Genomic DNA, 72089 nt, shown 5'->3' on the forward strand with positions numbered 1-72089 from the left:
TCGGATTTTCTTTTCCTTGTTAGGATTCTAGCAGCTGCATTCTGTCCTAGTTGCAAACGATTTACTGTATGTCTTTTTTGGGTATTCCTGAGAGGACTGCGTTACAGTAATCTAGTCGACTGAAAACAAACGCGTGAACTAATTTCTCAGCATCTTTTTAATGATATAAGTGGTCTAACTTTTGCTATGTTTCTTAAGTGAAAAAATGCTGTCCTAGTGATCTGATTAATATGCGATTTAAAATTCAGATTACAGTCAACAGGTACCCCTAAGCTTTTTACCTCTGTCTTGACTTTTAATCCTAATATATCCAGTTTATTTCTAATAGCCTCATTGTATCCATTATTGCCAATCACTAAGATTTCAGTTTTCTCTTTATTTAGCTTGAGAAAGTTACTATTCATCCATTCTGAAATACAAGTCAGACATTGTGTTAGTGAATCAATAGAATCGGGGTCATCAGGTGCTATTGATAAATACAGCTGTGTGTCATCAGCATAGCTGTGGTAGCTCACGTTGTGCCCTGAGATAATCTGACCTAACGCAAGCATGTAGATTGAGAAGAGCAGCGGACCCAGGATAGAGCCTTGTGGAACACTATATTGGATATCATGTGTCCTTGAGTTGTAATTACCACAACTAACAAAGAATTTTCTCCCTGCCAAGTAGGATTCAAACCAATTTAAGACACTGCCAGAGAGGCCCACCCATTGACTAAGGCGATTTCTAAGAATATTATGATCAATGGTGTCAAATGCGGCACTCAGATCTAACACTCAAACCAGCTCACCTGGCACCAACAATCATGCCAGAGTCAATATCACAGAGATCACATTTCTTCCACATTCTTCTGTTCAATGTGAACATTAACTGAAACTTCTGAAGTTTATCTGCATACATTTTGCGGCTGCCACATGATTGGCTGATTGGATGCATTGGCATAAGCAGATGTACAGGTGTTCCTGACAATTTGCCCAGTGAGTGCAGAAGAAATATTAACTCATGTTGTCATTGGCATTGTAAAGTCTTTTGATGAGGGAAATGTTGACGTTTTTATGTTGTTAGATACAAATTCAGTGTTGATTCTGCTATTCTAATAATGAGTAATAATGACTCAGGCGCCGCCGCGAGTGGCAGACTTTCCAGCAGCTCTGTGTATGACTTTATCTTTCTACCTTTATCTTTCTACCTTTTTCTCTATTTCACTAATCACTCCAACCACTTTCTTTTATGTGGACTCGTTCCCTGGACACTTTTTATTACTTTTTACTACTTGGACATGGATTTTTACACGCCAAGACTTGTTTATTCAGGTAGTCAACTTCAAGCGCTGAGAACAAATGCCTGCAGCCAGTGTGGTTCCCTTATTTACCTGACGAGGTAAGAAGGCGGTATCGTGGCAGCAGAGCCGGAGTTAAGCTAAAGGCAAAGCATCTTGCGAGAAAGTGGCAACACAAGCCTTCGGTGCTTTCTGTGATCCTGGGAAATGTGAACTCACTACCAAATAAGATCAACGATCTGGCTGCTCTGGTGAAAAATGTCAGGACCTACAGAGAATGCAGTTTGTTGTGTTTTTGCGAAACATGGCTAACAACTAGCATCTCAGATGCTAAAGTGGAGCTACCCAGGTTTAGCACAGTTAGAGCGGACTGAGACGCAAATACCTGCGGGAAGCGGAAAGGAGGAGGACTTGCTCTCTATGTGAATACAAAGTGGTGCAACTCTGGACATGTTAACGTCAAAATCTCCACTTGCTGCAGGGACATAGAACTGTTGGCCATAAGTCTATGCCCAGAGAGTTTGGACACGTCATTGTATGGAAGAGAAAAAATGTATATATTAGCATAAATAGCATATTAGCATAAGTAACCATAAAAGTAATTAACAGCTTCTGAAGCATTAGATTTAGCATAAATTAGAAATAAGATATGTCAAGCAAATAGTTTAATAAAATATTGCATTATTTTTAAGCTTGGAGCAGGAATTACCACTTTGGGAAGGGGGAATAAAAAAAAAACACCTGTTGAGTGTTACCAAAAACAAAATGTGGAATAAATGGTCTTGGTAGGCATGTGAGAAACCAGCTGGAATAGTGAGTCAGCAGAAACAGCAAAGGCATTGATACAAGGTCAAAATGATGTAATGTATGGAAAATAAAAATTAGTATATTCATGTACTAGTATAAATAAATATAGAGAAATATATACGCATTAACCTTAGTGTAGATATTACTGCAAGTCAGGCCTACCAAGCAAATGATTAAATAAAAGCACATGCCATATTTCTTTTTAATTAAAGCTTAGCGTTGAGCCACCAAGTATAAACTAGCATGCCAGCCAAGAAAGGGGAAGTGAAAAGAAAAAGCCCAAATATGGAAGAAGGAACTTCTGCCCAGCCAAGGTCAATAGAAATGAGCAAAACAGAAAGTAAAAATGAACAATAGACAGTAAAAAAATACCGGGGGGCCAGCTGCAGTGAAAGTCAGGAGATAATAATGGTTCCCATGGGAACTCGACTACAGGCTGGGGAGGAGCAGAAGGGAGTCAGAGAAAAGCAGCAAATGAGTTAATTTGAGCGAGGTCGGAATGATAAGAAATTACTATAGAAGTTTTGAGTCTGGAACTTTTCAGGGCTCAGCTCAATTTGGCCGTATTGGGTTGAGTCCATGTTATTTTTATTGTTACTTTATTGCAATAAAACTATAGACTCTGTTTGCCTATCCTGAGTCCCAATAGCCTTCATTTCAGATGAAAAGCCTTGTGGTGACAATTTTTCGCCATGACAATTGTTGTTATTGTTTACATCCCTCCTTGGGCGAACATGGAGATAGCGGGTTACATCATTCATTCCACTGTTGCTAAATTACAAACACAGCACCCTGAGGTGCTTGTGCTAATCGCTGGAGATTTCAACCATGTGACGCTGGACAAAACATTACCTGCCTTCTAACAGTATGTGGATTGTAACACCCAGGGAAATAAGACTATTGACCTACTGTATGCAAACGTTAAAGACACATACAGCGCCACCCTGCTGCCTGCGCTTGGGAAAGCAGATCATAACCTAGTTCTGCTTCAGCCTCACTACAAACCAAGAGTGAGGGAGCTACCTACAACCACACGCTCATTCAGGAAGTGGTCCCCTGAGGCAGAGCAGGTTCTGAGAGACTGCCTTGGAACTACGGACTGGGATATCCTGCAGGGATCATATAGTGAGAACATTGAGGAGGTTGTTGACTGCACTACTGACTACATCAACTTATGTATGGACTAGGGAATCCATTCCCGGACATTTTTCATTCCCGCATTCCCGGGAATGAAACTGCTGTAATTCCCAGAAAAATGGGAACGGCCAAGCTCGCATATATAGCATGTAAAAGTGTAAAAATCGATCAAGAAATAACAGAGTTATAGTTGAAAATAATTAAGGTGGTGCCACTGCTGCAGCTTGCACTTCATCAGACAACAGCTTTGAACAGCAACTTGAAATTGTAATGCATCAGCCTGTTGCATCCACATTATCTGTGCCAAGAAACTTGCCATCACAGAATGATGACAAGAAACTGGATGCATCAGTAAAAGCTGAAATGGCGGTATTTCAGTGGAACAGCAAGCGCGGGCATTGTTTAGAACAAGTGTATCAGTATCAGATGATTGTGCCGCCTACTTCAGTGGAGGCAGAGCGTGCTTTCTCAGCGGCTGGCGTACGTCTGCACGAAGGTGCACTCTGGCATGGACGACCGCATGCTGGACATGTTAATAATAATAATAATAATATTTCATTACATTTATATAGCGCTTTTCTCAGTACTCAAAGCACTATACACACAGGGAGGAACCGGGAAGCGAACCCACAATCTTCCACAGTCTCCTTACTGCAAAGCAGCAGCACTACCACTGCACCACCTGTGAGGACGTTGTGATTTCTACGCTCTTATTACCACAACTAAAGATACATGTACTTCTATGACAGCATGAACTGCTTGTAGATAAAGGTTAATCTTTTATTTGTGTCAACATATTGCAGAAGTTTTATGAAAAACAAGTGTCGGTCGTTCTAAAACCGTTCACATGTGAGATGCCCGTGTACTGTGTCATCCCTGGGAGCCGGGATTCCCGGGAATGAAATGCGGGTTTCCCGAATTCCCGGGAATGGATAAACCCTTCTGGGAATGGATTCCCTAGTATGGACATTGTAGTTCCAGTAAGAACAGTACGCTGCTATGCTAACAACAAGCCATGGATTACAAGTGACATCAAGGGCCTTTTGAACCAGAAGAAAAGGGTTTTTAAAGGCAGTGATCAGCATGAGCTCAAGCACGTGCAGAAGGAACTCCGAGTCCAGCTCAGGGTGGCGAAAGAGCAGTACAGGAGAAAGCTGGAGCAGAAGTTGCAGAACAACAGCATGAGGGAAGTGTGGGACAGGATGAAGATCATCACTGGCTGTAGCTCAAAGTGGGGTGCCACCATCGAGTGAGACGGGGGGAGAGCAAACCAGATGAGCAACTTCTTTAACAGGTTTGACTACCCTAACCCACTCTCACCTCGGAGTACTGCACCCTCCACCCATCCTTCTGCTGATACCAGCATAGGATAGAGTTTTCCCCCCCACCCACAATTACAGCAGCCCAGGTAAGCAGAGAGCTGAAACTTCGTGCCAGCAAAGCAGCGGGTCCAAATGGAGTATCGCCCCGACTGCTGAAGGCCTGTGCGTTGGAGCTGGGGAGTCCTCTACAGCGCATCTTCAACCTGAGCCTGGAACAGGTGAGAGTCCCCAGGCTTTGGAAAACATCTTGCATCATCCCAGTCCCAAAGGTATCACTTCCTAGTGAGCTGAATGACTCCCGGCCTGTCGCTCTGACGTCGCATGTGATGAAGACCATGGAGTGGGTGCTGCTTCACCCCCTGAGGCCACAGGTCCGCTACGCCCTCGACCCTCTGCAGTTCGCATACCAGGAGAAGGTGGGAGCAGAGGATGCCATCATCTATATGCTACACCGATCCCTCTCTCACTTGGACAGAGGCAGTGGTGCAGTAAGAATTATGTTTCTGGACTTCTCTAGCGCCTTCAACACCATCCAACCTCTGCTCCTTAGGGACAAGCTGACAGAGATGGGAGTAGATTCATACCTGGTGGCATGGATTGTGGACTATCTTACAGACAGACCTCAGTATGTGCATCTCGGGAACTGCAGGTCTGACATTGTGGTCAGCAACACAGGAGCGCTGCAGGGGACTGTAATAATAATAATAATAATTCTTTGCATTTATATAGCGCTTTCCTCACTACTACTTTCTCCGGTCCTGTTCAGCCTATATACATCGGACTTCCAATACAACTTGGAGTCCTGCCATGTGCAAAAGTTCGCTGACGACACTGCTATTGTGGGCTGCATCAGGAGTGGGCAGGAGGAGAAGTATAGGAACCTAATCAAGGACTTTGTTAAATGGTGCGACTCAAACCACTTACACCTGAACACCAGCAAAACCAAGGAGCTGGTGGTGGATTTTAGGAGGCCCAGGCCCCTCCTGGACCCGGTGATTATTAGTGGTGACTGTGTGCAGAGTGTGCAAACCTATAAATACCTGGGAGTGCAGGTGGATAATAAACTGGACTGGACTGCCAATACTGATGCTCTGTGTAAGGGAGGACAGAGCTGACTATACTTCCTTAGAAGGCTGGTGTCCTTCAACATCTGCAATAAGATGCTGCAGATGTTTAATCAGACGGTTGTGGCGAGTGCCCTCTTCTACGCAGTGGTGTGCTGGGGAAGCAGCATAAAGAAGAAGGACGCCTCATGGTGAGGAATGCAGGCTCTATTGTAGGCAAGGAGCTGGACAGTTTGACATCCGTGGCAGAGCGACAGGCGCTGAGCAGACTCCTGTCAATCATGGAGAATCCACTGAATCCACTAAACAGTGTCATCTCCAGACAGAGGAGCAGCTTCAGCGACAGACTGCTGTCACTGCCCTGCTCCACTGACAGACTGAGGAGATCATTCCTCCCCCACACTATGCGACTCTTCAATTCCACCCACGGGGGTAAACGTTAACATTATACAAAGTTATTGTCTGTTATACCTGCATTTTTATCACTCCTTAATTTATTGTTTTTTTTTATCAGTATGCTGCTGCTAGAGTATGTGTATTTCCCCTTGGGATTAAAAAAGTATCTATCTATCTATCTATCTATCTATCTATCTATCTATCTATCTATCTATCTATCTATCTATCTATCTATCTATCTATCTATCTATCTATCTATCTATCTATCTATCTATCTATCTATCTATCTATCTATCTATCTATCTATCTATCTATCTATTCTAATAAAGAGGCTTGAAAATTATGTCAAGTTTTTAGACATTCATCCTGGTAAGGTGTTGCTTACATTTATCAAATTGATTTCAGAATTTCTGCGGTGGGTTGGCACCCTGCCCGGGATTGGTTCCTGCCTTGTGCCCTGTGTTGGCTGGGATTGGCTCCAGCAGACCCCCGTGACCCTGTGTTCGGATTCAGTGGGTTGGATAATGGATGGATGGATGGATTTCAGAATTTGCAGATATGGGATATTGGGACCCGGTCATTATGTATTTGTTAAAGTGGATAGCAGGTCATTAAATGCCATACGCAAATAAAAAAAACAAGAACAAGAAAAAAGGGATACAGACTGTTAGAAAAAGGCTAAATCATGTTCTGGGGTGGAGAGAAGGTTGGAATACCAGGAAAGTAGAAAATAACCTTAAGCAAAGTTCAATATACAAAACAGAAGTCAAATTGATAGGAAGTCAAATCAAAGTTCCTCAAAATAAATAGAATTCTTCTCCATAACTACTATAGGCTGTAGTTTGTTTTTTAGGAGTGAATCCCAAAATTAAGATGTTTTCCCTAGCTCACCACCATCTGAAGTAGACAAGAGCCATGATGTCACATGTCACACCTAATAATGTCACACGTGATACCCATGGGATGTCACATTTTCCACCCATTTGACCAGCAATTGGTGTTGTTGTTGTCATAAACAATATGGCCATGTCACAAAATGCCAACAGCTGCTAGAAAGCAGAAACTGAAATATAAAAATAATAATAAAAATAATTCAAAAATACAAACATGGCATCCTAAGTACACCTCACAGCTATTTGGCCACAGGGAGTACAGCTACTTGGAGGGGTAGGTGACACTTTTAGCACGTCTCTGCTGAGGGATCAATCTTCCTCTAGTGTTGTTTTTTTGTGCCACCATTATTCCTTTTCCAAGTCTGTGATGTTCTGTGTCATTCTTAAAAAGTAAGATGTTTAAGCATAAGGTCAACATACTGTACGGCATATACCCATACATTAAATTATTTGTGTTTTGTGATTAAGAGTACACTAATATTGCTCCACTGTCAAGTCAAGTTGGGGAGCATGCACTGGTACAGTGTGTTGCCGCACCCACTACACAACGAAACAACTCGGGATCCCGGTTTACAACCCCCCAGGCAGACATGCCGTCCAGTCCCACCCTCTGGAAATGACTCTCTATCTGCCGCAGCCAGGTGTTACGTGGGTGATCCCTAGGCCTGGTCCAGCCACTCAGGTCCCCAGCAATGAGGATCTTATGAGCTGGATCACCCTCGGGGAAACAAGCTACATGGCACCCCGATCAGAGCATCCATTGACTCTGTGAAGATCACAGCATTGTCAGCAAAGTCAAGATCCATGAATCTTTCTTCACCAACAGATGCCCCACAGCTGCTGGACCCCATGACCTTGCCCTACACCCAGTCCATACAAGCATTGAACAGAGTAGGAGCAAGAACACACCCCTGATGAACCCCAGAATCAACTGGGGAAAACACAAAGGTTCTACCTCCATCTGCACAACACTCACAGTACCAGTGTACAGGCCAGCCATGATATCAGGCAACCTTGAGGGGATCCCGCAAACCCTCAGGATGCCCCACAGGGCAGCTCGATCAACTGAGTGGAACCCTTTGTGAAAATCAACAAAGGCTGCAAAGAAACTCTGCCAATATTTGCATTTGTGCTCCATGAGAACTTTCAGTGCCAGGATGTGGTCGATGGTAGACTTCTTAGGCGTAAAACCAAACTGTTCCGTTCGCTGGTAGGTGAGCAAGTGATCACAGATCCTGTTGAGGACAACCCTAGCAGGGACCTTACCCAGCACAGAGAGCAGTGTTATCCCCCTGTAGTGGCTGCAATCCAGGTGATCACCCTTCCCTTTCCCAATAGGGACGACAAGTCCCGTTTTCCAGTCAGTTAGGATGATGCCAGTCTCCCAAATAGAAGCAAAGATTGCTTGCAATGTCAGGAGGACAACCTTACCACCAGCCTGGAGAAGTTCACCCCGGATACCACAGATCCCTGCAGCCTTTCCTCCCCTCAGCTGGTTCACCACCTGTGCAATCTCAGTGAGATTGGGTGGTTCACAGCTAATTGGAGGATCATCCTCAAGAACCATGAACACAGAGATATCCAACCTCCTAGCCGGAGGATCAGCTTTGAACATCTACTCAAAGTAGCCAGCCCAGCAGGTCAAAACTGTAGTGTCATCTGTAAGGACCGTTCCATCAGCTGTCCTGACTACGACTCTCCGAGGAACAGATTTAGATGTGCGTAATGCTTCAATTCTTCTGTAAGCAGGCATGGGTAATACTATATAATATTCAAGCTCCACTGTCATTTTTTGTAATATGTTTGAAACTTTTTTCAGTAAAATAAGTAATAAAGCATCATGCATTTATGTCAATATTTTCATTTACAGACATTTTAAGTCCACGTTCTGACAAATACAAAATTGGGTTGCCAATCAGTTCCGTTTATGCCTGTACCGTATATGTTAGTAAATTAAAGACAATCAGAATTTAGACAAAAGAACTAGGAGAGACTTAATGTTTATTGAGCAAAGTCAATTATACCAAGTAACTGAGACAAATTTTGGCTTTTTTATCAGTAGGTTTTTCCTCAGGCATTCATATATCTATCTAAATTTTGTTCACAAATCTGCCCTACCAGCCTCTGTAAATACTTAAATTCATCTGTTCAACTATTAATTTTTCCTTCTGTTTAATTCAGTCTATACAGGGGTAGAGGGCTATGAACAAACCTTTTGTTATATTACTCTACAGATTGAAACTTTTTTGGTAATTTCCCTGGTTGGGCTTCCACATATCCATCCATCCATCCATTTTCCAACCCGCTGAATCCGAACACAGGGTCACGGGGGTCTGCTGGAGCCAATCCCAGCCAACACAGGGCACAAGGCAGGAACCAATCCCGGGCAGGGTGCCAACCCACCGCAGTTCCACATATCGTAAGTGTTAAATATAAAAACTTGGTACACTTCAGCAGCCCATATAAAGTAAGGAGACCTGGGTATTCTGAAAGGGGGTATTCTGAAAGTTACACAATTTTGTCAGAGGACGTTCATGTCATCTGAATTCCCTGGTACATTCTGGTCTATTAATTTGATTAGTTATGCTACTCTTTTTGTCACCAGAACATGATTTTAATCCTGGAAAACAACTGAAAATGGCAATTATTTGCTTCTTGAAGGGAGACTGAACAATTATTTATTGCATAAGGATAAAAATATAATTTTGAATTAGTGGGAATTAACTAGTTTTGATTATCTCCAGAATATAATGCTACTTTCTTCATTCTAATCAATGACTTCACTCTGGTGTTAGAAAATAGAAATAAGAAGCTACACTAATGAACAGAGTCAGGGATCAAACACTTCAGGAAGATTTTGTATAATTACAATTTGCAGAGTTTCTTTGAAGGTTGTGAATGACAGTTGTTATTAAAGCATCTTTTGCAAACCCTATTAATGTGAAAAGCTTAAGGCCAGATTTCTTCTGCAATATGAGATACATTTAATATGCTCATTTTTACCACCTTTACCACTGAAGACTTAGTGTCATAAAGCACAGATGCAGTGATTAATGAAAGCCTTGGAGACATTTTCATGATGCCATTGATTTTAAGTTATCCATGATGGGTGTTTTGCATAACAGATGTCAGAATTGGCTGAATCAGATTTTTTTCCCCTTTGTTTCAAGCTACAGCAAAAGAGGTTGTATTTGGTGCAATCACAACAGGTATAATTTAGAATAAATGTGGTAATAAAATTCTTACCTTGGGAATATCTTTGCTATGATTATTCATATGTCACTTAGCACATTGAATGGTTTTCACTGCACTTATTGTTTTAATAATCTAGTATAATTAAAATCACATGTGTGTGAAAATAACAGAGGAGATTAAATAAAAAAAGATGTAGTACTTTTTGGCTGATCAAGCTTTTTTTTTACATACAAAACTGATTATATTTTTTCATTTTTATGACTGAAAAACAAAATAACAGTAAAGATGGTAAATTGATACATGAACTGTGAATAATATAAAACCATTCCTCCAGAACTTTCACCCACTTTGCAACCTCCTCGGTGCAGATCTCCTTATAAACATATATTATGGAAAATAAGAAAAAAACATAATGGTAAAGGAGATGGCTGATCTAAAAGAGTGCAATTAAAGTTACCAGGTTTTCCTAAGGACACAAAGAGTCTTTTTCAATTACATTTATCAGTCCAAATAATTGTTTTGGTGGCTGCTGCTGCAGAAACCATAAGTAGAAATGATGCAGATGCACCATATATAGTTTCTGGAGATGTATGCTCTGCCATGACCTCACACTTTCATCTCCTACCTAGATCTGAACACACAATGGGAGGTCTGAAAATCAAAAAGTACACCTTATGCGAAGGATTTAGGAGTTGTAGTGGACTCTACGCTATCAACTACCTGACAGTGTTCAGAAGTCTAAGTTCAGAGGCTAACAGAATGTTATATAGCACAATGTGTTGAGTACAAGCCCAAGGACGTTATGCTGAAGCTTTATAATACACTGGTTAGACCTCATCTGGAGTACTGTGTATACTTTTGGTCTCTAGGCTACAAAAAGGACATAGCAGTGCTGGAAAAAAGTCCAGAGAAAAGAGACTAGGGTTGATTCCAGGGTTACAGGGGATCAATTAGGAGGAAAGATTAACCCTTAAACCGCCGCAACCGGCTATATTCGGTTCCCAATACAATTTGCCAGCACGCCGGAGCCGTGTATATTTGATGATGTACATTCTTTGAACGCCGCAACCAGCTATAGTTGGTTCCCAGTGCAATTTGCCAGCACGTCAGAGTGGAGTATATTCGGTGACGTACATTCGTTGAACGCCGCAACCCGCTATATCCAGTTCCCAAAGCAATTTGCCAGTGCACCGGAGCCAAGTATTTTCATCGACATACATTCGCTGAATGCTGCAGCTGGCTATAGTTGATTCCCAGTGCAATTTGCCAGCACGCCAGAGCTGAGTATAGTCAGTGTCATACATTCGTTCAGCAGCCAGCTCATGACCACTGTTGCCCCCTAGTGAATCAGCATTACTGTCCCTGGGATTCAGCTGCTGTACTAGACTAGCCTGCCAACATCAGCGTTTACCTCTGTGTGCCTGCATGCAGCCAGTTCAAGCACCTTGTACATATAATAATAGATTGTCACAGTAGTTTTTTATAGTTCATTGGCAGTGTGGAAAATGATCAGTAATCAGTAATTATGATGCTCTTTGCATGAAAAAAATATGTGATCCATTAAAATTTCACTTTTTCTTGGTGAATTGTGACGTTTCCTTAAAAAGCCAAGCAAAAAAGTTTTTGCCGTCTAGGGGTGCATTAACCCTCCAAGTATGTGTCAGTTTAAGGATTAAAAGAGCTGCACCTTTCCAGTTTAAGCAAAAGAAGATTAAAAAAAAACATGATTGAAGTGTTTAAAATTATGAAGGGAAATTAGTATAGTACTGTTACTTTAAAATAAGTTTATCAAGAGCACAGGGACACATTTGGAAACAAAAGGTAAAGGTAAATTTCACACAAATATTAGGATGTTGTTCTTTACACAATACCAATACATGGAATAAGCTACCAAGTATTGTGGTAGACAGTAGGACTTTAAAACCTTTCCAAACTAGACTTGATGTTATTTTAGAAGAATTAAGATGGTGAGCTTTGCTGGGCTGAATGGCCTGTTCTCATTTAGATTATTCTAATGTTCTGCAGTTAGAAGTAACAGAAAGCAGGATTTAGGGAACCCTATAAATTTGGAAGGTTAAGTTAAGATTCCCCAAACTGCTTAAACTAATTCAGGGTTGCAGTGGGTGGACCACTGTGTGTAATTCAATCAGCAGCCCTTGTTCGAAGTCTACAGTCATATGTGCATGCATCTATCCTATAGGGTAACATTATATAAGAAACTAAGTTATAACTAAGTAAAATTTCATTTATCAATATATCCATCAAGTACATTTCTTTCATTTTATTGCTCCACTCTTTGAGTCTGCTTTGTTTTATATATAGATACTGTCATATTCTACAACTGATTGATTCATTTTCACAGTTTTTGTGTATTTGCTGTTTGGTTGTTGATTTCCCAATAATTCTCAGGATTCAGGATGAGCAGGTCCTCATGATGTTATACAGTGGACACAATCATGTAACTCAGCACATAATGTGACAGTGGCTGTCCCTGCACACACTGGGTTGAATCATGCAATTGGCATATGCCTGTTGTTGTCTCTATTATGCCACCAATATAATGTTTGCAGACACGTTTATTATACACCCTGACTTTCCACAGTCTGGCTAATATCATTAATGAATGTGTGTGACATATTTAGTCTTGCTGATCGGACATAAAACCGCAGTGAAAAGGCACAAGGTGAGGCAGACAGTACTGTGCCACAATGAATGGGGCGGATGTGAGTCCAATAGGTGTTCTTCTACGCAGAGGCTCTAGGCGCCAATAAGTTAGCAATGTCAGAAAGTCAAGTGCACTGCAGCGGTCCGTTTATTTTTATTTTTTGTTCCGACTGACTGCCAAAATAAAAGATTAAGACTTTTAAAACTAAAGGTAAATAAGGAGGACTTTTACAAGAAAGTGACAGAGATTTTCGTGGAGAAGGATAGGCACATGGACTTCATTTACAAATAAAGGTAAGACCAAAATCGTTTTTCAATTTTATAAAAAATGGGATCAGAATAAGAAAAAAACTATCCAATATTTAAAAACTAAATTTTGACCTTAAATAAAATATTATTTTGTTTTTCTTGTCATCCTTTTGTTGAACAGTGTATATTAAAATTGATTAATGCATCAGAATTAAAATCTTTTAAAAACAACTAAATACTTCAATTAAAGTCAAAATTGAAATCCGTTTTTTTTTTTTTTGTACACCACTCTATACTTTTATTTGTGGTGAATCAGTATGAATTACGGAATTGCACGGAGGGAGCAGAGCAAATGCTCTCTCTCCGCCCACTCTCGCCACTATAAATGTAATGTTCTTTCTTAGCCAAATATGTACCTTACCGATGTGTGTGTAAAGAATGCTGATGAGATATGCAACATAACCAGTAGTCAATGTGCATGCTGCCAAATGAAGAGTGAATAAGCTACTCTTTAGGGTTCGTATATTTGTAACTCTGACTCTGAAGGAGTCAGTGCCTCATCAGCCATGAACCTCACCGCATGTCACTGATTGTAAGCATTTTCTCCGTCTGTGTTTCTAATTGCCTTTGTTGTTTGGTAGAGATCCATGACGTTTTTCTTCCTGTGTTTGATAGGAGCTTGTGGATATTTTGGAACTTGTACTAACCATGAAGGAGCAGGTGAGTAGAGAAAGACCTTGCAACAGGCTTACAAAAAAGCTAAAACTTCTAGCTTTTTTAGGCAGCTGCTGGGGTCTGACAAGGTGTTTTATCATGTGCTGCTACTTCGCTTTGTGTTACTAGTTCAGTAGTGTACTTTGTGCTTTTAGGAATTGTATCTAGTTTTTGTACATTATTAATCTGCATGAAATGACTGTAAATTGTGCTACTGTGTAGTCTCATGGGGCCAGATGTGATTTTCTGAGAATACACATCAGGAACAACTCACTAAAAATGTTGTTTGTGAACTGTAGCAAAAGCCACTGCTGAAAACCCACAGATTTTCTTCCTAAAAACCTGCTGAAAGTTTCCTACAGTCCAAGCATTTTAAATGGCCAAGGTTGCAGTGTCAATGTTTTTCTCCTGTATTAGACATATATGTAAAATAACTATGGAAACATGGGAATAGTGAAATTGAACAAAATACTTGACACTTGAAAATAGAGAAATGAAATTGCTGTTAACAATTTAAGAACTCACTAACAAGTAAAACTTGATGATTAATTTATATATTGTAATGAGTGTGGAGACAAGTACATAAAGACAAAGAGGCCACACAGCATGTGCAAGTTTAAGCCCCCACACATTCAAGCATACTTATAGTGTAATATCAGAACACAGAACAGGCAGATTGCTAAATTCAAGTGTGCCTTTGCAAACCTCCATACTATTAGGGCCATGGGGAACACCCCAAAAAACAACAAATACACTGATAAACAATGGGACAAATTGTGCCTCACCTCTCCTTGTCTCCTTTGCAAACACTTAGGATGATCCCAAGGCTGTTCTTTATTCGCACACCTACCAACCTGCAGCTGCCTCCTTGTGTAATGTCTTTCTGTATGTGAATCATCAATGCAACAGAGTCCTACATCCTCATCTGGTCTGCGGCATGCTGCACTTTGGCTACTGCATCTAGCTCCTGACACCTGCATGGAGGCTGCACTATCACTATCAACAACCAAAACCTTCTAACTTCTTGACACTTGTGGTACTTTTGTTTAAATAGCTTTTACCACTGGATGTAAAGACCCATGACAGCCCTTCCTAGAAAAGTGAAAAATAGACAGGATGCTTTTAGAGAGTTCACTGTCAATCAGATGGCACCTTATCATCTTCAGGTACTTGTCTGAGAAGTGCTTTTGTCTGCTGGCTGCTAAAATATCTGGCTATCATTTTAATTGCTGCATAACTAAATGTTATTACAGCAAAAGTAATTTAAGAAACATTGTGGTCTGCATATATACTATGTGTTGAAACACTTTGACTGTATTCTGGTATGGCATGTACATCATTTACAATTAGACAGTATTTTAAATTGTGTTAGTTATTCATTTAGACATTTAGCCAAAACTTGGATGGTGTACGGTTCTGCTGGAGTGGTGTCAGTGTCATTAGTCACATTTACTGTTTTGGGTGTATTGAGTGCTGGAATCTGCATATTCTGTGGCTCTTCATTCTTTTCACCTCCTTTTCACTGGATGAGAAAGCACACCATTTACAGCAGTTTGAATGTATACAGTATATTACAATTCAACTTTTCAAGAACATTGGTTCCAATTCATTCAGTCTCACATTGGCTCTGACTGGTCAAAACCAAAAGGAACAGAGAGCACTTGCAGCTGGTTGTAGTGCATCCCTCACTTTTGCCACTATACCAATGATGTTTATAATCTGGTTTTACAGGATGCTTTTCCTTTGCAGCAGATTCTAAAGCCTAAACACTGACTTTAGAAAAAATAGCTGAAAATGAGTGCCCTGTATTAAGCTGACAAGAACCTGCTTCACTGATTTGGGCATGGACAGTGTGAGTGATTTAAAAATATATGTATGTGTAATAGAGGTTTACACTACAGTGTACTGAGAAAGAAACACATTATGCATATCTTAACTGGAATATTTATTGTGCATATACTGATAATAAACAGGTACAAGAACTGGATTCATTAGTCCAGGTAATACAGTATGTTTCAGTATATTAACATCTCTGATTTATGTTCTTTAGTCTAGGAGAGATTAACTCAATAAACAGTATGTTCAAGTATAGTGAGGAGGGTAAGAATTGGAAAGTAAAGCTGCGAGAAGATGAGGAAGCTAAGACTTTTTGATACTTAGGATCAGTAATTCGAAGGGGTTAGAAGTGGACTTTTGACTCGGAGGGGAAAGGAAAAACTGATGAAAGTGCAGTGGAGTACTCTGTGAAAAAAGGATAGCAGTTCTTTGGCAAGTTAAAAAAACACAGTGCAGCTACTCTTTCAAGTAGGCTCTATTAGCACATTCTACATTAGAGATAAGTCCAGGCATACAGCTAAAAAAGACCTGTTGTTGCACCTCTAAGTGTTAGAAAGGAAGGACAGGCATCCTGGCTGGGATAAAGGAAGGATTCATGCTAGGAGGCCATAATGGAAGGAGCTCACCGGGAGCAGATCATTCCCTGACGCAACAGGTGGCAGTGTTCCTCTTAGCTAAACCTGCTCAGGATACCCTCAGAGTAGCATGGGAGTTGGAGTCTGGAAATTCAGCCCTGTCGGGGTCTTTGGGGAGCACAAGAGGGAGTTGTAGGGGAAGGACTGCCTTGGTTTCAACACAATGCTCTAGATAACCTGAACAGGAGACTGGAAGCAGTTCCAGGGTTTGGTTTAAAAGGAAGCCTGCTCCCTCACTTGAACTGAGTCAGAGTCAGGGGGAAGAAGGTAACACTCAGCCGTATATAGAGAGGAGGAAGAATACCGTAAATACCCGCGTATAGGATGCACTTTTTTTCTTAAGAAGTAGGCCTAAAAACCCAGGTGCGTCTTATACATGGATACTTTTATTACAAAAATTATAAATCTATATATATATATAATTCACCAAGCCCCGCCCACCAACAATTCACTACGCACGACACGACAGAGCCTCGCCTGCCAAATCTAACCCAAACGCGATTACCCTTCTCCTGCCACACACGCAAACTATTTTACATGCTGCACACAGCGATTCCCAAACGTGATTACGATACCCTTCTGCTGCCACACACGCAAACTATTTTACATGCTGCACACAGCGATTCCCAAACGTGATTACGATACCCTTCTCCTGCCACACACGCAAACTATTTTACATGCTGTACACAGCGATTCCCAAACGTGATTATGGTACCCTTCTGCTGCCACACACGCAAACTATTTTACATGCTGCACACATAGCGATTCCCAAACGTGATTACGGTAAATTTCTGCTGCCACACACGCAAACTATTTTACACGCTGCACACAGCGATTCCCAAACGTGATTACGGTACCTTTCTGCTGCCACACATGCAAACTATTTTACACGCTGCACACAGCGATTCCCAAACGTGATTACGGTACCTTTCTGCTGCCACACATGCAAACTATTTTACACGCTGCACACAGCGATTCCCAAACGTGATTACGGTACCTTTCTGCTGCCACACATGCAAACTATTTTACACCCTGCACACAGCGATTCCCAAACGAGCCTCTGTTCGCCCTCTTTACTTTTCGCATTTCTTTGATGGTACTTTTGGCTTTTCTCCATTTTCTGATTACGCATTCTGTCGGACCAAACTGCCGCTCAGCTGCCCGGTTCCTGTGTTCTTTCGCGTACGTGATCACTTCCAGTTTAAACTTTGCAGTATAGCTCTGTCGTGTTGTCTTCGCCATGTAGACTGGGTAATAATGAACAGCTACCTCTTTAAAACTATGTAATGGGATATTGGACTTTATGATCGTGTGCGCATGTGTCAGTGCCTCTCCTTCACCTTCGATGGCTGTGTGACGGGGACAGAGAGGAGTGGTTTGAATCCAATTTGAATTTCAAGGTTTTTTTTCAAGCGACAGTCGGTTAGCAGTGCTGCAATTGTAGCTACCGGGGTATGCCTCAGACCATGCTCAATTAGCCGTTGCCCCCGCACTGGCATTTCACACCATTTCAAATTAAAGTATTTTTCAGATGTAGCGTCGCTAATACTGTATCGATTTTGGAGAATGACACGGCGTTTGAAAGCTCATTTTACTATACATCCACCTGTATGCCTTATTGTAACATTTGGAAATTGTTTTATTTTGAATACAGTAGCCTCCCGCTTAAGTACGCACCCGTTTAAGTATGCATCCCGGTTAAGTATGCATTTTTTTCCCTAAAATTCTGGGTTCAAGATTTATTACCGGTAGTTAAACGTCATGAATCGTCATTTGGCGAAGGTTTTAAAGTTTCTTGCATTTGGCTTTGAGGGAGACAGCCCGGATCTTGCTCTGAAAGGATTCAAACGATTTCTTAAGATCATTGAATGTATCATCAGCTTCAATTTGAACTTCAGAGCAGAGCAGCTAATCCTCGATGTCGAGAGCACGCTATGGCCCTCTTACTGGGTGCAGACGTTTTGCTTAGCTTCGAGATGATTTTGCAGCGTTGAGACTCATTGAGACGCTTGCTGTTTGGTTTCTTTGACATCATAGCGAAATGCAAGCTATTTGGGAGTGGCGGCTAAGTACGCGCAAACTTCGCAGGTTCAAGTTGCGTTTGGGAGTGGCCAACCTAAAGTACACACCTACCAGCTAAGTACTCACAAACTTCGCAGGTTCAAGTTGCGTACTTAAGCGGGAGACTACTGTATTCACGTCACCGATACGTCATTTTTGCCGTCTAGTACCGGTATGTTTCTCGCTCTTTGTTGTTGTTCAGAGATACTCCAGCCTAACACAAACACATGGATACAATCACTGGCGCTGGCGGCAACAGCTTTTAATCAGAATCCCGGTAACACAAAATCAGGATGCGTCCTATAAACAGGTACACAGGTTTTTCCATGGTTTTTAGGGTCAAAAATCCACTGCGTCCTACACATGGTATCGTCCTATATGCGGGTATTTACGGTAATTGCAGAAATGTATTTATATTGTGTATATGACTGATTACTGGAATATTATGAAAAAGTCCTCGGTATGAATAAACACCTTTTATTTTATTCATATAATGCCTTGTGTTATACTGTGTCTTCTGGTGCACACAAGTGGCCACGCACATTAAAAGCAACATTGTAGAGAAGCAAAAAAAGTAACCTTTTAAATGTCTATCAATGCATTTTCTCAGTGGTTTTTCTTTTTTTACTTTATTAATTTTATGTCAAGAAAGTAACATACTATACTATCAAGCAGATACAATTTGCAGAACCTTTACAAGAAATTACTTCAAAATCAATCCAGATAGAATAACAGAGAAATTAAAAAGAAAGAGAGAAAAAACAAGAATTCAACCCCCTCCTGAAAAAAAGAGAAAGAGAGAAGAGTCAAAAATCAGAGGAAACCATCCTTTCTACCTGTAAGTAAATTCTTAATCTATTTTTTTAATTAAATCATGCCATGTTTTTAAAAACTTTTGGACAGATAATCTAAGCAAGAATTTGATTTTTTTTCTGATTTCAGTTAATAGAGAATGTCAATTACCCAATAACTTGTAAATGGTGGGTTGGGATAAGATAAGTCTGCATGCAAGTAGTGTGGTATAGGCACTCAATTACAATTAATTTGTCCTTATCTACTTTAAGACCATCAGGGAGTACACCAAATATCACTGATAATGGGTTAGGAATGATTGTCACATCAATGCTGTTAGATACGTTTTTAAAGATATATGTCCAAAATGATATTAATTAGATGCATCTCCAGAACATATGGCCTAAATATACTGGTGCTAGATAGAAACACTTGCAAGCTGGATCTTGCACTGGGCATATTCTGGGCAATTTTAAATGAGATAAGTGTGATCAATGAAAGATTTTACGTCGACTTATTAAGTGCTTGCCATATATACAGTAGAAGTGGAGTGTATTCTAAGTATGGCTTACTTCCACTATTCTTTTTCTGAGATTTTTTTAAAAGGTTCTTTTCCCATCATTCCATAGGATTGTTGAAAGGAAGATTCTTTAAAAATGTTTTTGTATATTATTTTTGATGCTGAGTCTTCAAGACTGACCAGTATTGCCTTCGGAATATAAATTTGTGGCAGATATGGAAAATTAGGCAGGTTTCTTTGAACAAAAAATTCTAAATTGAAAAAGTGGAAAATTGTAATGCTGGAAAGTTACATTTGAAGCTTAATTACTCATAAGATGCAAATACATTATCTATACAGTTCTCTAAATGTCTTAATATGAGCTTTTTACATAGGTTAAATACTATGTAGGTTTGAGAAGGTTGAAAAAGGTGATCATTCTGTAGAGAAGCAACAGATAAAAGCTTCTCTGTCTTAAAGTCCATCATGCATTGGTTCCATATTGAGGATTATTTGTGGATGACTGGATTGTTAGTATATTGATGAAAGTTAGTATTTACTGGGGCACATATCAGGGCATATAAGAAAATGTAGAACATGATTTGATTTCCATTACTGACCAGGCTGGTGGTTTTCCTTAATTTGTGCTAATTTCCTGGTGTTTATAGTGTGTATATTTGCTGCACAGTAGTAGAAGTGAAAATTAGGTACTGCCATGTCACGTTCCAGTTTTGGTCTTTATAGAGTCATTTTTTTGTATGCATGGATTTCGTGAATTCCTGTTAAATCAGATTATAATTCAGTCTAGTTTCTTAAAGAATGATTTGTTGATGTATATACAGTAGAAATGCTTTGAAATAGATATAGGAGCCTAGGCAGGAAGTCCATCTTGACAGTATTGATTCTTACTGCTTAGGTGAGATGAAAGGTATACTATTCATTGGTTTTATTCTATATAGGTTTCTACAACAATGACTGGTACTAAATAGCATAATTCTTACAAACTTGCAAACATGCAGTGCATCCACATCTAATGACAGTGACAAGAGAAGAAATTAGGTGGTCCTTAAGAAGGAAAGGGGTACTTGAGCAGTGCTTAAGACTTAATAAAAACATATATGGTGAAGCAAGTATGTTAGTTGTATGTGAGGCAGGAATAGTAAAATAGTTCAAAGTGAGAATGGGATTACATCAGGATTTTGTGTTTAATACATTATTGCTTATACTCTGAGATGAGATAACCAAGGAAGTCAAGAAAGAGCCCTTGTGGCCAATGCTTTTTGCATGTGATCTTACATTATACAATTAGTAACCCTGAGTAATGCATTGGAGAGATGTATTTAGTGGGGCATTCAATGAAGATAAGTAAATCAAAAACAAAATATACTGTTTATTCTATGACTATAGTGGAGAAGGCAAGAATTGAAACCAGAAGGTGGGAGCAGATCAGTTAGAAGCAGAAGAGTTCTTTGAGCACTTAGGATCAGTAATTCAAAGGTTTATGGAACATTAGAGGTGGAAATTAGAACTGGAGGAGTACAGAAAAATTAGAAAATATATAGTGGAATCCATTGTGTCAAAAGGATTTCTGCAAAGATTAAATGAAAAATATACAAGACAGCAGTGAGACCAGTAATGTTGTACAGTGCAAAATGTTGGCGAACAGCTAGAAGGGAGACTTAAAGAATGGAAATTGAAGGGGTGAAAATGCATCCATGGATGTAGAGAGTGAACACTGCGGGGAGTTTGAAGACGAAATGGATTTAGTGGAAGATGATAGCGAGAAGGCTCCAAGTAGGTTTGACATGTATGTAGACAGTAGAAGCTGTGCAAATTTGAGTATGAGAGATTGAATTGCTAGATGAAGAAGATAGATGCACCAATAAAATAGCATGTCTTTCAGAGATCTTTTAAGATATACAGGAAATTAGGTGTTTTAAGAAGATGACTCAAAATACAATGTGATGGAAAAACACCTGTACTACAGCAAACTCAGATAAGTGAACAGCCCTGGAGGAGGAGGAGGAGAAGGAGGAGGAAGAAGAAGAATGCAGTCACACTGTTTATCACTGCCAAAATCAATCTGTTACTAGATGAATTAGATAGATATTTACTGAGAGTTTACCCATTCTTCACACACACAGTTGATATACACCTCTCTGTTTTAAAAATTATACTGTTTGCACATATTGCTTGTATCAGGCTAAGCAACAACTAATGTGGGAATGGCAGATATAACAATATAAGGTGGTTAGATAGTTTATCCATGTTCAGACGTAAGTATATACCTCCACCCATTGCAAAGATTTAGTCTGCATGAAAATTGCTGGACTTAACAGATGATAAATTTTAACTGTCACCTTAATATATTTTAATCCTGAATACAAATTCTGAGTCTCTACTTAGTGGAAAGCACTATCAAATAATTAAATATGTACTCCAGAACCAGAACAGTTAAACAACGGATTTGTTCAGAAGTGTAGAACCCACCTGCTTGGTAAAACAGCTTGCTACAAACCATGCTAAGTGGTGTCCAGTGGCACATTAACCAAATATTGTGCAGCTAGTCTTACAGGAAGGTAAAACATAACATGATGTTATTGTTCAGAAAGAGAACATTTGCAAACTATCTTTTTAAATGACTATTCGTGCATTTCAATTACTTCATTCAGCTTTGTTTTGTACAAAACACTAAACAGCAGACCTGTCTATGACAGGACTTATTCTCATAAACATCCAGATATAAAGCACATCCATACACTATATGTTGCAATCCATTTAAGCAATTTAAAAACAATACAACTGTTACTTTCTCTATCCTTTGTATGGGAAGCTGATGTAATTTACACATTTGAGCCCAACATGTCTGATATGTGTGAATGTGTTTGTGTATCTATATAACACATGTTGAAATTAACCAAATCCCTACCAAAAGTGGCACTTATTAGAATAATAAACACTATAACCCTGTTGACCTTGAAAACAGAAACTTTCATTTTGTAATTATATTTCTGTTTTTGTGAAAAATAACCCTAAAAGCTTCTCAAGGTTTTGCATGTTCTTGGGAGAAATATTTTAAATACTGTAAGTGGTTGGCGTCATTACCAGATGGCATGTAAAAATAAAAAAATATTAATAGAAGTAACACTGAGTCACCTAGTTTTAGTCAGTGATATATGTGAAGGAAGAAAATGTGGTGCAAAACCCTAGCAGGCCCTAACATTAACCAGAAAATGTAGGAAGCCACTGGCAGAACTATGTGGAGCTTGCAAGCACTTGATTTACCCGACTAACACAGTCAGCATGGGTGTCTGCCTACGTAAGTACATCTGAACAAGCAATTGGGCTTCAAGTACTGAAAAGAATTGGAAAAGATAACTGCCTTAAACAAGCAAAATAGCAGGAGCACCAAATATCAGTGCTTAGGAAAGGAATGTTAAAAGGCACAGACACATTTTGAAAAATTAAGTAATGGATATCAAAATAACAAAATATCTGTTCTCAAAAAAAAAATCAGAAGTGCTTACACTATTACTGTGCTTCAAAGTCAGCTTTTCTTTTGTCATAAAATGGCCATCAAGACCACATGGTCATACCAGCAGATGTCATGATGTGGTGGCCATTTTGCCATCTGCAAACAATGGCAGATTGAGTGCAAACTAAAAAAGTAAGAAAATAAATGAAAAAGGCATAATATAAGGCAAAACACACAATTAAATGGCTGAAGATTGAGACATTCCTGTATTAGTTGGATTGGCAGACATGATTTTTTTTTTCCCTTATGCTTTGGCACTTGTGACATTGCACACTGATGATGTCGCCAGCTGTGACATGGATTGTATACTGCTCTGGCGCGTGTACACAAGCACACAAATGTGACGTCATAGTCACCATCTATCGGAAACAATAGAAGACACCAAGCATCTGAGTAGAAGTTAGGTCAAAAAGAAAAAACAGAAACAAGTATTAAAAAAAACAAGGAAAATATTTATTGGGAAATAGCACAAAGGAATTTCAACAAAGTGGGAATTAGAGCACAACAAAAATCTAGCAAGAGAGATAGACACTGCAAAAAATAATATTTGGTTAGCAATGAACAAAGGAAAAGTACAGATTTGGGAAAGAAAAAAAAAAGCTAATAACCGGGGAGTTTTATCTCACAATAAGTTCTTATGTGAAGCCCACATAAGCTTATGACTCGAGTATTTCTAGCAAATAGACACTCGAGTTTGTAAAAGCTGTAGTAACATTTCATATGTTAAGTACTAAGAAATCATGGGCAAAAAGTTACAGGAAAAATCAATAAGCTACCTCCTATTTGAGAATTATGGATCCCACATTTAGAGGTCATTCATATTGATGGATTTACTGGTTTGGAGTTTAATCACGAATTATTCTAGCATCTAGATACCTAAATTTTGCCTCTTAAAGCAAAAATGTGATCAAGCCACCACAAAGAAATTATTTATTCTGGATTTTGAGCCCTACACATTGATCACATTGATCTACACAAATTTAGCCAGAAATGTAACAGCATTTGTGACTGGAATTAGAAAATACGGCTTACAAAAAGGTTTGAGAGTCCTAGAGGACTCATCAGTTTTCTCAACCAAACTCTACAAAAACAATTAAAAAGGCCAGCAGGTATATATAATTGGAATATATATTATACTGTACACAGTACAAGTCAACAGAGGTTATTCTTAAGCTGAATAATTCACAAGTGATGCCACATGGGGAATACTGTGTGCAGTTATGGGCTCCTTATTAATGCAAGAGATAATAGATTTAGAACGTCAAAAGGAGCCAGAGAAAAGATACAGTATGTGCCAAACCATACTACAGCTATAACAAAACATTGAAAGAGATAAAACTTTGGAGTTTAACCTCAAGGGGTTCTCTCGGTTAAAGTGGATGGAACATCACTTTATATCTTAATAAGTCTTCCATGCAGGAAACCTACAGTATATTGTGCTTTACAATTCAGCACAAGATTTAGCTAGACATTTTAGATATTTTTGCAACTTTATTATGTTAACAATAAGAAGTTTAAAGGTCAAAGTGTCAATAAATCATGTAGCATCAATACATAAAACTGGGCTTGAATTCTGGTCCAATCACTATCTGTGTGGAGTATGTATGTTCTCTCTCTGTCTTCAAGTGCTTGATAGTGTAATCTGTGCTTCAGAATTAGCTTTCTATAAGTGCAAAGCAAGTGTATGCAAAGTGTCTACTGCAATGGAATGGTGTCATGTTCAGGGATACTGGGATAAGTTCTGGTACTCTAAAACCTTGAGCTGGTCTAGCAGGATTCCAACATGGATGAATAGATAAAAGCTAGATGGTTATAGCTGACCAAAATTAATAACTCCTACTGGGTAAAAAACGATAAAGGCTAATAGTGCTAGAATGGTTATAAAAGGTGATAGTTTTTTGATGAATAAAAAAGGATAATTGTTTTAGAATTTTTAGGCTTTATTTTTTTAATAGCAGAAACTTTTTATAATAAAATATTACATGACAAAGATAACATGTCAAATGGAGACTTATCAATAGACGGAGTACAGTTTGGACAAGAAGAACATAATGTAATCTATATATGCCAGAAAACAGAACTACATGGGCCTTAGCAGTCTGTCCACCAAGTGTAGGAACAGATCTTGTACAGCTCGCCACTGTAATGAGAGCTTAGAGTTCTGCCAAGAATCCTCTATGGAAGCTGAAGACTGTTTTTATTTCTGGTTTGCAAATGGAATTTAAAAATAAAAAATAAAGATAACCGATTTTGCCAAGTGTTTCAATAAGCTTGTGTACATAAGGCATCTGGTATATGTGGAACTGAAAGATTTGGTTCAGTTTCCAGAATTCAGTAGAAAACAGCTTGGTCTTGTAACTAGCAAAATGGTGCGTCACCAGAGTTTATAATTTTTTAGCTACTTATAACTTTAACATTTTGTGTATTTATTTTCTTTTGCTGTCAGTTTTTTTTTTCTAGTGACATTATAATCAAAATTGCTGTCTTATTTTATGACTGAATGCATTAGTTTTAGATGAAGACAACATTGACTAAACAATTGTTAACCCATGTTTAATTCTGGTTTTAAGGCAACAGTTTTGTTGATGTTTAACTATTAATAGGAGTTGACACTTTCTCAACATGTATCTACATTAACAATCAAATTTTAAGCACTGCCGTTCAAATTCTCTTGATATAACTTGGCATGCACAACTGAAAATATTTAGACAATTTCTTGCATTACCCAAACTTTTAATAATAACTCCCCCTTTGCTCTCTTCCTAGGAATGTGTGTAAATGCTAATGTGTGTAAGTTCTTGTGTACCTCCAGCAAATATAGTTCTGATGACCAAATCAATATGAGTGCAACATAATGAACACAAATATCAGGATTATTATTATGCTAAAATTAAGTAGGAAAAAGCATGTCTTAGTATTTACTTTACATTTTAGCTTTCATTACACAATATGAATTTTCTACAAATTTTCTCTTCATTTTTTTGCTTCTTTTCCTGGTGAGGGTTGTGGTGAAAATATATGAAGATGTATAGACTAGGTCATCCTGTCCCTAAGAACTATCTCCGGTTGATCTTGAGAAATTTCCAAACACTCTCATACCAACTGAGCAGTACAGCTATTGTATAGGTTGCATGGGGCCAACCTCACTATTTATGAAAACCACCTGACATTCCTGTTCATAACAAAGCTCCCACGTCCAGGTGTGAACTCCAAGCATTCCCAGGATTATGCAAATAAGACATGAGCTAGTTCACTCCAGATCCAAGACCAATCCTCTGGTCCATATGCCTTCCACCCAACTATATAATACAGATGAGAGCAACACCATTTAGAATCTCACAGTTTCTGTTCCATGAATTCATTATTTCGGTCAACCAAAACTGGAAGAGAAGGTACTCTGCTTTCCATATATAAACTCAAAGTGATTTCATTTTAGACACTGTGGCAGGTGGCCGGGGCCCATGCCCAGCCAAGAAGCTCCTGCAGCATATCTTCTGGGGGAGCAAGGATGGGAAATCCAGTATCTCCCCCTGGACGCTAGATGGCAGCCTCCCTGGGTTGCAGTGGTGCCTCGGACTCCCCCAGGGCTTCATGGGGATTGGAGCTCTGTGCAGCCCTATTGGGTTCTGCAGGCGCCGCCATGGGATGCTGCAGCAGGAGCTGCTGGAACCTTCTGGGCATTAGTTTCGCCACACCCAGAAGTGCAGTCAGATGTCGGCAATCAAACACCTGGAGCACTTCCGGGTGCCCAATAAAAGAGGCCAGCAACCACTACTCAGCGGCCAGAGTCAAGTTTGTATGGGAGGAGTGGCGTGTTTGTATTACTTTGGGACTGTGTTGTGGCTGGGGGACATGGAGAAGACGTGCCCTCCAGCTGAAGACAATAAAAGATTTCTTGGTTTTTATACGTGCGCATATATAGCACCTTTTTACAACACATGAAAAGAAGGATGATCTTAAAATGGCTTGGTAAAGATAATCTATTAATTACTGGACCAACCCATTTAATTATAACATATGTTCCAGTATATCTTGGGTAATTAACACCATCTTAATAAACCAAATACCTACTCTTCCAAGTATATTGTAGGGCTAGTTTGCTGTACAGACTGAAAATGACACCAAATTACAAAACCAATTACAAAAATAAATTATATGCATTCTACAACAACCTAAAAAGAAAAAAAAACAGCACTTAAATATTTGGAATATTAATGTCATGACACTCAACACCCACAACATTGCCACAGTCTGAATGCCCATCAAAGCTACTCCTGCTCCAGTTCTTTGGTCAATCTCATGATCATATCTCTCCTTACTTGTGAACAATATTCAAGATATCTGAATTTCACCAGTAGCGACAAGTGCACACTATTCACCTATGGGGAAAAATCCATTCTTTTCCAGGAGGGGACCATGACCATATATTGGTGCTAATTCTCATCCCAAATATATTCTACTGTGAATGATTCAAGTGGAGACCAGAATCTAATGAAATCATAAGGACAAAATACTTTGTAAACAGCAGAGATACTACTCCTAAATGGATACTCTCCAAACATTGATTGGATTGATATGTACCACAAACCACAAGATACCACAGACTACACATTCATAAACCTTCTCCAATTCAAAAAAGAACATATTTTTGTCCTCATACTGTATCTTTTTTGTAAATGGTGTTTCATAAAGTACTCAGTTTTTGAATTGCGTGGGATTTCTTTGTTTGAAGGTTGTCAGCACTATTCCTATCATCATGGAGCGGTTCGGTATCGAGCAACGCATTCTTATTGTGAAAACTCATTACAAAAACGGGGAGTGCTACGCAGAGACTGTCCGTAAACTTTGCATAATCTTTGGACGTGACAATGCCCCTACTGCAACAACAGTTTCAAGGTTGGTACAGAAATTTGAAGAATCTGGGTCAGTTGCAACCAGAAAATCGCCCGGTTGAAACCGTAATGTTCGAGGGCAACAAAACATTGCGGTAGTGCAAGACAGTGTGAATCTGAGCCCCGTGAAGTCGCTTTGCATTGTTTTCAAGTACTCCAGCTTTCTTCCAACATGCCTATACACATGATTGTTATTTTGCACTTCCAGGACAAGGGAGGTTATACCTAAGCTATATTACAAGTCAAGGATGGTTATATTTCAGTTATGTTACATGCTTGTTAGGCCTCATCTGGCATATTGTGTGCAGTTTTGGTCTCCATATTACAAAAAATGGACATAGTAGTGGTAGAGAAGTGTGACTAGCAGATTCTAGGGTTGCAAAGTACAAATTGAGGAAAGATTGAAAACACTGAACCCTTTGAGTTTAAGCAGACAGAGGTTAAGAGGTGACATGATCAAAGTGTTAAACATTATGAAGATATTTAATACAGTTGATCACAGCTATTATTTTGGAACATTTCTTTCTGCCTACCTGACTCTGGACTGATGAAGGACTGTATTTTTACAAATGCTCATACAGCCCTGTTCCGCTTTAAATGCTCCAGCAATTGCTTTCCTGTGGTTCTCTGAAATTGCTATTAATTGGGTCATGCTACGCTTCTTTTTGTTGAAGAAATGGAAGCTGAAATTACAATATCTTTGGATGTGGTGAGGAAAGGTTTAACAAAAATGTTTACCCACAATTGTGGAATGCAATGAGATCATTTTGCTGCAAGGAAAGAAAATTAAATAGGAGGTATTTTAAAAGACTGAAATATGATCATAACAACAACATACTGAACATAACTATTGTCTAAAAATGCTTTGTTGTTTGTAGAAGATTGTTGAGCACATGTAATATGTATGTATTGAATGGTACGATTTGAACAGATAAAACTGTAAGGAGTCAATGTTGTCTGTTGATTTTAAGAAAGTCACTTTTGATATTAAATGGCTCTTGGATATGTGGCAAAAGCATCACTAGTGGTCATGTTCTGTTTGCTCAGGTTGCACACTGTTCACCGACTCCAGACACACACACTTAGAAAGCAACTGTCTTAGCCAGCTAAGCCAATGGAGAACTCCTTCAGCTCAAGTTACCCAAGGATATCATTTCTTCACAGTGGGCTTGCTCCTTCTGAGTTCTGCTCCACACTTGTACTTAAAATATTTCTATTATTTACTAAGAGTTCAGCATAGAAATCTTTATATACAGCACATTCATATTTAAAGTAAAAGGAAGGACAAACATAATTTTATAGAACTGTTTAAAGAAAAAGAGAGAGGAGAGGTTGGGAGCATGCACTAACACAGCGTGTTGAAAGAACTACTGGCAAAAAAATGTAAATCAGATGCAATTGGTTAACAAAATGAGATATGTGATTGCAAAATATTTTCAGTTAATTATTCTAAAAATAAAAATCATAATATTTTGTGAGGGACCGAAGGAGGGTAAAGAAGGACAACTGAGGAGCACAAATATTCCCCTGCCATTCCCAGACGCAGACACAAGAAGATGCTGCAGCAGTAGCTACACCGCAGTTGGCTTCCTAGCAGCCCCAGAAGAGCACACTGACTGGGCTGGTGTACCATAGATGCCAGGACAATGGATGACTGCCTACTATGGGCGAATGTTCCCCCGTACACTGGGTGGCAGCATTCTGTCTGGAGGGCCCCAGTATGGACACCTGTGGGACAGCATGGGAATTGTGGTCCCATGGTTCTGCCCTGCCATGTTTGGTGGGAGCTGCCACAGGGAGCTGTGGAATACTTATGGTACAAGTACTATTGGGGTCCCACTTGACCTGGAAGAACTTCTTGCGGGTAAAACACTGAGCACCGGAAGTACTCCCAGGTCTGGGTTTAAAATTGAGCCCTCCGCTCAACTTGGGTGAGTTATGGCTCAGTCAGAGTCCGGTGTCAGATGTGGGCGAGGGATTGGAACAGAGACTGTTGTAAGAAGGTATTGTTGCTATTAAACCTCTTTAATTGCACCTGGTCTGTTGTATGTGTAGTTGCGTCTGGGGTTTGAGGTGCTGCAACACCCCTTTGAGGCAACAATGTATATCTCTAAATGATAAGTATTACTTTAAAGGGTTAGCAGACGTGAAAATATGGTGCTTTTTTAAAGCTTTCTTTGGAAAATAAGTAACATTTAGTACTTGCCGTTTCTTTTTTTAAATCTGGAAATCATAGTTCCCAGGTGACAGTTTTGAGTACAATTAAATCTTCAGAACAGGATGTAAAGCAGTGCAATCACAATTAAAATAAAAATAGACCCTGCACTTGGGAATATGTTTTCTTTGTTATGTAACTAAAATTCATGCAAGGTTAACATTACCTGCCATCCATCTCCAGGTGTGCTTTAGATGGATGTACATGGTTTTATCTCTGTGGCAATACCATTATTCTTCAGTATGCGCTAATTAGTATCCAAATCTCAATGTTACTTTCTGAAGTACATGGGGATTAACAAAAATGTGTGCGTATAAAGTTATGAACATAAGACTGAAAGAGTTGGTAATTATTCCAACTGTGCAAATCCTGGGAATGTTAAATTATTTCTTTGCATTAATTACTCACACCAGTACCCTCACAAAGGAGCACTTTTATAAATTGATTATTTTTTTATTATTTTCTTTGTAACATTCTATGTTATTTAATTTTGTTGTGCATTTCTGTGTATCTCTTTTATGACATGCTATTAATGTACTTGTAAAAACTTCCAAAACTATGTAATCTGCGCTTGTTTTATCTATTTAGCAAAAATGTATTCCTACATATTAATTGTAGTGACGTAAGTTACTTAATCATGTATAGTGGTGAATGTCAATTTCACTGTATTTTTAAAGGTTTGCCTCAAATGTATATTGAGAAGAAAATAGTAAAAACATAATAAATAACATTAATGGGGAACACGGACCGATCAGACATTAAACAGCCAAAAATATTTTTTAAATAAATTTGAATATTAACATTAGACAACATTAATTTTAACAAAATCAAAATTTTAATTTTCCTACTTTTTATTTCATATACAAGTGCATCCGGAAAGTATTCACAGTGCATCACTTTTTCCACATTTTGTTATGTTACAGCCTTTTTCCAAAATGGATTAAATTCATTTTTTTTCCTCAGAATTCTACACACAACACCCCATAATGACAACATGAAAAAAGTTTACTTGAGGTTTTTGCAAATTTATTAAAAATAAAAAAACTGAGAAATCACATGTACATAAGTATTCACATCCTTTGCTCAATACTTTGTCGATGCACCTTTGGCAGCAATTACAGCCTCAAGTCTTTTTGAATATGATGCCACAAGCTTGGCACACCTATCCTTGGCCAGTTTTGCCCATTCCTCTTTGCAGCGCCTCTCAAGCTCCATCAGGTTGGATGGGAAGCATCGGTGCACAGCCATTTTAAGATCTCTCCAGAGATGTTCAATCGGATTCAAGTCTGGGCTCTGGCTGGGCCACTCAAGGACATTCACAGAGTTGTCCTGAAGCCACTCCTTTGATATCTTGGCTGTGTGCTTAGGGTCGTTGTCCTGCTGAAAGATGAACTGTCACCCCAGTCTGAGGTCAAGAGCACTCTGGAGCAGGTTTTCATCCAGGATGTCTCTGTACATTGCTGCAGTCATCTTTCCCTTTATCCTGACTAGTCACCCAGTCCCTGCCGCTGAAAAACATCCCCACAGCATGATGCTGCCACCACCATGCTTCACTGTAGGGATGGCATTGGCCTGGTGATGAGCGGTGCCTGGTTTCCTCCAAACGTGACGCCTGGCATTCACACCAAAGAGTTCAATCTTTGTCTCATCAGACCAGAGAATTTTCTTTCTCATGGTCTGAGAGTCCTTCAGGTGCCTTTTGGCAAACTCCAGGCGGGCTGCCATGTGCCTTTTACTAAGGAGTGGCTTCCGTCTGGCCACTCTACCATACAGGCCTGATTGGTGGATTGCTGCAGAGATGGTTGTCCTTCTGGAAGGTTCTCCTCTCTCCACAGAGGACCTCTGGAGCTCTGACGGAGTGACCATCGGGTTCTTGGTTACCTCCCTGACTAAGGCCCTTCTCCCCCGATCGCTCAGTTTAGATGGCCGGCCAGCTCTAGGAAGAGTCCTGGTGGTTTCAAACTTCTTCCACTTACGGATGATGGAGGCCACTGTGCTCATTGGGACCTTCAAAGCAGCAGAAAATTTTCTGTAACCTTCCCTAGATTTGTGCCTCAAGACAATCTTGTCTCGGAGGTCTACAGACAATTCCTTTGACTTCATGCTTGGTTTGTGCTCTGACATGAACTGTCAACTGTGGGACCTTATATAGACAGGTTTGTGCCTTTCCAAATCATGTCCAATCAACTGAATTTACCACAGGTGGACTCCAATTAAGCTGCAGAAACATCTCAAGGATGATCAGGGGAAACAGGATGTACCTGAGCTCAATTTTGAGCTTCACGGCAAAGGCTGTGAATACTTATGTACATGTGCTTTCTCAATTTTTTTATTTTTAATAAATTTGCAAAAATCTCAAGTAAACTTTTTTCACATTGTCATTATGGGGTGTTGTGTGTAGAATTCTGAGGAAAAAAACTAATTTAATCCATTTTGGAAAAAGGCTGTAACATAACAAAATGTGGAAAAAGTGATGCGCTGTGAATACTTTCTGGATGCACTGTAGGCCTGTACACACATTGCATTTTGATAAATCAGTTCTCCATTATTACCTTTAGTTCTTTTATCCCTTTATGCCTTAATCAAATTAGCAATTCCCCACAAATTGCACCCTAATAATTGAATTGTGAAGAGAGAGCCCACATCCAGAAACGGTTATCTGGATAATTAAAAGACTGTTTAAAGAGTGAGACTGGTTAGCACAACTTTCTATGTGCCTTGAGTCTTCATGTTCCAAAGGCACTGCACGAATGAATGTGAGACCATGTGTCCCAAAAAGCACTGGAGATAGGATGTGGGCATTAAATACAGTATCACGAACATATCGGTGCCCTGTGAAATTCAGTGTCCCTTCTGGCTTAGCACATGTGCACTACAGAATGATTATTATGGATCTATTTGTGCTCATGCTTATTTGATTTAACACTTGCAAAATACTGTCCTACACATCAGTAACATACACAACACTGCCTCTTAGTTTTTGTTCTCCTACATAGCAATGTCATTAAAGAAATATTGTACCCCCAAATTTTTTTATGTTACTTACACCATGTGTTTTGTAATGATGACCGAGAAAAATTTCTAATCTCATGTTTTCATGGTGAACGAAGATAAAAAAGCTTATGATATAATACAACCCAATGATGACCAATCCTGCACAATGACAAATGATCTGAAAAACAACCAGGAAAAAACAAATCACACATTACTTGTGTCACATAATGCCAATGCAAGTTATCCAGTTGTTTCCTCACAACACATGTATTTCTCGCTAAAATATTGTTAAATAAATGCTTCGGAAAAAATCAGCACACATCATAAACAGGAGACGTAAGTCACGGGGCCTGAGTTTTTGAATTGAATATCTCCCTGTCCCCCTCATTCATTGGTCAGTAGTCCTCTCTTCAATTCATAAAAGTCTGCTGCTTGCAAAATGAATACTGGACTTTCAAAAAGCTTTCACACAATCTTTATTAGTACATTCTTCTGTACTGCGCTTTTCCAATCTCACCAATGGAGGGGACACGCATTTCCATGGCTCTGATGCAGAAATGCGTGCCCCCTACCCAGTGCCAGTGCTGAGTTATTTTGCACCCTAGGCCAGGCTTATCAGTGCGCCAATTGACTGTTTGGAAGCTAACTTGTGGTGGCGCCGGCCCTATCCCTACCTGCTATTTGCAAAATGAACGTATAGGACACTGAAATTGTTCACATTTTCTTTAATAAACACTGTTTATTAATAAAAACTGTTCATGTTACTCAGTGCAAAATATTATTCAACTGTTTTTCAAAACAAAAGAGTTGTCTATAAGCATGCATTTTTAGGATTAATTCAAATACTACTTAAAAAAATAATGTTGCATACATTAAGGTAGTCTAATTTTGAAATGTATGTGTCTGTAATACTTCATATTTTAAATTTTTACTTTATGTTTTTAAGTTTGGGAACATTAAATCAGAACATGGAATAAAATCTGTTTCTAAAATTAGCTCATCACTATGCACTATTCTATGGTGTGCATTAACTAATGGCATCTTTCTAAGAGTAATATTTCATGTGGTATCAAATGCTATTTTGAAAAAATAAAGTCAGATATGTGCCCTTTTGCAATATGGATAAAGTAACCATCATTACAGACATCTGAAACAAAAATATTCTCATAAAAAGGTTTTCAAAATTATGCTTTCTCTTTTGATAGCTTATATCCTAAACAGGTACACATTAATATAGTCACATAGCATACATCAAAAAGTATAATTCTGTATTTAATCAATCTCCATTATACATAATTATATAAATTGATCTGAAACAGCATTTTCCATATTTGCTCTTTTAATCATACATTATGAAGTTTCTGAATGCCTCTCTAGTGTAATGTTTACCTATTGAAACCTGACAAACTTTAAATAGTTAACTAAACCTAATATATTTTAACGAGTTTTAAGTAATACTGCCAAGTTTATAAATATATTATTACCATAACCAAAGCTAAAGAAATTGTTCCAACTCCATACATTCTGAAATGGATTAATTAGTTGTAAACATAGTAACTTAATTTCCATGCATTAAAATGTTCAGAGATGTGTTTAACATTAAGATTGTTATAATATATCTAGAGATGAATGAACCAACCACATTTCCTGATACTAATCTTTCTTTTGCTTTAGATGCTGCTTCCAGAGGTAGTTTAGAACTCTTTTGTTGGTGAGGCAACAGAGGATATGTGATATTTATGTGCTATGCACTTCAGCGTTTGGCAGTCCCGCTCTGTGTGTCTGCTCGGTCTACCACTTCATGGCGGAGCCGCTGTTGTTTTCTAGACTTCCACTTTACAATAATAGTACTTACAGTTGACCAGGGCAAATCTAGCAGAAGAGAAATTTCACATATGACTTGTGGCAGCCTATATCAGTGCCTTATTTAAAAGTCACTAAGCTCTTCAGTACGACACATTCTACAGCCAATGTTTGTCAATGAAGAATGTATATTTATGTGCTTGAGCTTATGCACCTGTTAACAATGGGGGAAACACCTGAACTCAAGTAATTTGCAGGGATGTCTTCATACTCTTGTCATAGAGTGTGCAAATGCTTGGTACATACATTCTCAGAAAAAAATTAACAAACTGGGAAATAACAGCTTGTTTAATTAGGCTTCGAGTTCAATGGTTGCAGCCAAAAGCCATTTGGCGTCCTCAAGACTATTTTGAGAACCACTGTACTAATCTTCAATGACCACTGTCATGTGCATGTGCCACCATTTCAGATCTTGGACATTCATCACCTGCACAAACATGGACACCCACTAGCTTCACACAGAGGTGACAGTCAGAAAAGCATTTTGCTCTTTCGACATATTGATCATTACACTAAATGTGGAGCATTTAGACCATTACCTGAGTAAACGGCAGAGTGAAGAGAATAAACACATGGCTGAAGCCACAAATTGAGCTGTCCATATGTTCCCTCCATTCCCATTTCATGCAGCATCACTGCTCTGCCAGACATTGACACATGCATAGAAACTATAAACTCAGTAAGTATTTAAAAACATGTCTTGATGAATTAACCTGCAGAGGAAGGTAAAACAAACAAAATCTGTGAAATAATGAGTATGTCTATGTCCTGTGATGGGCTGGCATATAGTTCTGTTCCATAAATCTTGGGAGTTGGAAACTACAATTGTATTATGCTTTAGTGGATGGATGGAAGTATTTATTTTGACAACTTAAATTTGATAAATATTTTTTATATATTTCAGCCAACATTTAGTACCTTAAAATGTGGTAAACTGTAGACACAGGTGCATAAATGTTACATTTTGTTGAATTCTAAGAAACATTTTGTTAAGCACGGAAAACCATAAAAAAATAATTTCTGTCAGTGTATAGGTATTCTTATACCATCAACGTCCTGCTTTACTTGAAAATCACTGCTGCATGCATATCTGTAATCATAACTAACTGCCTGCCTCGAAGACGTCATTGCCTGGAGGCCTAGCTTTATAACTATTTTATTTTGTTTCAAGCAGGTCAGTTGACACTCCATAATTTGCCTGGTTTTTATTTATACAGTTTCCTTTAAAATAGCTCCTGCTCTCAGTACAGAAAATCAAGTAATACAAAGTGCCACTGCTGTAGAAAATATTCTAGAATGTTTCTGTTCCAAACAAGGCAGGCACCTCTTCACCTAATGACTATAGACCAGTGGCACATACATCTCACATGATTTAGACTTTCAAGAGGATTGTCCTGGAATATATAAATCCTCTTGTGGTAGACCACCTGGACCCACTGCAATTTGTCTATCGGACAAAGACTGGAGTGGAGGATGTAATTATCTATAATAATAATAATAATAATTCATTACATTTATATAGCGCTTTTGCTACACAAGGTTTATTCTCACCTAGACAAAGCTGGCAGCACTGTGCGGATTATGTTTTTTGACTTCTCCAGCACTTTCAACACCATGCAGCCATTTCTGTTAAGGGGTGAACTCAGATATGTGCAAGTGGATAAGCTAATTGTGTCCTGGATAATGAACTATCTACTGGGCAGAATGCTGTTTGTGAGACTCAAGGATTGTGGTTTCCGATGCAGATGTGAGAAACACTGGAGCACCACAACGATCCATCCTATCCGCTTTTCACTTCACTGTGTACAACTCTGGCTATAAATAAAGTATAATAACTGGTCTGCAGTCAGGCTGGTGCCCTGCCCAGGGTTTGTTTCCTGCCTTGCGCCCTGTGTTGGCTGGGATTGGCTCCAGCAGACCCCCGTGACCCTGTACTTAGGATATAGCGGGTTGGTTAATGGATACCTGGTCATGTTACTTACAGAAATTCTCAGATATTTCTACACTTATAGGATTTATCGATAAAGGAGATAAGACAAGGTGGAGAAGTATATGGGTGCAGAGGGTATTGCCTGCATCTTACAACTTAGCAAACCTAAGGAAATGGTTATTGACTTTCACTCACTATTCAGGGAGTGGATGTAGAGGTGTCTTACAAGTCCACATAATGACAGGTTCGACTAGTGTTGTAACACATAAAAACTATAAGAAAGGACAGAGCAGAACTTTGACATCCTTCACATCTTCTACATCTCTGTGATGGCAAGTGCAGTTTTCTACACTGTGGTGTGCTGGACTAGTAACATCACTTCAAGACAGGCCAACCAAATCAACAAGCTAATTAAAAGGGCTAGTTCATTTATTGAACATACTTTGGACTCCCTGGAGGTAGTATCAAAGGACAGAATTAAATAAAAACTTAGTGCTATTATGGACAACGCTGCAAATCCTCTCTCTGCCACGCTAACGCTGAGGACTTTCAGCCAAGAAATTATTCAGCAGAAGAGTGTCAAGAAATGCTACTAGAGCTCCTTTATACCAACATCAATACACTTGCACAATGCCTCACTGGGACTGGGACTGCCAAGTTAGACGTTTTCTTTCTTTTCAGTCATTCTGGCGTGTGTTCAGACCATAGTGTCTTGTATAGTGATGATGGATTCCTTGTTTTTGAAGAATGCTTCGACAGCGAAAGCATGGTGCGCTCCGGATCAAGGCATGTTTCCAACTGAAAACTGCAAGGGGCCTGTGGTGATCTGGCAACAGAAAACCTTTGCCAGTTTAAATTAGATTAAATAACAGAGCATCATTTTAAACAGAACATTTGGTATAAGTACAATGCTATCAAAAAGACATATTGTATCCTGCAGAAAGAAAGCGTGATTAACTTATGACTTTATGTGTCAGATTGATTCTGTCTTAGACTCAACAAAATGATTTGAATCATAATGAGGAAGATTTAACAGTCAGCAGACATTTTGAATAAACAGAGATTGAAATTTGGGTACTTGTACAAACTTTCTTGACCTTTACACATACGTTTCACTTCACGCTTAGTGCCTTGGCTGGGGTTAGTAAAAGACAGTCACAAGATAAATATCTGCTAAATGTGACATGGCCTGCAAGTGCTTAAATATACTGCATGTGACAGCCTAGACATTTTATGTTGTAGCTACTAATATGACAATATTTTGCAGGTCTTTGGGCTAGAAGCATTCAACAGATGACATGTTATAGACACTGAATAAAAATCAATGCAAATTTAACACAAGGTAACTTAAATCCCTTTTTTCACCTTCTGGCATCTCATCTAGGCTGCAGTCATACTGCATTTCTGATTTTTCTCTAGACTGCAAGAAGTTTTTAATAGACATCCTTTACTTAACTTTTAGATTAAAAGTTTGAAGCCTATTACAGATATTAACTTTAAATGATAATTATAAATGTAATCTGTAAATTGCAAAATGTAATAAATGTAATATACTCAAAGTCACTTAATCCAAGTCAGGGTCTCAGGGAGCAGGAGCCTATTTCATAAGCAAGGCAGAAGTCTCTGTATATAAAACGATAAAACACCCGGCGTTCATGCCCAGCCATAATGTCACCCAGTGTCCTCAAGATGGCTGCAATTTAAAATGAAAAAAGGTAACAAGATACACAAAGAAAGAGGGGCATAGTGGCTTGCATATCAGGTGAACAGAAGTGCTAAATGCCTGATGTGATCAAAACAGAAGGACTTGCCACCATTGTGCCCATTTTAATAAACAGGCATTTTGCTATGCTAATATAAAATTCTTATGGAAAAAATTAAATAGGAGCCATATTGAATTGAAATCTAAAAATTACAGTAAATTTCAGATAAGTGCTTCTGCCTCATTTATACAAGAACATGTCTGACATGCAGCTGCTGTTTTGTCTGTATAAGGATTGCTTGCTTCCCTGTATCCAATTTCTTCCTGCCTTAAGTCCACTTAAACGAGGATATGCCACCACTAGCTCTTTAATAGAAATACTGAGTCTCAAAAATAGAGAACTGTAGTTTCGATTCCAAATTGGCCCTAGTATGTGCTTGGTGTGTGGGTGTGTTTGTGTGTGTCCTGCGGTGGGTTTGCACCCTGCCCGGGATTGATTCCTGCCTTGTGCCCTGTGTTGGCTGGGATTGGCTCCAGCAGACCCCCGTGACCCTGTGTTCGGGTTCAGCAGGTTGGAAAATGGATAGTTTCTGTAACTGTTTATTGTCAGCATAATTCAAGCCATTTTGAAGTATAATTTTCTGATATCAGTACAAAACACATAGTTCATCACAAATTTGTTTTTCCCAAAAACTCAGTATGTTATTGGTTTTTTAACAAAAAATTAACAATTGCTCATTTAAAACAAAAAAACAAGCCAATGCTGGCTGATTACTGGAAGCATCTCACAAGCATGCAGAACAATTAGACTCAGTCAGTGATTGAGCAAATGGTGTACTGAATGATTCTTTTAAGTTTCCACATCACTAGACTCAACAGAAGTTAAACACAGGAACAGATTACATAAACCTGGGAGGATTACACTTCCACACCATTAATATCCCAGTTTTCAAACTGTCACAGTTGATTCTGATTTATAAAAAAAAGCAAATAATTTCATAACTTCTGAGAAAAAAAAGGAAAATAAAAAATGACTGAGATTTGGAGTGGTGGAGTAAAGAGCAAAATGTGCATGTGGGGGCCAGTCAATGGTATCAATTCCTTCATCCTCCAGGAACTGCCTGCATACTCTCGCCACATTAGGCCGGGCATTGTTGTGCACTAGGAGGAACCCAGGACCCACTGCACTAGCATAGGGTCTGACAATAGATCCAAGGATTTCATCTCGATACCTAATGGCAGTCAAGGTGCCATTGTCTAGCCTGTAGAGGTCTGTGCGTCCCTCCATGGATATGCCTCCCCAGACCATTACTGACCCAACACCAAATCAGTCATGCTGAACGATGTTACAGGTAGCATAACATTCTCCATGGCTTCTCCAGAACCTTACACATCTGTCACATTAGCTCAGGCACTCATCTGCGAAAAGCACAGGGTGGAAAGTGGTGGACCTGCCAATTCTGTTATTTTATGGTAAATGCCAATCAAGCTCCATGGTGCTGGGCAGTGAGCACAGAGCCCACTAGAGGATGTCAGACCCTCAGGCCACCCTCATGAAGTCTGTTTCTGATTGTTTGATCAGAGACATTCACACCAATGGCCTGCTGGAAGTCATTTTGTAGGGCTCTGGCAGTGCTCATCCTGTTCCTCCTTGACCAAAGGAGCAGATACTGGTCCTGCTGATGGGTTAAGGACCTTCTACGGCCCTGTCCAGCTCTCCTAGAGTAACTGCCTGTCTCCTGGAATCTCCTCCATGCCCTTGAGACTGTGCTGGGAGAATATATATAAACTGAGTATAGCTTTTCAGAATGTGTCTTGTCACACACTGCAGCCCAGCAGAAGACCCTGACTCTTAATGATATCGCCATTGATACTTTGATTGCCACTGTTGGCATCACTTCCGGCCAAGCCTAATGATAGCATTTCTGTTACCCATAATTCTCCTTCCTGCCAAATAAGTTCCAGTTCAAGCTAACCTTTCTCCACCTCTTCCTCCTACCTACCATATTTATAGAGCAGTCTCAATCTGTTAGTCAGTTCTGTTATGAACTCCGCTCCTGTAAAGATGTGTTTCTTTTCATTTGCTGATTTTTCAGTATACAGGGTGGCCATCCCAGAACCTTTTTCTATCTGCTGCCTAATGTTTTATCTGGGAACCCCTTGAGAAGGAATGAAAAGTTTGATTTAAATCAATTTCATTTCAAATATACAAAGTCTCCAATTTAATATTGTGTACACATACACACACACACACACACATATATATATATATATATATATATATATATATATATATATATATATATATATATATATATATATATATAAAATGTTTATGTATTTTGAGTGAATTTTGTTTTTCATATTATATTGTGATTTATAACTTCATTATGTGTTTTAATTTAAAAATTTCTTAAATATATTATATTTTCAAGATATTTTATTCTGAGTTTATGTACTGAACTTTGGTGAACATTTCTTGTGTTTAAATGCACTTTATAAATAATATTTTCATTTGATTGAAAAAAACTGCAATTAAAGATGATCAAACACCTGCTTATTCACTGTTCATTAACATATGTCGCTAATCAGTGCTAAGTCTAATATAAAATTTCTGATAAATCTATGTTTCTGTGAGTAATAAGCTAAGTTCATGTCAGTATCTCAGCAGTTATAAGATCCTGCTATCCCTGCAGGCAAGAGCATAAAAACATCCCAGGTGGGGTGACTAGCTTCTTAGCTTGGAGACTTTGACGGTTGTTTACATGCTGCATCTGCGGTAGCAGAAAACACACTTGGGCAATATGCTCCATAAATATATTCAGTTAAAAACACTTAGTGAAAAAATTTTATCAACGTAAAACACAAATGATATTTGATGAATTTCATTTTAAATAAAAATATACTTGTATTTTGAAAATTAATTTTGTAAGCTATATTGCAGAGTGGCCCAGTGGTTAACATTTGTGCCTCACAGCAGGTCCAAATCTGGCCAACATAGATTTTACTCATTCTTGAATGTCAGTGTGGGCATTCTCCAGATAATCTGCTGTGTTCCCACAATCTAAAGAAATGAAGCCAGGCTGAGTAGGAAATGTTACTTAGCCAGCAGCAAGAGAGCATAAGTATGGCCAGTAATTGGCTGCTGCCCTGTCCAGTAATAGAACTTGACTGACTTGTGCCTAATGCTACTGTGTAATCCTTACTGAAATATGTTTGGTTTGGGCAAATAAATTGTTGAATAAATTTAGTCAGGCATCTAAGTCTGAAATCAAAAATGTATAACATGTGAAGACTTATTTTTACTGTACAAGTTTAGCAATGTCACTTTGGTAAAGGTAGGCCAACTTCTTTAAAAGCATTTCTAGTTTTAAACTTTATTGAAGTTACAGGTACACATGAAAGGAATTTTTAGGAAATAGTAATGTCACTTTTTCCATAGACCTACAGTAACTTATTTTGGGGGCAGGCTATTTACATTAAGATTAACAATTAGTTGCCCCATGTGATATGCTCTTAATATTACAGAAACTATTTAACTTATTCATTTGATAGCTATGAATATACCAGGTTTTAACCTAACCACCATTTAATACTAACATTTAAAATTGTAGATTTAACTTATCATATATACTGTATTTGTGTTGACTTTTATGTGTTCTCCCAGTGTTTTTGATATCATTTTAAGTCCTTTTCCAAGTGCTTTCCTGCCCACTTGAGCACACAATGCCAAATCATATAATTGTATGAAAGCATGTCTTCTCACAACAGCACGCAAACAACATGTAAACAATTATTAACTCTATAATACTATTCCTATGAAAATATAATACATTGCATTGTTTTTACAGTACCCTTTAAGTCATCAATATGGTCATAAAAGAAATACAAGCCAGAAGCAGACAATTCTGTTACTACTTTATGTTATATATTATATAATATTCAGAAAAATTAAAAGAACACTTTTTAATCAGAGTATAGCATCAAGTCAATGAAACTTCTGGGATATTGATCTGGTCAGTTAAGTAGCAGAGGGGGTTGTTAATCAGTTTCAGCTGCTTTGGTGTTAATGTGCACTAGAGGAGCAACAATGAGATGACCTCCAAAACAGGAATGGTTTAGCAGTTGAAAGCCACTGACATTTTTTCCTCCTCATCTTTTCTGACTGTTTTTTCACTAGTTTTACATTTGGCTATGGTCAGTGTCACTACTGGTAGCATGAGGTGATACCTGGACCCTACAGAGGTGGCACAGGTAGTCCAACTTCTCCAGGATGGCACATCAATCAATATGTGTCATTGCCAGAAGGTGTTCTGGGTCTCCCAGCACAGTCTCAAGGTTTTGGAGGAGATGTCAGGAGATAGACAGTTATTCTAGGAGAGCTGGACAGGTCCATAGAAGGTCCTTAAACCATTAGCAGAGCTGGTATCTGCTCCTTTGAGCAGGAAGGAACAGGATGAGCACTGTCAGAGCTCTACAACATGACCTCCAGCAGGCCACTGGTGTGAATGTCTCTGACCAAACAATCAGAAACAGGCCCTGTGCTCACTGCCTGGCTCGATTGGTATTTGCCATAGAATAACAGAATTGGCAGGTCCACCCCTGGCGCTCTGTGCTTTTCACAGATGAGTGCCTGAGCACATGTGACAGATGTGTAAGGTTCTGGAGAAGCCATGGAGAATGTTATGTTGCCTGTAACATTGTTCAGCATGACTGGTTTGGTGGTGGGTCTGTGATGGTCTGGGAAGGCATATCCATGGAGGGACGCACAGACCTCTACAGGCTAGACAACGGCACCTTGACTGCTATTAGGTATCGGTATGAAATCCTGCTTGTGCAGTGGGTCCTGGGTTCCTCCTTGTGCATGAAAATGCCCAAACTCATGTGGCATGAGTATACAGGTAGTTCGTGGAGGATGAAGGAGCTCAGTGATACCCCGGTCCAGATCTGGGAGGAGATCCCCAGGACACCATCCGTTGTCTCATTAGTAGCATTCCCTGACGTTATAAGGTATGCATACAAGCACATGGGGGCCATACAAACTACTGAGTATGATTTTGAGTTACTGCAATGAAATTTCGGCAAAATTTTTTTTCACTTTTATTTTTGGGGTGTCTTTGAATTCAGCCCTCTGTAGGTTGATAATTTTCGATTTCCATCAAACAATGTGGTATCCTTTCATTCCTAACACATTACCCTGTCCATATCAGTATAGATATCCATCAGGATGTTCTCCCATTGAGATCTGAATTGTTTTCAAAGTGTTTCTTTAGTTTTTTTGAGCAGCTTATATACAGTATATATAGTATTTATGTCATAATATGTCACATGATAGCTGACAGACTGTTTTTACGTAAAAAACAATTTAACTAATCAAAACATTTATATTCACTTTATGTAAATTGAACTGCAAAGGATTTACTTTGGTCCTTATTAAGTTGTATCCTGCTTCTGATACATGAATAGGTTTAAACTTTTCATTTGTGTGAGTAAAACATGTTTTATTTTATTATTGTCAGAGGTCACTATTTGATACTATGTAAGTAGCTCTGAAAATGGATTGAGGCTCCTTTTGTGTTTCTCACAGAACAGTGAATGTTAGACAGGAAAAAACATTATTGTTAACCATGCGTTAACCATGTATTTGCATATGTTTTGACAACTGCTTTAGGGATTGTAAAGATATACCATAAAACTTTGTATGAGGAAATTATGTATTTGTGGGAGAGCACAGAAAATACATATACATGATAGTACGTTGTTTGTGTATCCAAAGCACAATGAGTCAGTATTAATGTGTTTATAAGGTTGACATATACAAAATCTTTAACGTGCCTTCTAAATATAATTTCTTTTCATAGCATATGCCAATTACACACTCTTTGACCCTCCTAAATGAATTCCTAGGTTGTGGGGTCTGGAATCTATTTGAGCATCATCAGTCTCAATGCAGGTTTACTGCCAGAGAATGGAATACGGTAGGCCATGAGGGCAAAACAAACAGTGAACCAGGAGATGAGCACAGTCAACAATGGATCATTAATATTAAGAACAAAATGCTAAATCATACTTGAAGTCAAAGAACATTTAGTCAGAAGTTGTAAACTGAAGAACTATTAATAATTCACACAAAGGTTTATTATTTCAGGAAGTGTCCGCAGTCTTGGATGATGTCTACAGTACACTTATAACGTAATGAGTGTGACCTCCGATGACATATAACTTAAAAACCGAACACTGTATTACAGCAACCGAGGTACAAAATTGTGGTGTCCGTAACAAATAAATAAATAAAAAACTCAGACATGGTAAACGTTACGTACAATGTTAACCAAAAAGTAAATTTGTTACAGAGATGATGTACAAAGAAAATAATGATTAGTCTGGAGTCCCTCAGTTACAAAACCCCCAGAACACACTGTTTAAATAATGAAAAAAATTTGTAAAGCCATGAACAATTTATAAAATAAGTCAAATCCCAACCCTAGATATGGTACTAGTCCATCAAACCTTTATGCATCTCAATATATACATTGTGGACGTCAGAGGGCGCTGTTGCCCTGTGAAACCCAATAAACAGATGCTCTGGACACAAACATAAAAGCACCAAGCAGATTTTTAATCTTCTTTTCAGCAATATTGCCTTCAAAGCACCACATCCACCAAATACACTATAAATAATAGGAATAAATACAACAGTTCTCTCCACCCAGCAGATCCGTCACACTCCCTCCCAACTCCGGACCTTTGCTGGGTCTCCACTAGTCCTTTATATAGTCCTTGTCCTGGAAGTGCTCCTGTCCTTCTGTCCACGTGATTCACCAGCACTTCCGGGTCAGATGGAGACTTGTATTTTCTTCAGCCCGGAAGTACTTCTGTCCTTCCGTCCCCATAACTTAGGAGTACTTCCAGACTATATGGGAAATAAAAATTCCTGCAGCGTCACCCGGTGGCACCCATGGTACCCAGCAGGACTGTGAAGCCAAACTCCATCTCCCATAGTGTCCTGTGGGAATACGGGGCACCGCTAAGCTGAAGGGAAGTCGCCATCTAGAGTCCTGGGTGTGCTGGCTGGGTTGAGCTGCTGGCCGTCCATCACAATATATATTATAGTTGCATATTTATGCACAGTATTATTAAGGTTTTCACCATTCCTTGTCCCAGCTAAAACAAAAAACCTAATGTTTATTATTTTCCCCCACTTACTTGCCTTGATTTTTGCTTATGTTTAGTGTTACCTTTGTAGTGTTCCATGTCTGCAGCAGCAGAGTCTCTAACTAGATCATTGCTCTCAAGTGTTGTGGTCATTAATAAAACAGTTATGCAAATGTTTTTAAAGACACATATCTTCTAATATATAAAGCAGAGTCTATGTATGTTTGTTTGTCCGCCATACAAATCTGCACCGGGCGTCCGATCACCACCAAACTGGGCATGGGGCTGCTTTGTGACCAGGACGAGGTTATGGGGTATGTTTGGTTGGGAAAAATGTCCTTGGTCAAGCGCAGGACACCTTTTGACCAACACAATGTTCGCAAAAAGTCCCTGTACTTATCACCGACAAGATGGCCACACGTTGCAACAGACGTTAACAGCGGCACCATCTAGTGGCACGTTTGGTCTCTGTGCATCCCTCTTTACCAATGTTTCTTTAAATTGCCAAGACCACCAAACTGGGCATGGGGCTGCTTTGTGACCAGGAGGAGGTCATGGGGTATGTTTGGTTGGGAAAAATGTCCTTGGTCAAGCACAGGACACCTTTTGACCGACACAACATTCACAAAAAGTCCCCGTACTTATCATCGACAAGATGGCCGCACATTGCAACAGACGTTAACGGCAGCGGCATCTAGCGGCACGTTTGGTCTCTGTGCATCCCTCTTTACCAATGTTTCTTTAAATTGCCAAGACATTGTGGAAGTGTCCAAGTATGAGAAAGCCGACTGCTTTCATCGCGTGAAGGGGAACTGCCGTATATATGTAAAACGTGAACAACCCAGTGCATGTGACTGTCTCTCCATATTTGTGGTGCTATTTGCTCACTTGTGGTGCTATTTGCTCACTCAAAGTAAGATTTCAGTCTTGGTCTTTCTGACTGAGTGGTGCTATTTGTTCGCTTTCTGACGTATTGTAAATAATGTACATTCAACTCACTATGGTGCTTATTCCATACGTAATACCATGTGACACATTGTAATTGTCCTGCTTTTTGTTAATAAACCAATGCCACCAAAAAAGACATAGCATTAGAAAGTCCACTTCCGATGCCACAAAAAAGTCTATTTCAAGGGCGTCTCAAACATTGCACAAGACGTCAAGATGTTTTCATACCAAAAATTCTGCTGATTCCGAATGATTTACCCTTTGATTTCAAACGTCTACAATTTCCTGTTCAAAAAAGTCTATTTCAAGGCCTTCTCAATTCTTGTGCAAGACGTCAACATGTTTTCATACAAAGAATTCTGCTGACTCCGAATGATTTACCCTTTGATTTCAAAAGGCTAGAATTTCCTATTCGTTTGGATTTTGCTATGTGAATTACTAAGGCTGAAGGGTAATCACTCCAAGTTAAAGACATCAATTTGGAAAATCCATGCTTTTCACATGGACAACTCTATGTGACATGTTCTACAGTGGGCAATCCTAACAATCTGTTCATTTTCGGAACCCCAGGACAACACAAAATATATACTGTATCCAAAGCCTCTAAAATGACCACTTATATTACCTATTACAATAAAATGTCAATCAGAAAAATGTTGGTTCGATTTCTATGTTCTGTTTCTTTCATTTGGGAAATTCACCAGTTATAGATTCCCAGGCAACGCTGGGTACTCCTACTAGTTTTCTCATAAAAGAGACACTGTATACCAATCTGGTCTGTTTTGGGGTATTTTATACTTCATTCTAAAACACTTTGATTTTGGATCTAGTATAATTCCACTGATAAATCTGAAATTTGAAACTATGACATTTTATTGTCACTTTTGTCCAGATTTATTGCAGTGGAAAAGTGTCAATATACAAAATGAAGTTTGCAAAAGAAAAATATTATGGTATTATTTAAAATACCTATCATTTCTCCAGTGACAATATAGTTCCATACCATGACTGTGATGTGCTCTTGAACTAAGGAAAAATTTTTTGGAGTTGATTCAATCCATATCTGATCAGTTTTTGTGCTCATATGAGACATCAGTTTTTAGAAAATGTGTATTGCAATTCATTTATGCCACCAATTCATTTTATTAAAATACAAAGCTAAATGGGTTAACAGCCAATATTAATGTCAAGCCCATCACAAAGCTCACCCTCTCCAACAAAGCCTGCAAAGGAATATTAGAAAAAAAAAACCTTCAGACATGGGAAGCACTTGGTATGTCACACAGTCAATAACTGAAATAGGATATGAACTCAGAATGAAAGATCTGGGAGATAGTGACACTATTATCTATATAGAGATCAACAGTTAATACAACACTGTCTATGAGAATTAAAAAAAAAACATCAAAAAAGAAACTGCCATTGTACCCTGTGGACTGATTGTGGGGTTTTTTTATAGTTATATTCCATTTGTGCTAATAGGCCGTCTTTCTTGCTTACCACATAAAAATATAAGGCTGTAAATTAACCAATTCATGACAAATTACTTTGCAGAGTACAGTACTTATTGCTTGGTGCATGGCAGCCTTTTTGGCACAGTGGTTAGCACTGCTGCTTCACAGATCCAGTGTTCTGACTTTGATCATCATGTGTTCATGTGTTTTCCCTGGGTATTTCTGTATTTGTCTTGCTGAAATGTTAGATCAATTGGTGATTCTAAATTGGCCCCATGTTAGTGGGCCCAGCAATAGACTCCTGCCCAGTCTGGGGTTGTTTCCAGCTGTGCATCCACTAAACTGGATTAAAAGACTTTGAGAATGCGTGCATTTGTGTGTTTATGTTTGGTGCTTGTGATAGTAGACACACATGCATTGAGAGCTCATGTACTTGTGCCATTGTTGCATATCACAGAAAAAAGGACCAATCAATTTTTAAAACATACAGCAGCCTAAAAATAATTAAAGAATTAGTTTACTTTAGTTGCATCTATTCTTCTTGGGTAGAATTTTTCTGTTTAAAGATATTGCAATTTAGCATTATTGTGCTACTGCTCAATTGGTGTATGTAAGTTGAAGTGAATCTTTTGAGGCTATTTTGTTGCCATTTTTATATTATTGATTATCTAGACATCTGAGGAATACTTGCTGAAAAAGATTTATGTGCTAGGCAAGCTCAGACAAGGATGGCAGAAGCACTTACAGGCTCTAAAAACGGAGGTCAGTGATAACATCTTTTACATTATTGATCACAAGCCTTTAGAATATGCTAGCTATAAGACAGAAATGTATTGAAACCTTGAATTTTAACATTTTATTCACATTATTTAGTTATAAGGTACATTTTTATCTTTTGCAAGTTGTTTGTAATATATAATTGAATTAAATTGTTGTATTAAAATGTCAGATGAGGTGTATCAAAGGAATTTTTAGTATATAATCAGAATCAGTTAAAAACACATAATGTGGACTGACATTTCAACGTGCACATCTGGAGATCAGAAGAACACTGATTGCTGCCTGATCTAATACTTTTCTGACCTGGTAGTATATCTCTATTATAATAAAAAAATCTTGAGAGATGAGACTTTTTGTTCTGCAATGACACATGAACTTTTGAAGAGACTTTTTGGAATGAAGTCCCGCGAGACAGAAACTTTTAACATGAGATTCTTTCAAGTCATGCCCTACTTACACCATTTTCAAACAAGATCACAGTCTTCTCACCTCTCAGTCTTGTGAATGCTTTTGTCAGGCACACTTCTTGCACTTTCAGCTCTTATAAATTTTAACGTTTTCCTCACTTTAAGTTCCCAATTAAAGAAGATGTATTATGTCCAAATCTTATTGAAGAATTTCATCACGAAGGGTTCTCAACAGAAAAAATGAGTACACGGGCATTCCTAGCACCTAGAAACGTGGAAGTCAAATGAATTTACACCAAAAATGTCAATCAGTAACACGGAAAAATGGTTAAGCGCATATCAATACACTATGCTGAAACAGTTGGTGGTGATCGTGTGGAAGATGAAAACATCAACTTACAATATCATGAAGAATATCTACAAACGTTAACACTGTCCTGTCTTCCACCGCACAAATTACTGTAGAAAGAAGGATGTATCCAAGAAAGGTAATGTAGTACATCTGCCGTGGATAACATTAGACAACAAAGAAGATCTTGATATGCCATTCATATTAAAACATTAACAATTTCCAGTTTGCAAAGACAATTAACATATCTCAGAGCCAAACATTCGAAAAAGTCATTTTGTTTAATAGTGAGAAAGAAGTGAAATGCAATCACGGTCAGTTATACTTGGTTTGGATGCAAATGTAACACTGCACATGAAAATTAAAATCTGTTTAAATTGTACATTCACATTCCCATACGCGAGCGGCAGAACTACAAAGAGACTGGCACGTAGTGCTGGCAAGGGGGTTGGCGAGTGAAGCGAGCAGGGGGCAAAGCACCCTAGTTATTAAACAAAGAAAAGTTTGCTCTGCTTATTATGTCAAACTGGTAAATTTGATGTTTCCTTTTTGAAATCATTTCTTTTTGTCTACCATGATCGTTACATTTGGGGATATCCATCCATCCATCCATTTTCCAACCCGCTGAATCCGAACACAGGGTCACGGGGGTCTGCTGGAGCCAATCCCAGCCAACACAGGGCACAAGGCAGGAAACAATCCTGGGCAGGGTGCCAACCCACCGCAGGACACACACAAACACACCCACACACCAAGCACACACTAGGGCCAATTTAGAAACGCCAATCCACCTAACCTGCATGTCTTTGGACTGTGGGAGGAAACCGGAGTGCCCGGAGGAAACCCACACAGACACGGGGAGAACATGCAAACTCCACGCAGGGAGGACCCGGGAATCGAACCCAGGTCCCCAGATCTCCCAACTGCGAGGCAGCAGCGCTACCCACTGCGCCACCGTGCCGCCCATTTGGGGATATATATTTGTAATATACAGTATATTATAAATACACTGAAGCACTATTTCTACTGTTTGTGTGAAGTGTGGACAGCACATACCACTTCCCAAGCAAAATCAATTGGGAAGCTGAGCTTTAGAATTGCTTTATCCTTCTTAAAATGACACTTTAGCGTCTGAAAACATTTCCCTGTAATGCTGTGCTGGATCGCAGGTTTATATTCATTGACCCATTCATTTACAGAACCCTGTTTATATAGTGTTAGGGCCTGGGGTTCTATTGTCTGTCCTAGTAGGTGGAGATGTTGTGGTGCCATTTAATACCATATCTTTCGTACAGAAACAGAAGCAAAACTAAACAACAGGCATTGTAGGGCTCAATTCTGGGTCAGCTCTGGATCAAGTGAGACCTCATCTTTTAGAGCGGTCTGCTTTTATAGGTCTCCAATCAGAAGGGTTGGCGTTACTTGCCCACATTAGGCATCTTCTTGGGGTTGTGGATGAGAATAAATTATGATACTATTAGCAGAAGTGCCACCTCCTGTGCTGGAGTGAAAATATATACACAAATGTTCGTGTATGTTTAACATGCCTGGAAGGTGATCCTTCAACTCACATGTATGACAACGCTCGCTGAGCAGATTATTAAGAACACCTGTACACTTGCTTTGTCTGTGAAATTATCTAATCAGCCAATCAGGTGGCAGCAACACAATGTATAAAATTAAGCTTATATAGACCAGGGGCCTCATGTATAAACGGTGCGTATGCACAGAAATGTTGCGTAAGAACGTTTCCACGTTCAAATCGCGATGTATAGAACCTACACTTGGCGTAAAGCCACGCACTTTTCTATGGTACCTCATACCCTGGCGTACGCAAGTTCTCCGCTCGGTTTTGCAGACTGGCGGCACCCAGCGTCAAAGCAGTGCTACTGTTCCTGTGTGGTTACCTTTTCTTAGATCCACATCCACAACGGCAGCTTTATCAAATACACTGAAATTAACCGCATATCGTTCATAAATTTAATGCATCTGATTGTAATTAGCCTGTAACAATATAATGGTCCACAGAATGGTCAAACTATTCTAAATACCATAACTGCTTTAGCTTTGTTACTCTCACTGCACCTTCTTCTTCTTCTATCAGCTGCTCCCATTAGGGGTTGCCACAGCAGATCATCTTTTTCCATATTACTCGCACTGCACCACTCGGAGTATTTATATCACTGTATCTTAGTGTGAATCACAGATCTACAGCGATCGGAAAGAGAATTATCGGTATACAGCATCAAGCACTAGCTGCCTCAGCCATTCGCTATTTGAACTGCTCTCATCCGACCAACGCTTCACAGCCTTTCCTGTTCAGACCTCGCGGTTCACAAACAGTTTCATTCCAAGAACTATACACGCACTCAATCAGTCCATCAAGTGCTCCTTGTAGAACTGTTTGTACTTGCAAGTTACCGTGAGGTAATTGTACTTATGATAGTTATAATATTGCACAACCTGAGCCACTTTATAAAGCGCGTATTTACATATGATGACGATATAATTTTTAAGATGAAATGCAGCAAAATATGTTGATTATGTTATACAGATAAAACTTTAACTACACGGTGTCGCAGCGCTAACAAGCTTGAGCTTCGTTCATGGTTTGTTCCTGCCTCACGCTGTTTTCATGCTGTGGCTGGCGCGACACTGAAAGGATAGATGGATAGAATAATTAAACATTATGAAGATATTTCGATATTCCTTAAAAGTTTTGAAGAATCGTCGTTCTAAGCTTACAGATGGCTTAAAATCTATTACAGAGCTGATTGTGTGGCGATTGGGTATTTGGAGAAAGAAAAGTAAGGACAGGAATTGGGGGTTAGTACGTTTGAAAAATAAAGTACTTCTGTAATAAAGCATTTCATTGAAGGTCGCGCATGGCGCAACAAGCATCTTGCTGTAAGACATGAACAATCACTGCGCCACCATGTTCCCATGTTTAATAACATGCTTTAACTCATATCATCATGAAAATGATATCACGTATACTTCTCAGTATTTTAATTACTTAGAGAGCTGTAATATTACGAACGTAATGGATTCTGTGTCCTGTTGGAGGAAGAGCACGTAGTAATTCAACAACAACAACAACATTTATTTATATAGCACATTTTCATACAAAAAGTAGCTCAAAGTGCTTTACATAATGAAAAAAAGAAAACTAAAAGACAAAATAAGAAATTAAAATAAGACAACATTAGTTAACATAGAAAAAGAGTAAGGTCCGATAGCCAGGGTGGACAGAAAAAACAAAAAAAAACTCCAGAAGGCTGGAGAAAAAAAATTAAATCTGCAGGGGTTCCAGGCCACGAGACCGCCCAGTCCCCTCTGGGCATTCTACTTAACATAAATGAAATAGTCCTCTTTGTAGTTAGGGTTCTCACAGAGTCACTTGATGATGACGGTCATGCAGACTTCTGGCTTTTAATCCATCATTGTTGGAACATCATGGTGCTTTGAGTAGATGACACCGGAAAAGGAAACAGAAGAGAGAGTAGGGGTTAGTACAGATTTTAGAGCCACCACAAATAGTTATTATAATGAATTGGATATACAGAGCATCAGGATTTAAATTACAGTGAAGTTATGAGAAGGCCATGTTAAAGTAATGTGTTTTCAGCAGTTTTTTAAAGTGTTCCACTGTATTAGCCTGGCAAATTCCTATTGGCAGGCTATTCCAGATTTTAGGTGCATAACAGCAGAAGGCTGCCTCACCACTTCTTTTAAGTTTTGCTCTTGGAATTCTAAGGAGACACTCATTTGAGGATCTGAGGTTACGATTTGGAATATAAGACGTCAGACATTCCGATATATAAGATGGGGCGAGATTATTTAAGGCTTTATAAACCATAAGCAGAATTTTAAAGTTAATCCTGAATGACACAGGTAACCAGTGTAGTGACATCAAAACTGGAGAGATGTGCTCGGATTTTCTTTTCCTGGTTAGGATTCTAGCAGCTGCATTCTGCACTAGTTGCAAACGATTTATGTCTTTTTTGGGTAGTCCTGAGAGGAGTGCGTTACAGTAATCTAGTCGACTGAAAACAAATGCGTGAACTAATTTCTCAGCATCTTTCAATGATATAAGAGGTCTAACTTTTGCTATGTTTCTTAGGTGAAAAAATGCTGTCCTAGTGATCTGATTAATATTAAATTTTAGATTACAGTCAGCAGTTACCCCTAAGCTTTTTACCTCTGTTTTGACTTTTAATCCTAATGCATTCAGTTTATTTCTAATAGCCTCATTGTATCCATTATTGCCAATCACTAAGATTTCAGTTTTCTCTTTATTTAACTGGAGAAAGTTACTATTCATCCATTCTGAGATACAAGTTAGACATTGTGTTAGTGAGTCAAGAGAATCGGGGTCATCAGGTGCAATTGATAAATACAGCTGTGTGTCATCAGCATAGCTGTGGTAGCTCACGTTGTGCCCTGAGATAATCTGACCTAATGGAAGCATGTAGATTGAGAAGAGCAGCGGACCCAGGATAGAGCCTTGTGGAACACCATATAGGATATCATGTGTCTTTGAGTTGTAATTACCACAACTAACAAAGAATTTTCTCCCTGCCAGGTAGGATTCAAACTAATTTAAGACGCTGCCAGAGAGGCCCACCCATTGACTAAGGCGATTTCTAAGAATATTATGATCAATGGTGTCAAATGCGGCACTCAGATCTAAGAGGATAAGAACAGATAAATGGCCTCTGTCTGCATTTACCCGCAAATCACTTACTACTTTAACGAGCACAGTTTCTGTGCTGTGATTTGTTCTAAAACCTGACTGAAATTAATCAAGAACAGCATTCGGGCACATAGAGCACATAGAAGATCAAATACAAAACAAAGCATTTAACGTGCTACTTTAGTTACGATGGGATTTGAGAAACTAGTAAATTAAACGATTTTAAGATGAAGTTTATGATGTTCTACTTTAATGACAAAATAAACTACATGATTAAAGTGGAAATTTCGAGATTAAAGTTGACATTTTGTGCTTTTTTCACACTGTGTGCCTTTTTTTTCACTGTACCCTAATAAGCTTTCATATGACACTCAGACGGTGGGCTACAAGTCGCCTTTTCACGGCGACTTTGATATGTGACAACTTTTTTATTTCGGGCACTGTGCGACTTTGTGAACTTGAGCTTCTCCGACACGCTATGTCACTCGATCAACTTCCTTTTGTTGCTTATATAACTGTTTAAACCAACAAATAGTATGTTTTTCTTTGCCTCCATTTGGTATTCGCTGAAATTCTTCTAGTTTTCCTCATACTTTTGCCATTGCCTTTTCACAGAACGCTGGGCTTAAGGGCTATTTATATTGATTTGCATATTCAAAGAGGCGTAATTCTGGGAGGAGTTGGGGCAGGACAGCAAGCGCGTGCACATGCGTTTATTTCCACGCTGAGCGGGATTTATGTAGCGGAAGAACGCGAAAGTTGGCGAACGCACAGATTCCTGCATCTGGATTTTTCTGTGCATAAGCACATTTTGGCTTTTGTGCTTATGTCATGTTATAGTGCGAATTCTACACACGGAGTTATGCATGAGGCCCCAGGAGTTTCAATTATAGTGGCAGCTATGCAAAGGCAAAATGGCAGGGACAATACAAAACACAAAATGGCATCATCAGAATAATAAGAATAAATAACTCTTTTAAGAAAAAAATTACAGAAAATGTACTAAAATGAATCAGATTTGAACTATGCAACATCATGAGGCTTCATGGAGATCAATGAGATTTAACCAGAACATAGAAGCATAAGAGCACAGACTTCTGACTTGAAACTAGCTATAAAAATAACTTTATGACATCACCTAATGGAAAACAAACAAACCTCAGTAAAATGTTTTTGACCTGCTTTTTTTGTTTTGTTTTATGGCTCTTCATTCAAGGTTGGCTCCTGCTTTACACCCAGGGCTGCTGGGACTGGTTCCCGTGCTCCATGATCATTAAACAGGATTAAGAGAGCTCAATAAATAAATCCGTTGATAGGCAACTTGTTGAAGGTTAGTTTAAAAAAAGACATTTCAGTTCTGCACATAAAAGTGATTATTTGAATGTTATGTGAAAATATGTGTAAATCTCTTGAGCTATAGGTGTGAATAATGTTTTAGGTAGTGATTTTTACTATAACTAATATTTTGTCCTTCAGATTCCTGACTGTCTTTTTTCACAGTAAGACAAGAACTACTATTTCAGTTTTTCTACATCATAAACTTTATATTTCTGCTCTCTCCTTCTTGCTTCAGGGTGTCTCTGCTATTCTTTATTACCAAAATTGATAGAACATTTTTTGACAGCAACCCTACATTACAGTGGTACTGGGGCCCACTGGCTTAAAGTATTTTAGAAACCTGCCTACTGTGCACAACACACACATAAATATATAAATACACTGATGGAGAAAGAAATAAAGTAGTTGTTGATGGAATGAAATTTGTTCATTCATTGCAGAAATAAGAAGAATAATAGGAAAACAAAAGTGTAGCATAAACAACAAAAGAACAATGCAACTGAATATTAACAAAAGTTGCCTTTCAGTGCCTTGAATAACATATTTTTTGCATCTATAACTGTTTTAGAGCCACTGTTGGTATGGGATGTTAACTCACTGCTGTTGAAAGATGAAATATATTTGCTTATCACTGGCAGGCAGAGTTTCATGCCTCTTGATGTTGCAATACACAGCATCCCAAAGGTGCTCTTAGGGGTTAAGATCAGGAGAGAAGGTAGGCCAGCAATAAATGTTGCATAATGTGTGAAAAGGACATGAAGCCATTGCCAAGCAATCCATATAAAATTCTTTCTGCCCCAAGCTATTCAATTGTTATGTCTAAGAGGCTGCCTTTCTCTAAAGTCTGCAGTATGAAGCTTGTCTCTCACCATCCTGCCATTAATGCAGATATTGTGTTTTCCAGCAGACTCAACAGCAGTAATTGAAAAGTAATTCCTCTCTTATATTTGTAACAGTTGCTGTTATAAGATTAATGTTTTCATCATCAGCCAGTTAAAAAACTTACTAAAGATTAACTTGTAATGGATAAGTCATATTAATTCAAATATCAAATGTCACAAATTACTGTTCCTTTAATTGTCCAAATCAGTCCCTACATTTTTACATTTGTCCAAACTTTAAGTTTGTTTTGCTACATGGCGATTGGTAAGGAAGAACTGGAAGAGAGACATTAAAAGCTTGCAAGAGGTTGGAACTGAAAAAAACTATTGCCAAAGCACTGGACATTATATATTAGCTAGGGATGACTCACCAAAAGAATGTGCTGGCATTATAAATAGCAGGCACGCCTAAAAAATTGGCAACTGTTCACATTTGCACATGCTTTTTCAACAAGTGTGGCAAAAGGCAAGCAGTCCTTTTACACTATTATAGAGGCAACCAAAACCAAAATTTTAGGCAAGTATGAAGTCAAAAAACAGAAGCAAGAGATCAATGACTGAGAAACCTTTAGGTAATTGCAGTGACAAAGTTTTTAGAGTAATCAAACAATCTAGAATGTTACTTCTTAAATATATATAGGCTTTTATATGGTTGTACTAGTGATGTGTCTATAAAGCCATGCCCTTAGCAGCTACCATGGCACAACAGTAGCATTGACTGTGCCAAAATAAGATGGCTTCTTGGTAAAGTATAAATAATTTTAAACTACCTTAAATATTTATCAAGGAGTGATTCTATAATTAAGACTGTTATTGCCATAGTTGAAAACCCATATGAGCATCTATAAATGTCTGAGGAAAAATCCATTTTAGGAGAAATACATTTTTAAAATAAGGTAAATCTTAACAAAGGCATATTCTGTGAAATCAGTCTTGTCAGTTTTACATTACTCCAATTATTTCAGAACCTTTGTAAAAAAAAGCTTTTTATTTTTGCAGCTTTCACATCATTGTGCTCTTAAAGCATGACAAAATCTATTTCTGAACTAACTCTATAATGAGGTAAAAGTGGATATAACAAAAGCCTATGCGTGTGCGTGTTTTGGCTTTATTTTTTTCTATAAAAAGTACAATTCCTGCAATCTGGTGCTAAAAACTTTCCTGCCTTGAACACAAAGTCTTGCCATACATGACTTCTGCTGCTTTTCATTTTTATAGGTGTTGATGCGGTGCTGTATATCAGCACAACTGTGAGTCATTTTTAAATTGTAGTGCCCCTAATTCCAGAACTGAGAGGGACACATTCCTTGGGTGGCTGAGATCATGCCAGAGGAGGAAAGGATACCTGGAGACCCTGGCTAAAGCCCATCAGCCTAAATGTGCGGCCTCTGGTGAGTCTCGGATGCAGACCCTGACTTTGAGCTGGCTCATGGAGCTGGTGTATAGTATGGCAGACATGTTGACACTGACTCTGGGCGAGCAGTGTGAGGCAGAGCTGGGCGGCGTGTATGTGCTGGCAAAATAGACAAAGCAGCATGGAGCATGTGGCACCACAAAAGACCTATGCAGCATGGTAAAGTGGCTACTAAAGAAGCCAATGATCAGTTTCAGGGCCATTTACCACCAGTCTAGCATATAATGCTGATTTTATGTCTTTTTTCTTCCTCACATATCCAGTCATTACTATATGTAGTTTTTATTTATGATTATCTCATGTATTATTGTGCCTTTTCAAGTAATTTATCTATTTGTAGCCTCGCCTGAGTGCAGTACTGACTTACTTTTGGTACTACAGATACTGTAAAAAAGCTAGTAGTCTTATATTATTGGAATTGTTGGTGTCGAAGTGTGTGTTCTTGAGACATCCCTAGAGTGAAGCAACATAATCCATATGGTGTGGCAATGCCTGACTTGCTTGTCTGAAGCATGCCAAATGCCATCTCCCTTGCTTCTGGTTAAATTTGAGGCAACATGGAATGCACATGATTTCTATTCCATAGATAACAAAGAGACAAGATGTTCCACTTGCCTACCTAGATGGGCCCTTCAAATTGTGACCTGACTGCTATCTTGCAGCAGGCAACACTTCAGCACCACACCAGTTCTGATCCCCAACAGTCCTGACCCCATTGGCTCTCTGAGGGTTTTGACTCTTCCTGCGATGGGGTTCCCAAGGTCTTTCCCCTATCCCTTTCCTATGGACGACTGCAGCAGGGCTACTCCAGCAGAGAGCAGAAAGGAGTCCTGTCTGTCATCTCAGAGCTGCGTGAAGTTTTTTTTACGCTGGGTGGAGTGCCATCAACCACCATGATTTCCCTGCAAGTTCCCTGCTTGCAGGGCCTGATTCCATTTAATGTCATACCTGCAGAGTCAATGGAGGCGCTGATCTGAGCTCTCGAGAGACTGAGCGAGGAGTCTGAGTGTCTGGGCTTGGAAGCGTCCTGGATAAAAACCAAGATCCAGGCCTTTAACGACCTCTTGAGCACAGCCATCAGCAGTGTGTCTGTCTGTAGAGAGAGTGTCGACCTTTTTGAGAGTTTTACTTACTGCAGCGACATTCATGTCTCTGGTGATTCTTCCTATGAAGTCATTAGACGGATTGGGAAAGCATGGGGGGTCATGAGGTCACTAGAAAGGTGTGTGTGGCACTCTAAATATCTATGAAAAGGACAAAGGTCCAAGTCTTTAGAGTCCTGGTGCTTCCTGTCTTGCTATATGGTTGTGAGTCATGGATGCTATCCAGTGACCTGAGACGAAGACTGGACTCCTTTGGTACTGTGCCTCTTTGGAGAATCTTTGGGTACCTTTGGTTTGACTTTGTGTCCAAAGAGCGGTTGCTCACGGAGTCCCAAATGGGGCACATTATCTGCATTGTGAGGGAGCGTCAGTTATGGCACTACGGCCATATGGCACGATTTCCTTAGGGTGATCTGGCTCAGGATATGAATTAAAAGACTAGGATTTTTAAAAAATTTTTTATATAAGCATATGCTATCTTTACAATCGCAACTAGCCTAAATCATACAAAAGAGGAATTGCTTGCAAGGGGCTTTTTACTGCTAAATGCAGACAAGCACACCATTGGGCACCAAATTAAGGATTAAAATGGTCATTCCTAAACATTCTGCACTTCTAAATGACTCTTGAACCATTGGATGGATTTGCGCTTGCGCACTGAACGCTGTTGCATATTGGGTGCTTTGGTCAGCACTGTCTTCGAAAGCTGCTAAACTACCAGGTTGAATAGTGTGATTGTTACACTCATTTGCTTTGCTTTTGATTTATGCATACTGATATTAATAAAAATGAAATACAATTACAGTTGAAGCTATACAAAACATAAAAGTAAAAAGTGGTACTGATTATGAGATAAACTTTTTAAAAGAAAACTATAACCAGTGGATTTAGAAAGTATTTATGCTCCTTCACTTTTTTGCAGCTTTGTGCTAAAACCTTTTAAATTCATATTTTCCCCACATCAAGCAGCACACAATACCCCAGAAAGTGACAGCTGGATTTTAGACATTTATGCAAATTTATTATATATAAAACACTGAAATATCACATTGATATAAGTATTTTCCATGGGTTTGCCATCTGGATCCCAAAAACGTTTAGTCTAGGTTTTAACTGAAGATTCTAAAGTGGGGGCGGCACGGCGGCGCAGTGGGTAGCGCTGCTGCCTCGCAGTTTGGAGATCTGGGGACCTGGGTTCGATTCCCGGGTCCTCCCTGCGTGGAGTTTGCATGTTCTCCCCGTGTCTGCGTGGGTTTCCTCCGGGCGCTCCGGTTTCCTCCCACATTCCAAAGACATGCAGGTTAGGTGGATTGGCGATTCTAAATTGACCCTAGTGTGTGCTTGGTGTGTGGGTGTGTTTGTGTGTGTCCTGCGGTGGGTTGGCACCCTGCCCAGGATTGTTTCCTGCCTTGTGCCCTGTGTTGGCTGGGATTGGCTCCAGCAGACCCCCGTGACCCTGTGTTTGGATTCAGCGGGTTGGTAAATGGATGGATGGATTCTAAAGTGGTCTGATAAGTGAATGTGGGTTTATTCCTGATTGTGCCCTGAAATAGACTGGCGTCTATTCCGGGACAAGACAAGTTCATGTCTCTTGCTCAGTGCTTCTGAGATCAGCTCCATCCCACATGACTTGGAATGGGATCAAGTAGGCTAGAAAATAGAAAACTAATGTGACATTTTTTGGCATGTAGTCATTGCCATTTGCATAGACCTCTTGTCCATTGCTGATTTTACATGTGGTGCAACTCGTCATGAACAACTGTGTGTAATCAGCTAAAGGTTGTGCTGATGAATCAGGAGATCCAAAGGGTGCATACTACTTTAAAAGAGAAGCAGGGTAGGATAACATAGGGAATTGCATTTTTCTCCACAGAGCATTGCCTACATGCAATCTGAGAGGAATATCTGGTAAATCTAATGTAATCCTCCAGATGTTTCAGGAGTTGTTCATGCTTTTTAGGCACTGGAACATCACTGAAGTTGAAAAGATACAGTATTTACATTGTCAAAATGCTTACGTTTACAAAAATTTGAGAATTAACAAAATATGTCAGTTGCATTAAGATATGTTAAGTGGCAGTTTGTTGTATTTCTTGTATATGCCTAGTAACTAGAACATTTGCCTATAAAGTATGCCTAGTTCCCAAAACAATTTATTACATAGTAGTTGTGAAGATATAAGCAGCACTGGGACACTCATAAAGGTTTGGGATACCATCCCGTATACTGTTGGTCGTTGATGAGTCAACAGCATTGAAATTAGTGGTAAAACAGACATCAATCAAAGACAAATGATAGTTGGAAATACGGGTGAATTTATAGCGGGCGGACAGGAAATTACATATACAGCAAATGATGAAACGGAGGTGATGAAACGGAGGGAAGGTGGAAGTGAGGTCATCTGTAGTGGACCAGATGTGAAGTCATCTGGGAGCGTCTGATCACTGGAATCCGGAAGAGACTTATTATTTACATGGGAATAGAGCCGAGTTCCAAAAGGTAAGTGTCTCAATCTTCATCCTTTTTTCTGCTAAATAAGAAAGAGAGGTATTAGCGTTCTGTGTCAAATCCCATCGGTTGTGGTGTTCACACTGCGTCGAGCCCGTTGGCTGCCCCCTATTCTTGCATGTGTGACATAGTTAATAAAACAATCTCAGTGATTATAAAACAACTGGCAATATATAAATTGATAGCATTTAATGACTGAAAGAGAAGTGTAAAACTTTAGCTTGGGGGGTTAAACAAATAAACAAAAGTGCATCTATTTGACACTGCCATATAACAAATTACTCAGTTACTTGTATTTTCTGTTTTTTACTTACTGTGTCTGTATGTTTAAACCTGATAGTTAATGATTTTGCTCCATTTTATTTAATACTATTCATTGCTTTTAATTGCCTTTGCTTTGTTTTGTAACTTTTGACTGCAGTGTTGATGTACCATGTACTATGCTTTAGCTGCCTGAGTGGACATAGCAAATGCTTTCCTTTGTAGTTTTCATTTTAATGACAATAGATTAACTTAACTTGAATCAAATTAAAATGGTTATTCAGCTTTCCGTGTAATGTGCTATATTAAAAGATATTAAGAGCTAATTATAAATGTTATGGTTTTCCAGAAACCTCATCCCTGATTTTTGTTTTATTCTTTATCATTTATTTTGTATATATTTTTTGTAAACTGTTATGGAAATATTGTTAATTATTATGTTTGTGAATTATTTCAGTTTCTTTGAAATTGTTTCTTATTTACAAATCTTCTTTTCTTGTTGTTGTGACTGTGTTTAATCTTGTCTTTTTGCTTTTCCATTTTATGTTGAGCCCGGGGTTATTATTTAATAGGGGCTGCTATTGGATCCCCTTAATAAGTTCTTAGTGAGTCCCTAAGAAATAACTGTGGAAAGTCACTAGGGCATATAATAAAGGGATCAGGAAACAAGTGTGAACCAAATATACTAGCATACTAGGGATTATTATTGAGAAATTATTCAGTCTTTCCATCTTTATCAAAATCATCAACCAAAGTGAAATTCAAAACCCAGAACAAGACTTGTTCACAAAAAAGTACAAAACGGCAGTGCCCACTACGAAACAAAATTAAGTTGTGGAAGTAAAAAATTAATAATGTGAACTTTTGTTTTAAAGTGAACATAACCACCAGATACTGTTACCAGAATATTCTCTGGAATAATTAACTTCCAAAAAAAATCCATTGAGTCCAAGAGAAAATTCTTAGTACAATAAAATAATTTAAAAAGTTTCCATACTCATAATACAAGAAACTCTGATTCCCTATGTCCGTTGTAAGTTCATTGGTGTATTGGCCAGTTTAATTTTGACCTTTAGCTTTTGTTTTGAGTTCTTAATTCTTGGATCTTTGAAACAACTTTTTTTTTTTTTTACCTTTTCTTGTGTTATTTAACCTTTTTTTCAACTTTATTCTTGGTGGTGGAATTTTTTACAGTTTGGAATTTTGTTATTAGGAAGTTTATTAGTTCTTTAAAAAAATATTAATAAATTGAATAATTAATTTCTTTGTTTAGTTGGACTGGGATATTGGCAGTTTCTCTGTGTTTTTTTTTTTTGAGGATTTTAGGATTTAGGCCTTTTTGAGTGGTTAGTCCTTTTGGCCTTTTTTTCACATATTCAGGCCGGTTAAAATTTGTAAACTTGAATGGCAATAAACTAGTAAAATAGTTTGTCAGTAGTTTGTCAGTAGAGGGGCTTTATTTTCTATTTCCTAAGAATTAATTTAATTTAGAAATCTAGACTGATGAGGGATACATTTTCCCCAATTACTTTATTATGTTCTGTTTTGGGTTTCACCATGGAGTTTTTTTAAAACCTTTAATACTTTGTTTCTTCTATTTTTCTTATTTGTTCTTTTTAGGTGTGAAATAGTACGGCCCGGACACACACAGGCAGACACGTTTGCAGCCATCACCGCACGTTTATTTACAGTCTCTAATATATCCAAAGTCTTACGTGCACCACCAAACCAACAAACCCCCACAGTCTCCCAAAGTCTAGGCTCTTCTTTAGGCCACCTCTTTTTGTCCCGGCTTCTTCCCCAGCCGTCTCTCTCTCTTTCACACACACGTCAGGCCTCTCCTCCTCTCCGACCTCATCTACCTCCTCACCCGACTCCAGTCTTGATTGCAAGGAGGCGGCCCCTTAAATAGGCAGGCGGCTGATGACCACACCCAGCCACCTGCCACAATACTCCCCCGCACGCTGAGACCCCACGGGGCCAGCGGCCCGTCCCACGAGGACAGATTTTCCTTGGCGGCAGGTTGATACAACTCAGTCCAGGGCCCGGTCCTAAGGAATAAAAGGAAAAACAAGGGGCGGAGATGTTGCCCTGATGCGGCGCCTCTGTGCGCTTCCTCTGTGTTTGGGCCAATGCTCTCCGCTCCACACGGCACCCCGATGCTCTTTTCCTCGGCCTCCCCATCCGAGATCTCCGTGGTCCCCGCCACGGGACTGACAACTGGAGCACACTCATTTTCCGCCTCTCAGCCTGCGGTTTCTCCCGCGGCCCTTCGTGGGACGTGTGCACCCAGCAACACGTCCTCCCATTTCGGAGGAGCCAGCTTTCTTTCTCCGACTCCTCCTCTTACTTTGGGACACCGCGGCGGTTCGGGTCTGCCTATAGGAAAAGGACAGACCCTGCCCCGCTGGCGTCGGTAGCTTTACGGGGGCGGTCCTACTCACCGTCCCCGCTGTGCTCCTCCAGTCAGAAGTTCCAGCACCGCGCTGTTCCTCTCTCGCCAGCGGTGCTTGTGCTGGTGCTCCCGCCATCCCTTCTGATACTTGCGTCTCCGCCCGGAAGGCACATCGCTCGGGTGGCGGCAATCTGACCAGCAGAAGGAATTTCTCCAGCTGCTGCAGGATCACTGCCAAGGAGAGAAAGTCAGTTGACGGTGTGCTTACCTGTCGATCAGCGCCACTCGCCGACTGCTTCCTATGGGCCCTTTCCTCCGGCCCATTCCGGTTTCTGGCTGGCACGGGATGGACATTCCCTGGTCCCGCCTCCATCCAATCGCTGGCGGGCACACAGGACACGTTATCCAACCCCGTGCCTGTCGCAAGGAGGGACTTCCGGTCGGCGGCCATCTCGTCCTCCTTCCACACACGGGGACGAGACTCTGGGCTGCTCCGCGGCTGCTGCGGCTGTTGTAAGTGCAGCTTCTCCTTCCTGGCAGCTCTCTTTGCTGCTGCCGCGTTCTTGAGCTGCCCCTGAAACACAAAGTCCAACGGCGGACCGCTAATGGTCCGCCACACCCTCTGTAGCTGCGGGGTTGGGTGCACGCCGCTCCTCCGGCACGTGGGTGAGCTCCCCTGTTGTGCCAGGCCTTTCACAGACAATTTTTCCAATACAGGTCCCCACCTTGACCCAGGTGGAGCATCCTGCTGACTACGCCACTGTGAAATAGTACGGCCCGGACACACACAGGCAGACACGTTTGCAGCCATCACCACACATTTATTTACAGTCTCTAATATATACAAAGTCTTACGTGCACCACCACACCAACAAACCCACACAGTCTCCCAAAGTCTAGGCTCTTCTTTAGGCCACCTCTCTTTGTCCCGGCTTCTTCCCCAGCCGTCTCTCTCTCTCTCACACACACACACGCACACACGCACACACACACACACGCACACACACACACACGCACACACACACGTCAGGCCTCTCCTCGCCACCTCCTCTTTGACCTCATCTACCTCCTCACCCGAATCCAGCCTTGATTGCAGGGAGGCGGCCCCCTTAAATAGGCAGGCAGCTGATGACCACACCTGGCCACCTGCCACATAGGTTTAAATTTTGTTAATTAAGGTCAAAACAGAATCAGCAGTAATGAAAACGTGTTTGCCAAAAGGCAAACTTCAAGGAAACAAATAAAACAAAAAACAAAACAAAAAAAAAAATACACATACACCATAACCTCAGGACAAATTTAAAAAACACCACCAAAAATACAAAAGTGGATAATCTAAAAGATGACCTGACAAACAAACATATTACCTAATGTTCTGGGTCTAGCACTAAGGCTAGCTTAGCATTCTGTAAATCTGTGGTTGGTCTCACAGATGTTCCGCCAAGGTTCCACCCCCTTAGGCTCAACTTATTAACAAAGAAACAAATATATTAAAAAAAAGGCAAAGACATAATAAGGAAAAAACCTTGAGCAAGGAATAAAACCTTGGCTTGCCCATAACTGTTGACTTTATTTGGATTCCTTGTATTTTTTTTAATTTTGTAAGTCCAATTTTATAGTCTCTTTATGATTTTTTTGCTGGCAGATTGTAATAGTAGCAGCCAAAAATGTGGACTGGGACACAAAAGTCCAAACTTACCTCTGATCCTTCCAAAATCAAATGTTTTACAAACGGCTATTAAAAATTTGTTGATTACTTGAACACTATAATGCATCCCTTATTCTGAACTGTAGAGTTATTTAGATCAGTGTTTCTCAACCATAGAGTGATGGTTTTGGGCTTCTGCTGTTGGGTTTGCAAGTTGCTATTGTTTATAATGGTAGTGGGTAGCAAGTGTGTCGCCACTCTGATGATTACACTCATTTACCCCCCTGATGTGACGACAGCACTCCGCCTCCTTGCAATCAAGTCTGACAATCGAGCTTAATTCCTCAAGGGTCGCAAAGACACTTTCATAGGAAAAAGTGGGTTGCAACAACAGAGAGGCTGAGAAACAATGATTTAGGCCTATTGAAAATTAGATAAGAGCATATTAGATTATTATTTTAATTACTGCCTTCACTGTACTGCCACCACTATAGAAAGTGGCAGATCCAAGGCAAATGAGGGTCAAACTGAAAGGACTATAGGAGCTGGTAACCAAACAAAAACCCCAACAAGCAACAAAGTCAAAAATCCTTAGCAAAACAGCAGTACTCCTATCAATCTTGGATGACACAGATAATTTTACAACAGCTTTTACACTGCAATCTTTGAATCCATGCCCCTAGAATCGGATGATGGTACTGCGAAATGGTGCAGCCTGTCTGAAAAGAAAATGGTGATGAAAACTAAAGTTAAATTTGACTTTGTTAATCACTGTTTACGTACAGTTTATTATAATGTGAAGGCTTATTTATACTTACCAAGGGAAATGACACCTTTTATTGGCTAACTAAAAAGATTACAATATGCAAGCTTTCGAGGCAACTCAGGCCCCTTCTTCAGGCAAGATGTAATCTCTTGCCTGAAGAAGGGGCCTGAGTTGCCTCGAAAGCTTGCATATTGTAATCTTTTTAGTTAGCCAATAAAAGGTGTCATTTTGCTTGGCTTTTCTCTACATTCATAATGGCTAACACGGTACAACACCCTAGTACTACTTACCAAGGGTTATTTTCAAGTTGTAAACTATCACTCAAGATTTGAACTAGCAGGTGATAGCAAATAGGCTTTTGGGAGTTAATAGAACAATAGTACACTATTTGCAGTCACATTTTGAACAAGCACTTTATTCATATTATATAAGAATTATTTACCTACATTGTAGAAACAGATAACCACTTTAATGCAGCTTTTTAATTCTTATGATGACCAAATAAAGCTCTTGTTAAGTTCTTGTTATGTAGCAGTAAGTGACTAAAGGGTGTTTTTTATTAAACTCAAGCACCTGCAGGAATACTTGTCTGCACTCTGCAATATGTGTTTTTCCAGTTTACTTAATGAACACCACAGACAGCATCTTAATTAAAGTAATCAAAAGTAATCCCTTCTACCTAGTGTTTAAAATATTATTGTATAGTAACCTACAAATCTTTTAATATTGGCATTAAAATATGCCTATATATAAGACAATATATAATAGTTTAGAATATTCTGCAAAAAATAAAAATGAAATAAATCGACAATGTGTAGAAGTTATGTCTTGAGATGGGCGGACACAACTCCTATGCAAATGTTGCACTATGTGGTTGGATTGCATTGTGGGGATTGCTATAAAGAGTCATCTCAAAATGTTGCTTCAGTGAGAGTCTTTTACATAAGGAACAACTGCTCGTAAATAATAAAAATATGTTCATTAAGTAGCTGTGGTTTTGTCACACAGCTGTCTTGAAAGTCATTATTTGTAAACTGAGTGGTACACAAGCTATAAAAATAATGTAAAATCAGAAAACTTTATGAAATTCTAAATAGTATATAGAATGATACTATGGTCCTTTTACTGTATAGTCCATGGATGTTGAACTGGAAAGGATACAATTGCTTCATTGCAATATGCAACAAGTGCACCATAAGTAAAGCAAGCATATGGAACACTGCAGCAACAAACTTCAGAAAAGCAAGTTTTCTACAATGATAAAGGGAAAGGTTTTACATGTGTCAAAGTGAGAAAGCGGTGGAGGAGTGAAACAGAAGAGAAAGCTAGAAAGGCCCATAGGGAGACATTGAGAAAAAGAGGGAGAAAATGAGGTGAAGGTGAGCTGAAAAGAGAAATCAAGACCTTCTCTACCAACAAATAATCATCCATTTAGTTTTAAAGTGAGGGAAAACTGAAGGGAGTCCAGAAGCTCCATCTGTTGCTGAGCATATTAAGATTGCCTCATTTGGAGAATGGGTGAGTAGCTGTGTTGGTGACTAAGCTCTTTACGGGCTATAGTAGAGTGGTATAGTATAGTGGAGGAGCTGCATAATATGCATGATATGCTTTAAAAAGTGTTTTAGCCTTTTATTTCTGAAATCAAAGGACTACCTCTTGGCCCTGGAATTGATTACTGTACTTCACTGGAGTAGAGGGTTTAATAATACTGCCTCAAGCCAAATAATTTGTACAGGACTAGAGGCAAATTAGGGTAAACGTTTATTAGCAGAATAGATTTGTGACTCATAAAAAAAGAAACAAGGTGAACAAAAAAGTGTTTTTCAGAACTTTGCAGTTGGGTAAGTAGGCAAGCCACCCAGCCTAGTAGAGAGGGGTTTAAGATCTAAAGATGAAAATTGGCAGCAGAATTAATTTGTTTTCTTTCTGGTTATTTATACTTTGTCTTATTAGCAAGGCTGTTTTGTGGGCTCAGTGTCCAGAATTTGAATAACCCGTCCAGTTGAAATTAATGAATTCTGAATTGGATAAAGCAGGTTTAAAAATATATGGTTCATATAATTTGAGAGTAGCATGGTAGCACAGTATTTAGTGGTGCTGTTTTATGGATCCAGCAATCAGTGTGCGATTCCCACATCCGCACATTTTCGAGTGGGGTCTGCACTTTCATTCCATGTCAATATCATTATTTCTCTAGGTACTCTGGTTTTTCAACTACAATCCAAAGACATAACAAAATGTAATTGGCAGCTCTAAGCTGGCTTCATACCATACAACTGATTAATTGTCCAGGCCTGATCCTTGCCTTGTGCCTTATACTTTTGGTATAGAGTCCAGCATCTATGACCCAGAATAGGATTTAGATTTAGAATAGGTAGGTTTAGAATGTTATGTTAATCTATTCTGACACATTTGGCTTCAATAGCATCATTCTTGGTGTGAACAGACACCATTGGGACAATACAGTTATGGCAATTCTTATAAATCTGGGAATTAACATAAAATGGTTAAAGCTTGTAAATTTAAAAAAAAAAAACTGTCACTGCTTAACTTTAGAATATTAGTATAAACCATAAAATATAATTATTTACCAGTTCTATTTTAGAAATGCATTTATTGTTGATCTTTAGAGTGAAAAGTAGATATTGGTAAAGAATTAGTTTAGAAATGCATTAAGGATCAGAGGAAGTAATTTAAAAATTTAATATGCTAGAGATTTATGCAATCTGCATTAAAATGAACTTTATTTTATGTGGGTTTGATGTCACCTTTGTAAGTTTTTTTCATTTGAACATTCATTCTCTCTAATCAGTAGCATTTTAAACTAAGTATACCTTTTAAATATGCAAGAAGCAATGATTAATTTGACAACAACAGACAGAGTTAACTGTCTTTGATCAGACCCAAAGAACTGAACAGGATGGTGCAGTCGACCATGACAGAGAGGAACAGGAATGGCCAATGTAGATAATGGGCCAGACTGACACATGCTAGGCTGGGAACTAAGCAGCTGGTTACAGCAGGGTGCCTGCCATTAGGATTAACAGGATTGATAGTGCTTGATTTTTCATGGGGCTTTTGGGACTGGGACAGATTCCTGAGAGGGTGACCTTCCTTCAAAAAACTAAGCGAGAGTTAATAACAGAAGTGTGTGCAGAGCTGTAGAACAATTTCTAACAAGGAAGGTAGCATGAGCCATGTGAGTAAACAGTAAAACAATGTTTTCTTTTGCTTTTGTGTAAGTAAAACAATATGTATGTACCTTATTAAAGTTTATTTTTTCTTTGATAAACAATACTTTTCTTTTTACATAAGTTATAAAATGACATTTCAACTATGGTTTCCCTATGGTTAATCATGCACATGATGTAGCTCTTCAAATCTTTACAACAAACATAATCAGTAAAAATGACCTCTGTGGAAATGTTTTGAACTGCTGCTTTTGTAATAATAGGTCCAGGAGGCATCTTGAAAAAAAAATAGATAACGAAAGCATCAATTATAAAAGAATTAAAAAAAAAGTAGTCTGGCTACATGATCACAGTCCCAAACGTGTTCATAACTGATTGCCTTGCCTGAAAGACAGCATCCATAAATTGCAGGATGAGAGCACTGGCCAAACTAGTGTTTGGTTTTAGGTAATATTGATAAGCATGATGTAAGCAACTACTATATACAGCATATAAATCAAGGGATGTTATCTTTATACTATATAATGCATTACTGAGACACTATGGGCATTTCTGGTCACCATGCTACAAGAAAAACATAGCAGCACTTGAAGCTTGCAGAGGAGAGCAACCAAGTGCATTTCAGGACTTAAGAACATGTCCTGCTCTGGCAGACTCAGAGAAATAAACCTGTTTACTCTCGAGCAGAGAAGACTCTGTGGGCAGTTAATCCAGGTCTTCAAAATTCTCCAAGACATTAATAACATAGATCCAACTGAATCATTTCAACTCAATGATGAATTGCATACTCGAGGACACCAGTAGAAATTAAAGGGTAGTGTATTTAGGACTGACGTCAGAAAGCACTTCTTTACTCAGATTGTTATGGGAAACTAGAATAAACTACCAAGACATGTCGTTGAAGCAGGAGCCTTGACAGCCTTTATTTATCTGGATGAGATATTGAGACAAGTTAGCTATTAGCTAAATAAACAAGCCTGGTGGACAGAGTGATCTCCTGTCATTTGTCAAATTTCTTATGTTTTACTATTATTGTTCTTGATCAAGACAACAATTTCTAAGGATGTGTTCCATTAAATAGTTTAACTGTCCATCCATCCATCCATCCATTTTCCAACCTGCTGAATCCGAACACAGGGTCACGGGGGTCTGCTGGAGCCAAACCCAGCCAACACAGGTCGCAAGGCAGGGAACCAATCCCGGGCAGGGCGCCAACCCACCGCATGACACACACACACCCACACACCAAGCACACACTAGGGCCAATTTAGAATCGCCAAATCACCTAACCTGCATGTCTTTGGACTGTGGGAGGAAACCAGAGTACCCGGAGGAAACCCACGCAGGCACGGGGAGAACATGCAAACTCCACGTAGGGAGGACCCGGGAAGCGAACCCAGGTCTCCTAACTGTGAGGAAGCAGCGCTACCACTGCACCACCGTGCCGCCCATAGTTTAACTAGTAATACTGAAAAAAAAAACTGATTTTACCAAGGCAGGCTCAGCTGTAACATTTTGGCACCTGGTAAGGTAGTAAAAATGGAATTTAATCTAAGAATAAGATAAGAGTTTAGAAAATATATAATGTGTAATAAATATACAGTTATATTTTTAGTTTATGCAATGGCAGTGTACTGTCTGACACTGGTAATTACTAATTAATCTAGACAACGGAGATATACAAAGTGCTATTTGTTCATTGGCAAAGCAAATTTATTCTAGGTTAAGGATTCACAGTGCAGCAAACAGTACAGTACAAAGCACAACAACAGAGTGCAGCAGGTGCAGATCACTAAATAATGTAATGAGAATAAACAAATTTAAATAATATGAATAGATACAGTATGTAGCAGTATATATGTAAGTGTACATTATGTATCAGGAGAAACAATTACCAGCTACTTAGTACAAATACAGAAGCTGCAGAATAGTCAGTTACAGTTAAGCAATAGTGAAACTGCTTATTGGAAGTACAGGTGCCTTTATAAAAGAGTCTAGTATACAAATCAGATAGCTCAGTGGCAGGAGGGCTAACATTTTTATTACTTGGGCGTTTGGGGACAAAGGTGATATAAAGTGTTTTTTTTTTTTTTTTAAAACTTGCATAAGTGAGCTAAATGG

The 72089-nt window shown here is 39.1% G+C and overlaps 1 long non-coding RNA gene across 1 annotated transcript; it reads right to left on the reverse strand.

Annotated features, from left to right (window-relative positions):
- Positions 1-441: 441 nt before the first annotated feature.
- Positions 442-54517, reverse strand: LOC127527173 (uncharacterized). The gene is made up of 2 exons (XR_007934475.1): positions 54226-54517; positions 442-538 (listed from the first exon to the last, which is right to left on the reverse strand). It is a non-coding gene; the product is annotated as an uncharacterized LOC127527173 (long non-coding RNA).
- Between the last annotated feature and the right edge of the window lie 17572 nt (positions 54518-72089).

This window comes from Erpetoichthys calabaricus, chromosome 3 (genome assembly GCF_900747795.2).
Source record: "Erpetoichthys calabaricus chromosome 3, fErpCal1.3, whole genome shotgun sequence".
Classification (NCBI taxonomy): domain Eukaryota; kingdom Metazoa; phylum Chordata; class Cladistia; order Polypteriformes; family Polypteridae; genus Erpetoichthys; species Erpetoichthys calabaricus.